General features: G+C 39.3%; 2 non-coding genes and 1 pseudogene across 2 annotated transcripts; 1 reads left to right on the forward strand and 2 right to left on the reverse strand.

Moving 5' to 3' along the window:
- Nucleotides 1-11,179: 11,179 nt before the first annotated feature.
- Nucleotides 11,180-17,387, reverse strand: LOC148547655 (uncharacterized; annotated as a pseudogene).
- Nucleotides 17,388-23,024: 5,637 nt separating this feature from the next.
- LOC148547656 (small nucleolar RNA R71) lies at nucleotides 23,025-23,128 on the forward strand. Its single transcript, XR_015898412.1, has one exon. It is a non-coding gene; the product is annotated as a small nucleolar RNA R71 (small nucleolar RNA).
- Nucleotides 23,129-64,714: 41,586 nt separating this feature from the next.
- TRNAD-GUC (transfer RNA aspartic acid (anticodon GUC)) lies at nucleotides 64,715-64,786 on the reverse strand. Its single transcript has one exon. It is a non-coding gene; the product is annotated as a tRNA-Asp (tRNA).
- Between the last annotated feature and the right edge of the window lie 7,303 nt (nucleotides 64,787-72,089).

Raw genomic sequence — 72,089 nt, forward strand, 5'->3', positions numbered from 1 at the left:
CAAGACATAAATCAAAGCATTTCTCAACAGCAAAAGTTAAGTATAAATACAACCTATTGGTTTGCAGTTCTTTTGTTCTTCCTTCTGTTGTGTCCCTTTTGAGTCATGATGCATAGTGTCTTCAAATGGTGGTTCGTTCCCTGCACAATTCTCAAAAGTTGCTTGCTTCTCAAGCCCTTAGGTTACTGATTAGTATGCATGAATTGAGTGTGGCTTTTTGGATTCAATTTGGTGTGGGAACACCAAACTTAATTCCTTGCCACTGTCTTTAATGCAACAGGTTGTACATTTATAACTTCTTTTGGCCTTGCTAAAGGTTATGGAACCAAACTAAGAAGCAATTAACTGGTTAAATAATTTGTCTGATTGCTTGGAGCTATCATTATGCAAGAGGTGAGAGCATGCTTTTAAATGAGATTTTGGTGGAACACCAAACTTAGAATCCTTCATTCTCCCTTAAACTATTTTGGTGTGCAACACCAAACTTAGCTCCTTGCAATACATACTTAATTATTCAACATTTTTATTGAAAAAGCTATGAAAAGAAAATTACCTCAGGTTGGGTTGCCTCCCAACAAGCGCTCTTTTAATGTCACTAGCTTGACATCTTGTTCTTTTGATCATGGAGGTTGAAAATCATAGTGCCTCAACTTTTCTCCTCTTACTGTGAACTTTCTTCCGGTCTCCTCTTTGATGATCTCTAGGTGTTCAAGTGAAAGGATCCGGTTCACAGTATAGCATTCAGATGATTGTGGGGACACCTTCACTGGTTGGGTGTTTAACACTACTTTATCCCCTGGTGAAAAGCCTTCAGTGGGGATTTTCTTGTTTTTCCACCCTTTTGGCCTCTTCTTCTTTTCTTCTTTCTTATGAGATGATTTATGCCTTGGTGGTTCTTTATCTGGAATGTTGAGGTTCTCATCTGGGGGTTTTGGATCTAGTTCCTCCTTGATTTCTTTGGTCTGTTGCACCATCTCTACTTCTTTCAAGCATGGATGTAGAAGTCTTGGAGTTAACTCATTAAATGCCTCCTTCAAGCTTTGATCCTTGGCCTTATCCCTCATACAATATTCTTCTTGAGTGGGCTCATGCAGGATTTTAAAAACATGGAATGCTAGGTGCTCATCATGCACTCTTAACAACAATTCTCCTTTTTCAACATCTATCAATGCTCTGCCCGTAGCAAGAAAAGGCCTCCCCAGGATGATGGGAGTGTTAGGGTCTTCATCCATATCCAGGATGACAAAATCAGCTGGGAGAAAGAATTTTTCCACTTTTACCAACACATTCTCCACAACTCCCAGTGCTTGCTTAATGGATTTGTCAGCCATTTGGAGAACTATTCGTGTGGACTTCAGCTCAGAAATTTGAAGTTTCCTCATTAGAGACAAAGGCATCAAGTTTATACCTGCACCGAGGTCACAAAATGACTTCTCAATTGTTATGTTTCCTATGGTGCAAGGTATGTAGAAACTCCCAGGATCATCTTTCTTCTCTGGCAACTCTCTTTGGAGGATAGCACTACATTCCTTTGTCATCTCAACAATCTGTCCTTCCTTCAGGGATCTTTTCTTTGTGAGTACTTCTTTCATAAATTTGGCATATAATGGCATCTGTTCAAGTGCTTCTAAGAAAGGAATATTGATGCTGAGAGTCTTGAATATATCCAGGAATTTTGAGTATTGCTTATCCTCGTTTTCTTTTTTGAACCTCTGAGGGTACGGAAGTTTGGGGACATCTGGCTTCACCCTTTCCTTCTTCTCTTGTAGCTGTGTTTCAAGGATGTCCACATCTTTCTTTGAGCTTTTTGCATTCTTGGTCTTTCTCTCCTCTTCACTTCTCTCTTCTGTCTCTTCTTGTGGAATTTTTCTGTTGTGTTCTTCTTGATTGATGGCTTCCTTCTCCCTAGTCTTTTCACTTCCCACTATGATTGCTTTGCACTCCTCCCACTTTGTAGCTTTTCCTTTGTCCTTTGGATTAGAGATTGTATCACTTGGGAGAAAATTGGTTGGCCGTTCAGCTTGTTTGGCCAATTATCCCACATGTCGTTCAAGGCTCTTCATGGTAGCTTCATTTCTCTCTTGCATTTTGACCAAGCTTTGAGTGGACTGAGCAATTGCTTGTATGGCTGCCTCAAGACTTGAAATTCTACTTTCATGATGGTCTATTGGTGGTATGATGGGGGTGGAATGTGGTTGCTGGAAATTATTTGTAGGGGTAGTGTGGTAGTTTTGGGGGTTAGATGTTGGTGCGGAAATGCTATTTTGATGAGTTTGTGGATTGTGGTGAGGTGGTTGATATGTATTTTGTGGTTTCTTGTATTGATTATTATTAGCGTTTTGCTGGTCGTGGTTTGAGTAAGTTGTGTTTCTTGAGTTGTTTTGGTTTGAGTTTTTCTGCCACGGTTGCTGGCTGTGGGTGTGGTTATCTCCCCATCTGAGATTTGGATGGTTCTTCCAGGATGGATTGTAGGTGTCACCATAAGCCTCATTTTGGCCTGAGCCTTGGTTGTGCACATATTGAGGTTGTTCCTGCTGCTGATTTTTTTGGTTTTCTTCATTTTGTCCCCATGTGGTTGATGGTTGGCTTGTATTCACTGCTGCAACTTGCAAGCTGTCAATCTTTTTAGCCATCTGCTCAAATTGTTCTTGAATCTGCTGCTGCATTATCTTGTTTTGAGCTAGGATGGTGTCCACCCCTTCCATTTCTAACGCTCCTTTCCTTAGTGATGGTTGGCGTTGTCTCTGATGGCCAAAAAAATATTGGTTGTTAGCCACCATGTCAATGAGGTTCTGAGCTTCTTCAGCTGTCTTCATGAGTTGCATTGAGCCTCCTGCTGAATAGTCAAGTGCCTCTTGAGCTTTCATTGTCAGTCCTTCATAGAAATTTTGGAGTTTATCCCATTCATTAAACATCTCTGGTGGACACTTCCTGAGTAAAGCTTTGTATCTCTCCCATGCTTCATACAATGACTCTCCATCTATCTGAGTAAATGTTTGAACCTCTGTTTTGAGCCTGAGGATCCTTTGAGGAGGATAAAACTTTGCTAAGAACTTGCTCACTAGATCCTCCCAATTGTTGATGCTTTCTCTTGGAAATGACTCCAACCATTGAGTAGCTTTGTCCCTCAGGAAAAATGGAAACAACAACAATTTGTAACTGTCAGGATGTACACCATTGGTCTTCACTGTATTACATATCCTCAGGAAGGTGGATAGGTGCTGGTTTGGATCTTCCAAGGGGCCTCCTCCATAAGAACAGTTGTTCTGCACCAAGGTGATGAGTTGGGGCTTCAACTCAAAGTTATTTGCATCGACATTTGGGGTAAGGATGCTACTCCCACAATGCCTTGGATTAGCAAATGTATATGAAGCCAAGACTCTCCTCTGGGGTTGACCATTGTTGTTGGCCATTCTCACTGGTGGATTTGTTGGATTTGTTGAGTGTTCCTCCAATTCATGATATTCTTCATCTGATTCTTCCTCTCCAGCAACATTTTTTTCTCTTGTTTCTCTTTTTAGCCTTCGGAGGATTCTTTCGTCAGTTTCATGAAAGGTAGGGATCTCTCTTCTTGTATCTGACATACAAGCAAAACACAAGAATCACACAATACCAGAAAAGCAATAACACTTCAATCCATGGCTGAAGTGAAATATTAGTTAGCTTAGGCAAAAATTCAAATAGTTAGCGTGTTAGTCAAAAGTTAAAGAAACAGAAAAGAAAAAGTGCTTGATCTAGATCTCCACTTCACTTAATCATTGTCAATCTAATCAATCCCCGGCAACGGCGCCAAAAACTTGATGTGCGGAAAACGATCCGACACAAAACTCACCGGCAAGTGCACCGGGTCGCATCAAGTAATAATAACTCACGTGAGTGAGGTCGATCCCACAGGGATTGAAGGATTGAGCAATTTTAGTTTAGTGATTGATTTAGTCAAGCGAATCAAGTGTTGGTTGAGTGATTTGTTATTAACAGAAATTAAATTGCATGAAAAGTAAAGGGAGAGGAGTAGATTGCAGAAAATTAAAGGGAACGAAAAATAAATGTGCTGAATCTTAAAGAACAAGGAATTAAATTGGCAGAAACTTAGAACGCAAGAAATGTAAATTGCAGAATCTTAAAGTGCAAGGAATGTAAATGGCTTGAATTATAAAGGGGAGTGGGAATTGGATTTGCAGAAATTAAACAGGGAAATATAAAATTTGCAACAAGCATAGGAATAGAAGAACACTTGGATTGAATCAGATCTAGAGATAGAATTGTAAATGAGCAAAACAGGGAATGGGAAATGGGAAATTTGAACCTCAGGACCCAAGAGACTAGAAAACCAAGTCTAGATCTCAATGCCTTCCTAGATCCAACAAGAACAATTGCAAAGGAAATTGTAAATTGCAAAGAAAGTAGATGAAAAGCAATGAACCGAAACTGAAATTTAATTAAGCAGAAAATTAAACAAGATCCCAAGGTGAGATTGAAATAGAATTTCTTTAATTCTCCACCCAAAATCCAAGACAAGAAAAGTAAAGAGTGCTGGGCAAGAACAAGGAAGAAGAGAGATCAATTCTCCTCCCAAATTCTCTTGAATTAAACAACAATGCTAAGAAAAATAAAGTGAATTCTGAGCAAAACTGAAAAGAAAGCTATTCTGAAAAACGAAAAAGGGAAGCTCCCCAAAAACTTCAAATCCTAAGCTATTTATACAATTTTTTCAAATGGTCATTAAGCCTTGAATTGGGCCTTTAGCCTTGATGGAATTGGGTTGCTAGTAGCCTCTGTTGATTGCTCTTGGTGTTGGGAGGAAATCCATCAGTGAACCAAGCCATGAACCATTCACGTTTGAGCCAACATTTGAGGCAAACGTTGACTCAAACGTTACTTGAGTGAGGCATTATGCAGCTAGGCCATGTGCTGTCTTCCACGTTTGGCTCAACGTTTGAGGTCAAACGTGAGCTCAAACGTGGACCTCCCTTCTTGTATGCTTCTTGGGGGCTACTTTGTCCTCTTGTCGCGTTGCCAATTTTGTGCCCAATAGAGACTATTATATATGGTTGGAAAGCTCTGAATGTCAGCTTTCTAACCCACTTGGAATCACCTCAATTGGACATCTACAACTCAAGTTATTCTTGTTTGAAGTATGCCCCTTCATGCTGTTTGGTGCCAACGTTTGACCTCACGTTTGAGTCAAACGTTGGCTCAAACGTTGCTGTGCCCAGGAACTCCAACTTTCTTCTTTTTGGAGCCAACGTTTGACCTCACGTTTGAGGCAAACGTTGGCTCAAACGTTGCTGCCTCCAGGGATGCCATTTCTCTTCTCTTTGGCGCCAACGTTTGATCTCACGTTTGAGGCAAACGTTGGCGCAAACGTTGCCTTCCCAGGAGCTTCAATTCTCTTCTCTTTTGGTGCCAACGTTTGACCTCACGTTTGAGGCAAACGTTGGCGCAAATGTTGCCTTCCAGGAGCTTCCATCTTCAGCCAACGTTTGACCTCAACGTTTGAGGCAAACGTTGGCGCAAACGTTGGCTTTTCCCCAGGGTGTTCTTCAACTGCTACTCACGTTTGAGTTGACGTTTGAGGTAAACGTTAGCTCAAACGTGAATTCCATTTTCTCAAACCCCTTCTTGCAACCTTCTTCCATAATGTTGGCACACCTTTTGTTTCCTTTCTTCACCTACAAGTAATCAAAACAACTAATCAAAGTATCACAAAATTCACAAGGTTTATAAATTAATTAATTATCAACTAAAGTTAGCTTGAACCTCATGATTTTGTATCAATTAAAAGGTGGTTGATTGATTTAAGGAAACCATGCAATTCCAATTTAAATGGCTAATTTATAATGCAAGAAAGTGCATAAAACTAAATGAAAACAAAAGAAAAAGGCTAGTGAAACTAGGCTAAGATGACTTGTCATCATTATTCATGTTAATTGCATGGTTTTACTTTCCCTTCCTTATTATGTGATGTAGGTGAAAAACATATTTTCTATGCTTTAAAATTAATTATTTTAATTACCTTTATTTCCATTCGATGCCGTGATTAGTGTGTTGAGTAGTTTCAGATCTTCTAAGGCAGGAATGACTTAAAGGATGGAAAAAGGAAACATACAAAAATGGAAGGAAAGCACAAAACGGAGTTTTTGAAGAAACTGGCATCCACGCGATCGTATGGGCGACGCAGACGCATGCCAAGCGCGAATCAATAGCGACGCGTTCACAAGACTGACGCGACCGCGTGACAAGGAAAGCTCTGAATGATGCGACCGCGTGACCCACGCGGACGCGTGACAGAGGCCACGCACCAGAAATTGCAGAAAACGCTTCCAGCGATTTTTGAAGCCCTTTTTGGCCCAATCCAAGTCCAGAAGGCATAGACCAGAGGTTATAAAGTGTGGGAATGCATCCATTCAGGGAGAGCTCACCAATTTAGTTACCATGTTTTAGATCTAGTTTTGAGAGAGGTTCTCTCCTCTCTCTCTTAGGATTTAGGACTTCTCTTAGTTTTAGGAGTAACTCTCAATCCCAGGTTCTTTATTTTTATTTATTTTTCCAATTTAGTTTATGAACTCTTCATGTTAGATTATAATTTCCCTTGTTAATGCTATTTGAGGTATTTCAATTTATGATTGCTTTCTTTAATTTATGTTATTGTTGCTTTACATCTGAAGGCACTTTTATTCCAGCAAATTTACTTTTTCCTCTTTTGGTCTTGGTTAAGAAAGCAGTAACTCAGGAGTTATCTTATCTCAACATAATTGATAACTGTTATCTTTGCTAATTGAACTGAGCTTCAATAATCCCAACCTTTTCTTAGGAAATAAATAGGATTCGAAGATCAAACTAATTAGTCCCTTGACTTTCTTTTACTTTAGTAAAGGTTGACTAAGTGGAATTAAGATTCAATTTTCATTGTTATTGATAAGAATAACTAAGTCTGGACTTCCGATTTCTCATACCTTGCCAAAAGTTTGCTTTACAGCTATTTATTTATTTTAATTGCCATTTAATTTACTCGCCATTAAGTTACTTGTTCCTCATTCTTGAAACCCCAATTTACAATCTCCATAACCAATAATAAGAACATACTTCCCTGCAATTCCTTGAGAAGACGACCCGAGGTTTAAATACTCGGTTATCAATTTTAAGGGGTTTGTTACTTGTGACAACCAAAACGTTTGTACGAAGGGATTTCTGTCAGTTTAGAGACTATATCTACAACACGACTGTTTTTATAAAATTCTTTACTGGCAGAAATCCTAACGTCAAGAATGCAATGCATGAATTTTTGAAAAATGCAAGAAAGAGATAAACATGCAATTGACACCAAACTTATGACTTGACACTAGACTCAAACAAGAAACACAATATTTTTGGTTTTTATAATTTTATTAATTTTTTTGGTATTTTTTGAAAATTAATTTGAAAAAGAAAAATAAGGATTTCAAAATTTTTAATAAGAATTCCAGGAATCTTGCAATGTTAGTCTAAAGCTCCAGTCCAGGAATCTGACATGGCTTACTAGCCAGTCAAGCTTTCAGTGAAAGCTCCGGTCCAAAACACACTTGACATGGCCAATGGCCAGCCAAGCTTTAGCAGATACAAATCAGTTATATAACAGCTGATACTTCATCCAACTTCATTCTATGCTGATAAGTGGAAGCCCCAGTCCAAATGAATTAGACATGGCTTTACAGCCAGCCAGGCTTCAACATGCTTCATGAAACTCTATAATTCATTCTTAAAAATTCTGAAGAAAAATATATTTTTGAAAATATTTATTTTTATATATATATTCCTTTTTTTTTTGAAAATTTTTTTCGAAAATAAAAGCTAAAAAAAATAAAAACTTAAAAATAGAAAATAAAATTACCTAATCTGAGCAACAAGATGAACCGTCAGTTGTCCAAACTCGAACAATCCCCGGCAACGACGCCAAAAACTTGGTGCACGAAATTGTGATCATCAACAATGGCGCCAAAGGCTTGGTACTCTCAAACGTGAATCACACTTTGTCACAACTTCGCACAACTAACCAGCAAGTGCACTGAGTCGTCCAAGTAATAAACCTTACATGAGTAAGGGTCGATCCCACGGAGATTGTCAGCTTGAAGCAAGCTATGGTCACCTTGGAAATCTCAGTCAGGCAGATTCAAATGGTTTTAAAGATTTGATAATTAAAAGATAAAGAAAACGTAAAATAAAGATAGAGATACTTATATAATTCATTGGTGAGAGTTTCAGATAAGCGTATAGAGATACTTTCGTTCCTCCTGAACCTCTGCTTTCCTGCTGCTTTCATCCAATCCTTCATACTCCTTTCCATGGCAAGCTGTATGTAGGGCATCACCGTTGTCAATGGCTACATCCCATCCTCTCTGTGAAAATGGTCCAATGCGCTGTCACTGCATGGCTAATCATCTGTCGGTTCTCGATCATACTGGAATAGGATTTACTATCCTTTTACGTCTGTCACTACGCCTATCACTTGCGAGTTTGAAGCTCGTCACAGCCATCCCTTCCCAGATCCTACTTGGAATACCACAGACAAGGTTTAGACTTTCCGGATCTCGGGAATGGCCATCCATGGGTTCTAACTTATACCACGAAGACTCTAATATCTCGGACTCGGTCCCCTGTATTAGATATCTAAGAGATACTCATTCTATCTCGTCTTAATGTAGAACGAAAGTGGTTGTCAGGCACGCATTCATAGGTGAGAATGGTGATGAGTGTCACATAATCATCACATTCATCATGTTCTTGGGTGCGAATGAATATCTTAGAATAGGAATAAGCTTGAATTGAATAGAAAAACAATAGTACTTTGCATTAATTCATGAGGAACAGCAGAGCTCCACATCTTAATCTATGGTGTGTAGAAACTCTACCGTTGAAAATACATAAGTGATAATGGTCCAGGCATGGCCGAGAGGCCAGCCTCCAAAACGTGATCAAAGGATCAAAAGATAATCCAAAAGATGTAAATACAATAGTAAAAATTCCTATTTATACTAAACTAGTTACTAGGGTTTACAGAATTAAGTAAATGATGCAGAAATCCACTTCCGGAGCCCACTTGGTGTGTGCTCTGGCTGAGCATTGAAGCTTTCACGTGGAGAGGTCTTTCTTGGAGTTGAACGCCAGTTTATAACCTGTTTCTGGCGTTTAACTCCACTTTGCAACATGTTTCTAGCATTTGACTCTAGAATAAGGCGGGAAGCTGGCGTTGAACGCCAGTTTGCGTCATCTAAACTCGGGCAAAGTATGGACTATTTTATATTTCTGGAAAGCCCTGGATGCGAAATGGATTAGATTGAACAGAGAGTGGTGCGGGAGCTGGGCAAGGAACGTGCCTTAGGCACAATCCCGCCCACGCGCAAGCGTATCGTACGCGCGCCGCCGTTCCCACTTTTGGCGACCCACGCGTCTGCGCCCTTGGCGTGTCCGCGTGGTTGGGAAAATCGGCTTAAAATGTCGTCTTACACGAGAGTTATGCTGGACTGGGGCTGGCACTGTGCTCAACGCACAAATTCACTGACGCGTATGCGCCCATGACGCGTGCGCGTCCTTTTCCACATATGGCCACCTATGCTTCCGCGCACTGTGCGCCTCCGCGCCCTTTGTTTTCTCTCAATGTACGCGTACGCGTACCGTACGCGTGCGCGTCACTTGCGCAACACCACCAGATCCCTGCGCCGCCACGTTTCTTATCTTTTCTTTTCCAATCTTAATTTCTTTCTTCTTTCTTCTTTCTTTCTCTTCTTTCTTCTTTATTCTCCATTCTTTTTCTCCTTCTTCTTTCTTTACTCTTTTCTTCTTCTTCCCCCTTCCTTCATATTTTCTTCACCTCACATTCTCCATTACCTCTCTTTGTCACCTTCTTCTCAAGGTTCTTTCTTTCTATTTTCTTTCTTCTCTTCTTATTATTTATTTATTTTTGCATTATTTTACTTGGTGTTAGAAATCTAATTGGGTGATTGTTTTCTTCCATAATTGCTTGTGGATTATTAAGGAGTTGTTTGACAATTATCACTAATTATTTTTGGGATGCTTGCATGTTCCAATTTAATACTTTCAATAACATATTTACCATGCATACTAAGTGTTTGTGAAAAAGCCCGTATGGCATTGTGCATCTTTAATTATTCTATCCTTCTACTCTAATGTCTGTTTTTCACAAAACCCTTTCAACATTTTATTAATTGAATATAATTGTCAATACAAACGTTATTGTTGGTTTGTTACGAGTGATAATACATTTTAGCTATTGATGCTTGATCTATGCTACTCATGCATTTGCCGGCATGCTAATAAACATCTTGCATCTACTTGCCATAATATGCACTTGCTATATTTCCGTTGATGAACTGATCACATGTAGACGCGACCATGTGTTAACGACATCCTTCTTTACCTTAGCATTGATTATCACTTGTATTGTCCTCTTCCTTGATGAAACCCTTGGCTTTACATGTTACTTTCTTTTCTCCCTTTTCAGGATGGCCACTAGGAAAGATAAAGACAAAGCCTCTAACCAGCCACCAGCGAGGAGAGGGACGAAAAGAGCACTAGCTGTAGAACCATCCTCAACAGCAGTCAAACTAACAACAAAGCGGGTCAAGAGGATCATCAAGGTCAAGGAAACTGAGAAAGCCTTTCCAGCAAGGGAAACTGCGCGGTTCACTAACCGCTACTATGAGCAGATGTTTCCCATCCTGGCTGAGTGAAACTACAACAATGAGCACCTACTCATCCTTCCGACCCACATTGTTGATTTTATAGAGCCTCGGATTGAGCGCAGACGATGGGGATTCTTACGGAGGCAGCCACGGCAGGTCAATCTCTCATGGGTAGTTGAATTCTACTCCAACTTTCACATGCCATCCCTGCAGTCTATCTATGTCCGTGAGAAGCAAGTCCCTATATCCGAAGGGGCTATTAAGCGAGCCTTAAATCTTCCCCCTGCTCCAGAAGGATTGGACGCATACCAAGAAGCCTCTGTCATGCGCCAGACATACCAATTTGACTGGGACGCCGTCCTTAGCATTTTAGCACAACCTGGCAGCAGATGGATCTATGGATACCATCGATCCCAACCTAAGAGAATATTGGTTTCAGTACTTACCTTAGAGGCTCGAGTGTGGGCCCAGATTATGTCCCACTACGTCTTTTCGAGCACTCACGAGTCCTCCTTCATTGCAGATATAGTTGTTCTCCTCTGATGTATCCTTACAGACCAGCCTCTCAATCTACCAAGCCACCTTTGGCATGCCATGGGACACGTACAGATTGCGGGCAACCTACCCTTTCCCGCCTTGGTTTCAGATCTAGTCTCGGCAGCTGGAGTCTCCTACAGAGCTGGGGACACCAAGACCATACTTCCGCGGGACGATCAGTATGTCCCCAACGGGAAGTACATCAGACCCTAAGCAGCCACTACCAGCCGGATTGCAGACCCGGCCGAAAATATTCCTTCTCTTTCCACATCACAAGCACCTTCAACAAATCAACTGCTCCTTTAGATACTTCAGAGGTTGGACCAGCTTGACCGACACGCAAAGCGAAGGGAGTACCGTAACAAGCATCGATTTACATACCTCAAGGAGCTGATTGTTGGCAACCACCCGCTTGAAGAAGATCCAGACACTCCGGACTCCACTTCATCTACCAGCACTGGGAGCCATGACAATCCCGACTGTGAAGATGTTGTTACTAGCCCCCCTTTGTTCCTGACTGATGGCACCGAGGACGGTGCCAAGCTTTAAGTGTGGGAAGGTCGGTCAGTACCTGACTTCCGGAAGTAACTGCTTTTTCTTAACACCAATAGGTTATTTTTCTTTAGTTAAATAGAATAGATTGCATGATAATAATTGCTTGCATGTATGTGTGCTTGGTTAAAGTAATAAGTTTCTTTTCAAGACCCTATTTTTGGAAAATTTCACTAATTTAAATTGAAAATTTGTGTTGAACTTGTTTGAGGATTGTAAATTGGAACATGAATTATAGCTAAGAACACATAACCTGTGAGATTTTGAGCTTAATTACATGGTTACATTATTTAACCATAATATTTTATTTTTGTGTGTTTTCTTCTCTATGATTGTAATCTATATTTTGTTCTACTCTATATGTCCAATGTTTAGTGTATTAATATGTATACATATGATTGAGGCCATCATTTGTTATTAGCTCACTTATCCCAAATAGCCTACCCTTTTAATCACCTTTGTTAGCCACCTTGAGCCTCTTTATCCCCATTTATTCTATATTTTACCACATCACTAGCCTTAAGCAGAAAAACAAATTAATTACCCCAATTGAATCTTTGGTTAGCTTAAGATAGAGATTGTGTGTACACTAAGTGTGGGGAAACTGTGGGAACATGGGTTAATAAGGAATGTGTTGTTTCTACTTTGATAAAATATTAGGAATTTGGGTACCTACTCATGTGAGACCAGAAAAATTAAAAATCCATTTGCATTGATATGTTATGTTTGCTTATAAAAAAAACCCCCAAAAATATTCAAATAAATAAATGAATAAATAAACAAGGGGACAAAATTACTCCAATATTAAGTTTAATAAAAGATCAATGCATATGTGATACAAATTAAAAGAAAAGTTGATGCATGAGTATGAGATGAAAAAGTGGGAATTTTGGGTAGCTAGGCATAATCTTAGAATTATATAGAGTGCGTGTGTGTGTAGGTGAGAGCTTAGGTTAGTCAAGGATTCAATTTATAGCTCACTCAGCCATACATATATCCTCACATTTGCCTTAGCCCCATTACAACCTTGAAAAGACCTCATGATGTTTGCATTGGTACATTAAATACTTGTTGATTGGTTAGGTGAAGAACAAAGTTTAGAAAGCATGACTAGAGAAGACTAGAGTGAATTATCCCATACACTTGAGTGATTAGAGTGCATATATACCATCAGTAAGGGTTCAATGCTTAATTCTATGTTCCCTGCTTTCATGAGCTATCTTTTTACAAGTTTACTTGTTTTTTACTGTATGAATTGAATTAGTTGAATTTGATTTATGTTTGTCTTGGAGAACTTGTTTACTTTTAACCAAGTATATAGAAACATTTTATTATATAGTTGCATTCATACACATAGGTTGCATTGCATTGCATGAGTCTTACTTTCCCCTATTCATTCATTTTGTCTCCTTGAGCTTAGCATGAGGAAATGCTAATGTTTAAGTATGGGGAGTTTGATAAACCACTATTTTATGGTTTATCTTGTGCTAATTTGAGTGGTTTTTATCAACTCTCTACTCACTTATTCATATAATTTGCATGGTTTTACAATTCCTTCCAAATTTTATTCCAAGGTTGAAAACTTGCTTCCTAGACATCTAAACTGTATATTTTTAATTCCCCTTTATACCATTCGATGTCGTGATCTATGCGTTGAGTGTTTTCAGGCTTTATAGGGCAGGAATGGCTTAGAGGATGGAGGGGAAGCTTGCAAAAATGGAAGGAACACAAGAAAATCTGAGGAGCTGACCAGCGAGGAATGACGCGTACGCGTACCTGACGCGTACGTGCGAAAAGCGAGTTCACACAGCGACGCGCACGCGCACTTGACACGCACGTGCACATTGGCAAAAAGTCCATCGGCGCGCACGCACACCTGGCGCATACGCGTGACATGCGTGATCTGCAGAAATCACAGAAAATGCTGGGGGCGATTTTGGGCCGAGTTTGGACCCAGTTTTCAGCCCAGAAACACAGACTAGAGCCAGGGAACAACAGAGACTCAACACACATTCTCATTACGCATAATTTTAGTTTAGTTTTTGAATTTAAGAGAGAATTCTACTCCTTCCTCTAGGGTTTTCTTTACATTCATAGTTTTAGAGTTTATTGCTTTTGCTTTGGATATTGAGAAGAGTCATTACCTTCGTGCAGTCATCATTATTCTAATTTGCTTTCTTTTTCCCTTACTCTTCCATATCCTTAATCCTTGTTCAAAGTTACAATTGGATTGTTTTTAGAATTTATTAATGCAAAGTACTATTTTTATTTTTAATTAGTTTTCAATTATTGTTTATCATGTCTTTCTTTTATTCCCTTTTTAATTCTGTGAAAGTTATATTCATGTTAATGGAGTAGTTCTCTAACTTGATTGGGAGTTGATTAAGAGGAGAACCTTGAGTTGGAATACTCGAGTGTAATCTTAATTGGAAGTTGTTGGCTGACCCTCTAATCTCTAACTCTAATCCTTCCTTAGGAAAGGACTAGGACCTGAGGATATAGTTGGTTAGTTAGTTACTTGACTTTCCCTTATTCAGTAAGGGATGACCAAGTAGAACAATAACCTTTTATTATTATACTTGGGAAAATCCAACAAGGATATAACTTCCAATTAATCTTCTCCCGGTCAAGGCTTTTATTTGAATTATAAAAATTCTCTCGTTAATTTTCGTTGCTTAAATTTACAATTTTTTATTTTTCTGTTTCTCAAACTCAAAACTTCTTGGAAAACCTCTAACCAATAACCTGCACTCTTTTGTCAACTCGTTGGGAGATGACCTGGGATTTCTACTCCCAGTATTTTTATTCTGAATTTGTGACAACCCTTCTAAATTGATAAGCGGATTTTAGTCGGTTGAGAACTGTACTTGCAACGTATTTCTTACAATAATTTCTTAATCGGCCAATTTCCGTCACATCAGCCACCACGTTCTGGTGTTGCATCAACACGCAGCCCAAACCCTTCAAAGAAGCATCACAATATAGTTCAAATGGTTCATGCGATTCCGGTAAGATTAGAACAGGTGCTAAAGTTAACCTCTGCTTCAAGGTCTGAAAACTCTCTTCGCACTCTGACGTCCATACGAATGGCACTTCTTTCCTTGTCAATTTTGTCATCGGTAATGCAATCCGGGAAAATCCTTCGATAAAGCTCCTATAATATCCGACTAAACCCAAGAAGCTTCTGACTTCCGTCACAGTCGTCGGTCTTTCCCATTCCATCACCGCTTCTACCTTATAAGGATCTATAGCTATTCCTCCTTTACTCACCACGTGGCCTAAGAACTTTACTTCCTCCTTCCAAAACTCGCACTTTGACAACTTAGCATACAATTTCTGCTCCTTCAAGATTTGCAACACAATCCTCAAGTGTTGCTCATGCTCCTTTGCCGTCTTAGAGTAAACCAAGATGTCATCTATGAAAACCACCACGAATTTGTCCAAAAAGGGACGAAACACTCTGTTCATGTAATCCATGAAAATAGCAGGTGCATTCATTAACCCGAAGGACATTACCGCAAACTCGTAGTGTCCACAGCGTGTTCTAAACGCAGTCTTAGGGATATCTTCTTCCTTCACCCTTATCTGATGGTAACCGGATCTCAAATCAATCTTGAAAAACACTCCAGCTCCTTGCAATTGATCCATAAAGTAATCTATCCTTGGCAGCGGGTACTTGTTCTTCACTGTCACTTTATTTAACTATCGATAATCCACACACAAATGCATTCCTCCATCTTTCTTCTTCACCAATAAAACTGGCGCTCCCCATGGTGATACACTCGGTCGAATGAACCTTTTATTCAGAAGCTCTTCCAACTGAGTCTTTAACTCTGCCAGCTCTATCGGAGCCATTCTATACGACACAATCGATATTGGTCCTACTCCCGGCACCAATTCAATCGCAAACTCAATTTCCCTTTGAGGTGGAAACTCGGAGATATCTTCCGGGAACACTTCTGGAAAATTTCTAACCACCGGAATTTGATCTAAGTTTTGGGCATCGCCCAACTTATTATCAGCCAACAGAATATAACCCTGACACTCCTCTCCACTACAATACACCATTACAGAGTTCAGGTAATATCCCGTAGCTACCACTGCCCCATTCTCTCCTTCTGGTATAAACCGAATTGTCAGTTGAAAGCAATCCAAAAAAACCCGGTTCTTCGACAACCAATCAAACCCCGAAATCATCTCTAGCCCCACCATTGGTAAATAGATCAAATCATGCACAAAATCTCTACCCTCAAGCTTGAAACCTACTTGTCTACAACCTGACCTAGTCATAACTGTTTGATGCGGAGTATGCACATGCAGATCAAAAGGTAACTCTGACACTTTCAAGCCTAAATTCTCAACTTTAACAAGCGAAATAAACGAATGCGAAGCTCTAGTATCATATAATGCAAATAAGGATTTATTACCAATTAGACATATACCTCTCATCAAAGGATCCGTCTTGGAAGCATCCTTGGTATTCATAGCAAAGACTCGACCTTGATGCTGACTCTGGCCCGCATTCTGATTCCTCCCAGTAGGGCAATCCCTCGCAATGTGGCCAGGCAACCCACACTTGAAGCAACCACCTAAACCAATCTTGCATGAGTCATAAGCGTGAAAATGTCCACAACGATTACAAGCTAAATCCGAAGAACTCTTACTCTGATTTCCTCTTCCATTAGCATACTGAAACTAATTCTGATTGTTCTTTCTGAAGCCTCATTGGCCTTGAGGGACATATCCTCCTCTCTTGAAGCTTTGTCCTCTCGGATGAAAATACTTGCCACTCCAACGACTAGAGCTCCCTCCATGAGTGTCCTTGGATGCCACTACGGTCTTGGCATACTCTTCCACTACTCTAGCCTTGTTCACCAAGTTAGAAAAAGTACGAATCTCCAATGGAGCCACAGCAGGCATGATGTTGTCCTTCAACCCCCTCTGATACTTGATGCACTTCCAGCTCTCGTAAGTCTCTGGGGCACCTTGACACACCCTAGAAAACCTACAGAGCTCCTCAAACTTGTTGGTGTAGTCCGCCACAGATAGGGAACCTTGCTTTAGCTGCATTAGTTCCATTTCCTTTGCTTCCCTTGCAGACTCAGGGAAGTATTTCTTATAGAAAGCCGTTTGGAACACCTCTCATGGAATGTCGGCGTTCTGAAGCTGTAGCAAACGACACTCAGCTTGCCACCAGGGCTGGGCCTCTTCCGCTAGCTGATAAGCGGCAAATTCCACATACTGATTGAGGGGAACATGCTGCGCCTATAAAGCACGCTCCATAGCCTGGAACCAATGGTCCGCTTCAGTAGGATTTGTGGATCCTCGGAAAGTGGGTGGATAAACCTTGAGGAACGTCGCCAAGGTCATCGGAACTCCTCCCGTGTTATCGCTGTTTCCCTCAGCATTATCATTGGCATTCCCTTCGCCATTCCCATTGCCATTTCCGTTCCCGGCTGGTTGGCCCAATCTCTGCACAGCTTGCAGAGTCGCAGCAACATTAGCTTCCATGGTATTAGCGAGATTCGCCATTGCCGCCATGAATTCGGCATGATTGTCTGCTGGTTGCTCATTCCTACTTTCTCGCGTACGTGTTCGACCTCGCCTGCGAGTAGCCATGTAGGGTTCCTGTCTACACCAAACAATCGATATCAAGGTGATCAGTCTCAATATCAAAAGCCTAGTGCTTCAATTATCCCAAACAGGCACTCACAAGCAAGTATGCTATGCAATATCAAACAGATAACCTAATAGCATCAAAGAAAAGACACACAGAGTTTGCAATGAAACACAATCGGTCCATCCCTCAGGCTCACAAGGACGAACCGCTCTGATACCACTAAATGTAACACCCTAATTAGCCTAAGCTTTACCTCGCGTCGTAAAGCAAAGGTTAATCAGAGATTACGACAGTTCTAAGTTCATACATAATATATTTATGGAAAGAATAGTATAATCTAGAAGCCTGATGAAAGATATAACTCAAAACAGGATTTTAAAAGCGCAAAACGTACTAACGAAGCTATTAGCTTAAGGCACAAGAAACAGATAAGATCTAACAAAAGATAAGTATATATTATTATAGGAAACTAGTCACGACTCGCGGAGTTTAAGCCGGCTAGCCACATACAGGTATACAAAACCATACAGTGATAACAGCTCATACAAGTTTTGTTCTCTCATATACATGCCTCTAGGCAAAACAAAATACAAAAGGAGAGATGTATAAACAAAATAAACCAAAAAGACTCCAAAAGAATCCAAGATCCTCCGCTTCTGTCACCATCCAAAGCAACTCACCGAGGTGGGTTGTGACCTGCATCTGAAAAACACAACAAAAATATGGTATGAGAACCGAAGGTTCTCAGTATGGTAACAGTGCCCAGTGATGTAGGATATAAGACCCCGGGATGCCAAAGGCAATCCTAAGCTCCATATCCATCACAAGATTTCAAACCTAAGCATTCTAAAACAGATAAGCATAATATACCAACATTGTCTTAAATAAACCAGGTAATCTATCTTAGGGGATTTCTACTCTAACTAAACACCGCTGTCCCACAGCCTTCACCAACCGATCCTCCATGCGATCCCATCGCCACCGCCTTCCGAACCTCCTCAATCCCAGTAGAAAACACAGGTAATACACAATGCAAGTAGAGCACAAGTAGAAACATATAAAGCAAATAATTCAGATAGCAAGTAAGCATGTTATTAAATTAGGCAAGCCATTACAAGTAAACAAAGCATACAAACAGATAGAATATGCATATGATGCATGCCTGCCCTACTGGCTGTGATATCACATTGTCGATTCAACTGCCAACCCGACACATCTCCATGGAGACGTCGCCCTTCGGATTTCTCATATGGGAACCCCCAAGATATAGTGCTCGGATCACTGTCCAGGTACCGGCGCCTGCACGGCCTATAGTTCCGAAGGGATGCGAGCGGGATACTCTTGCTTCAGACATCACATCTCAACGTAAGCGGGATTAACCACCGTCTCTGCCGGGCACATAGCATCTCATAATATCATATAAAAACATTATTTCAGTGGTTTTCAAAAGCATTTTCAGTATACAGAGATCCGTCACTTCAATCCGAGTACCCGAATCATCTCAACCACTGTCCCTTTATAACTCAGTTTCCAAATACCAAAAGTTCATCATTCCTCGTCTCATATACCAATCATCCTTCACCTAACATCAAACCATTCTCAGCACGCCAGAAACCTAGGCCTCCATTTTCTAATTTATCTTAAAATCATGTACTAGAACCCTTAAGTTATACCCCATGTTCTAATACACAAAACTAGACCCAAAAGTATTAAAATGGTGTTAAAGAAACTTACAACCGTGTTGGGAAGCTAAAATAGTTGAAAAATAAGTAAAATTTGAGAAACAGGACGTGTGTAACCGCACAGGGGTCTGTGCGTGCGCACGCCCAGTAAATTTTTAAAAGTGTGCGTACGCACAGAGGTGTGCGTACGCACAGGTGTCAAAACTTAAAAGGTCTGTTCACTCGCACAACCTGTGCCAGCGCCCCCAACAGACTGGCCTCCCCAACTTGTGCGCCCGCACAAGTTGAAATTTTTCCTTTAGATATGTGCGCGCACAAGCTGTGCTAGCGCGGCCAACAGAACGCATTTCCCTGCCTGTGCGTGTGCACAGGTGTGTGCATCCGCACAGATCAAAGTTTTCCCAGGGTGTGTGTCCACACAAGGGTGTGCGCCCGCACGTATCAGAAATCATGAAATTCTGCAACTTTGCAGAATTTAAGATTTTTAACACCAAATTTGAATGATCATAACTTCCTCTACAAAATTTTAATTTTCACAAACTTTATACCAATTTAAAGGGTTTTCAAAGATCTTTACTTCGAAACAAATTTCAATTAGTTTCGAAAATTGAGGGAAAAGTTATGATCGAATAAAGTTCACCAAAAACCCAATTTTACCAAACTTCACAATTTCCACTATTTCTTACCATACCCATTCCAAACTTCATAAAGTTCTTGAGGTATAATCTCATGAACCTCTACTTCCTCTCCAATCATGATACTATGGATCATGATGGTCCGGTCTACAGTAACTTCAGACCGGTTGCTAGTGAGAATGATTGAGCTCCTTCCACACATATGTCCATGAGGACTTGGTCCAACCTTTGATCAAAGTTGACCCTTCTAGTATAGGGGCGTTCGTTTTCTTCCATCATTGGCAAGTTGAACGCCAGCCTTACATTTTTCGGACTGAAATCTAAGTATTTTCCCTAGACCATGGTAAGCCAATGCTTTGGATTCGGGTTCACACTTTGATCATTGTTCCTAGTGATCCATGCGTTTGCATAGAACTCTTGAACCATTAGGATCCCGACTTGTTGAATGGGGTTGGTGAGGACTTCCCAACCTCTTCTTTGGATCTCAAGTCGGATCTCCGGATACTCATTCTTCTTGAGCTTGAAAGGAACCTTGGGGATCACTTTCTTCTTGGCCACAACTTCATAGAAGTGGTCTTGATGGACTTTTGAGATGAATCTCTCCATCTCCCATGACTCAGAGGTGGAAGTAATTGACTTTCCTTTCCTCTTTCTTTAGGATTCTCTGGCCTTAGGTGCCATTGATGGTTATGGAAAAAACAAAAAGCAATGCTTTTTACCACACCAAACTTATAATGTTGCTTGTCCTCGAGCAACAGAAGAAAGAATAGAAGAAGAAGAAGAAGAAGAATGGAAGAGAGGGAGAGGGTGGTGTATTCGGCCAAGGGGAAGAAGAAAGGGTGTGTTGTGTGAAAATGAAGAAGGAATGAAGTGTTTATATAGGAGTGGGGAGGGGTTTAGGGTTCGGTCATTTAGGGTGGTTTTGGGTGCGAGAGAGATTTTGAATTTGAAGGTATGTGGGGTTTATGGGAAAGTGTGGTGGAGGTGATTGGTGAAGGGGTAATGGGGAAGAGAGATTGAGGTGATTGGTGAAGGGTATAGTGTTATTCGAATGTGTGAAGAAGAAAGAAGTGGGGTAGGTTGGGATCCTGTGGGGTCCACAGATCCAGAGGTGATCCTGTGGGGTCCACAGTTCTTGAGGTGTTAAGGATTTCACATCCCTGCACCTTTTAGGCGTGTAAAACGCCCTATGCATGCAATCCTGGCGTTTAACGCCACTTCCATGCTTAGTTCTGGCGTTAAACGCCCAAATGTAGCTTGCTTCTGGCGTTAAACGCCAGCTCTATGCTTGTTTCTGGCGTTTAACGCCAGCTTTCCTCAGAGTGCAATCCTGGCATTTAAACGCCAGACTACTGCTTGTTTCTGGCGTTTAACGCCAGTATAATGCTCTGTTCTGGCGTTAAACGCCCAGAATGGTGCCAGACTGGGCGTTTAACGCCCATTCTGCTACCCTTACTGGCGTTTAAACGCCAGTAAGTTCTTCCTCCAGGGTGTGCAGTTTTTCATTCTGTTTTTCATTTTATTTTTGATTTTTCAGTAGTTTTTGTGACTCCACATGATCATCAACCTAATAAAACATGAAATAAACATGAAGATAAAAATAATATAGATATAATTAAATACGTTGGGTTGCCTCCCAACAAGCGCTTCTTTAATGTCAATAGCTTGACAATGAGCTCTCATGGAGCCTCACAAATGTTCAGAGCATTGTTGAGACCTCCCAACACCAAACTTAGAGTTTGACTTTGGGGGCTTTGGTTGACTCTGCAGTGAGAGAAGCTTTTCATGCTTCCTCTCCATGGTTACAGAAGGAGAGCCTTGAGTCTTGAACACAAGGTAGTCCTCTTTCAGTTGAAGGACCACCTCTCCTCTGTCCACATCAATCATAGCTTTTGCTGTGGCTAGGAAGGGTCTTCCAAGGATGATGGATTCATCCTCATCCTTCCCCGTGTCTAGGATTATGAAATCAGCAGGGATGTAAAGGCCTTCAACCTTTACTAACACGTCCTCTACTTGTCCATAAGCCTCTTTTCTTGAGTTGTCTGCCATCTCTAATGAGAGTCTGGCAGCTTGCACCTCAAAGATCCTAAGTTTCTCCATTACAGAGAGTGGCATTAAGTTTATTCCTGACCCCAGGTCACACAGAGCCTTCTCAAAGGTCATGGTGCCTATGTCACAGGGTATTAAGAATTTGCCAGGATCTTGCCTCTTTTAAGGTAATTTCTGCCTATCCAATGCATTCAGTTTATTGGTGAGCAAGGGAGGTTCATCTTCCCAAGTCTCATTACCAAAAAATTTGGCATTCAGCTTCATGATTGCACCAAGGTACTTGGCAACTTGCTCTTTAGTAACATCTTCATTCTCTTCAGAAGAAGAATACTCATCAGAGCTCATGAAGGGCAGAAGGAGGTTCATTAGAATCTCTATGGTCTCTAGATGAGCCTAAGATTCCTTTGGTTCCTCTAAGGGAAACTCCTTATTGTTCCCTGAACGTCCCAGGAGGTCTTCCTCACTAGGATTCACGTCCTCCTCCTCTTTTGTGGGTTCGGCCATGTTGGTTATATCAATGGCCTTGCACTCTCTCTTTGGATTCTCTTCTGTATTGCTTGGGGGAGTACTAGGAGGAGTTTCAGTGGCCCTTTTACTCAGCTGGCCTACTTGTGCCTCCAAATTTCTAATGGAGGACCTTGTTTCATTCATGAAACTTAAAGTAGCCTTAGATAGATCAGAGACTATGTTTGCTAAGCTAGATGGATTCTGCTCAGAATTCTCTGTCTGTTGCTGAGTGGATGATGGAAAAGGCTTGCTATTGCTAAACCTGTTTCTTCCACCATTATTAAAGCCTTGTTGAGGCTTTTGTTGATCCTTCCATGAGAAATTTGGATGATTTCTCTATGAGGGGTTATAGGTGTTTCCATAAGGTTCACCCATGTAATTCACCTCTGCTATTGCAGGGTTCTTAGGATCATAAGCTTCTTCTTTAGAAGATGCCTCTTGAGTGCTGTTGGATGCAGCTTGCATTCCATTCAGACTCTAAGAAATCATATTGACTTGCTGAGTCAATATTTTGTTCTGAGCTAATATGGCATTCAGAGCATCAATTTCAAGAACTCCCTTCCTCTGAGGTGTCCCATTACTTACAGGATTCCTCTCAGAAGTGTACATAAACTGGTTGTTAGCAACCATGTCAATGAGTTCCTAAGCTTCTGCAGGCATTTTCTTTAGGTGAATGGATCCACCTGCAGAATGGTCCAGTGACATCTTTGATAACTCAGACAGACCATCATAGAATATATCCAGGATGGTCCATTCTGAAAGCATGTCAGAATGACACTTTTTGGTCAGTTGCTTATATCTCTCCCAAGCTTCATAGAGGGATTCACCTTCTTTCTGTCTGAAGGTTTGAACATCCACTCTAAGTTTGCTAAGCTTTTGAGGAGGAAAGAACTTGGCTAAGAAAACCGTGACCAGCTTATCCCAAGAGTTCAGGCTATCTTTAGGTTGAGAGTCCAACCATATTCTAGCTCTGTCTCTTACAGCAAACGGGAAAAGCATGAGCCTGTAGACCTCGGGATCAACCCCATTGGTCTTAACAGTATCACAGATCTGCAAGAATTCAGTTAAGAACTGAAAAGGATCTTTAGATGGAAGTCCATAAAACTTGCAGTTTTGTTGCATCAGAGAAACTAGTTGAGGTTTAAGCTCAAAATTGTTTGCTCCAATGACAGGTATTGAGATGCTTCTTCCATGTAAATTGGAATTTGGTGCAGTAAAGTCACCAAGCATCTTCCTTGCATTGTTATTATTTTCAGCCATGTCTCCTTCTTTTTCGAAAATTTCTGTCAGATTTTCTCCAGAGAGTTGAGCTTTAGCTTCTCTTAGCTTCCTCTTCAAAGTCCTTTCAGGTTCAGAATCGGCTTCAACAAGAATGTTCTTATCCTAGTTCCTGCTCATATGAAAAAGAAGAGAACACAAAAGAAAATACGGAATCCTTTATGTCACAGTATAGAGATTCCTTATGCAAGTATAAGAAGAGAAGAATATAAGAAGGAGAAGAGGAAGAGAAAAATTCAAAAATTTAATAAAATAAAATTTAAAATTTAAAGTTAAAATTCGAAAATTACAATTGAAATCAAATTAAATTAAAATTAAAATAATTAGCTAATTAAAAAGGAAATTTGAAAAAGAGGGAAGGGATTTACGAAAATTAGAGAGAGAGAGAGTTAGTTAGGTAGTTTTGAAAAAGACAAGAATCAAACAAAAAGTAAAGTGGTTAATTGAAAAAGATTTGAAAATCAAATTTGAAAAGATAAGAAGTTAGAAGAGATTTTGAAATTAAATTTTGAAAAAGATGTGATTGAAACTTATTTTGAAAAAGAATTTTAAAAGATTTGATTTTAAAAATTAAAGTTGATTGCTTGACTAACAAGAAACAAAAAGATTTGATTTTAAAATTTAAAGATTGAACCTTTCTTACTAAGCAAGTAACAAACTTACTATTTTTGAATCAATCACATTAATTGTTAGCATTGAATTCGAAAATATGAAATAAAAAAAGAAAAAGATTTTGAAAATTAATTTGAAATTTTCGAGAATATGAAAGAAAAAATGAGAAAGAGTTGATTTTTGAAAAAGATTTGAAAAAGATAAGGTTTTTAAATTGAAAATTTGATTTGACTCATAAGAAACAATTAAATTTAAAATTTTTTTAAAAAGTCAATCCAAATTTTCGAAATTTATGAGTGAAAAAGGGAAATATATTTTTTTGATTTTTGGATTTTTAATGATGAGAGAGAAAAATATCAAAAAGACTCAATGCATGAAAATTTCGGATCAAAACAATTGATGCATGCAAGAACACTATGAATGTCAAGAGGAACACCAAAAACACTTTGAATGTCAAGATGAACACCAAGAACTTATTTTTGAAAATTTTTTTAAGAAAAGACACACATGCAAGACACCAAACTTAGAAATTTTCAATGCTTAGACAATATGAATGCAAAAATGCATATGAAAAACAACAAAAGACACAAAACAGTAAAATATGAAGATCAAACAAGAAGACTGGCCAAGAACAACTTGAAGATCATGAAGAACATATGATGAATTTTCGAAAATTCTTGAGAAAAACAAAAATATGCAAGACACCAAACTTAAAAATTGACTCTAGACTCAAACAAGAAACATCAAAATATTTTTGGTTTTATGAATTTGTAAATTTTTTTTGGATTTTTCGAAAATTAATTTTGGAAAAATGAAAAAGAAGAATTTTTTTTTTTGTATTTTTTGACAGTAAGAAATAAAAAGCTTAAAAATAAAATAAAATTACCTAATCTGAGCAACAAGATGAACCGTCAGTTGTCCAAACTCGAACAATCCCCGGCAACGGCACAAAAACTTGGTGCGCAGAAATTGTGATCATCAACAATGGCGCCAATAGACTTGGTGCTCTCAAACGTGAATCACACTTTGTCACAACTTCGCACAACTAACCAGCAAGTGCACTGGATCGTCCAAGTAATAAACCTTACGTGAGTAAGGGTCGATCCCACAGAGATTGTCGGCTTGAAGCAAGCTATGGTCATCTTGCAAATCTCAGTCAGACGGATTTAAATGATCATAGTGAATTGATAATTAAAACATAATTAAAATATAAACTAAGATAGAGATACTTATGTAATTCATTGGTGAGGGTTTCAGATAAGCATGTAGAGATGCTTTCGTTCCTCCTGAGCCTTTGCTTTCCTGCTGTCTTCATCCAATCATTCATACTCCTTTCTATGGCAAGCTGTATGTTAGGCATCACCGTTGTCAATGGCTACATCCTGTCCTCTCAGTGAAAATGGTCCAATGCGCTGTCACTGCATGGCTAATCATCTGTCGGTTCTCGATCATACTGGAATAGGATTTATTATCCTTTTGCGTCTGTCACTACGCCCAGCACTCGCGAGTTTGAAGCTCGTCATAGCCATCCCTTCCCAGATCCTACTCGGAATACCACAGACAAGGTTTAGACTTTCCGAATCTCAAGAATGGCCGTCCATGGATTCTAACTTATACCACGAAGACTCTGATTAAGGAATCCTAGAGATACTCATTCAATCTAAGGTAGAACGAAAGTGGTTGTCAGGCACGCCTTCATAGGTTGGGAATGATGATGAGTGTCACGATCATCTCATTCATATTGAGGTGCAAATGAATATCTTAGAATCGGAATAAGCTTGAATTGAATAGAAAAACAATAGTACTTTGTATTAATTCATGAGGAACAGCAGAGCTCCACACCTTAATCTATGGTGTGTAGAAACTCTACCGTTGAAAATACATAAGAACAAGGTCTAGGCATGGCCGAGAGGCCAGCCTCCATAAAGGTCTAAGATAGCATAAGACTAATCAAAGATGTAAATATAATAGTAAAAAGCCCTATTTAAACTAAAACTAGTTACTAGGGTTACAGAAATAAGTAAATGATGCAGAAATCCACTTCCGGGGCCCACTTGGTGTGTGTTTGGGCTGAGTGACGTTGGGATTTTTGCCAGTAAAGAATTTTATAAAAACAGTCGCGTTGTAGATATAGTCTCTAAACCAACAGAAATCCCTTCGTACAAACGTTTTGGTTGTCACAAGTAACAAACCCCCTTAAAATTGATAACCGAGTATTTAAACCTCGGGTCGTCTTCTCAAGGAACTGCAGGAAAGTATGTTCTTATTATTTGTTATGGAGGTTGTAAATTGGGTTTCAAGAATGAGGAACAAGTAACTTAATGGCGAGTAAATTAAATGGCAATTAAAAATAAATAAATAACTGCAAAGAAAATTTTTGGTAAGGTATGAGAAATTGGAAGTCCAGACTTAGTTATTCTTATCAATAACAATGAAAGTTGAATCTTAATTCCACTTAGTCAACCTTTACTAAAGTAAAGGAAAGTCAAGGGACTAATTAGTTTGATCTTCGAATCCTATTTATTTCCTAAGAAAAGGTTGGGATTATTGAAGCTCAGTTCAATTAGCAAAGATAACAGTTATCAATTATGTTGAGATAAGATAACTCCTGAGTTACTGCTTTCTTAACCAAGACCAAAAGAGGAAAAAGTAAATTTGCTGGAATAAAAATGCCTTTAGATGTAAAGCAACAATAACATAAATTAAAGAAAGCAATCATGAATTGAAATACCTCAAATAACATTAATAAGGGAAATTATAATCTAACATGAAGAGTTCATAAACTGAATTGGAAGAATAAATAAAAATAAAGAACCTGGGATTGAGAGTTACTCCTAAAACTAAGAGAAATCCTAAATCCTAAAAGAGAGAGAGAGGAGAGAACCTCTCTCAAAACTAATCTAAATCATGGAAAGTAACTAAATTGGCGAGCTCCTTTATGAATGGATGCATTCCCCCACTTTATAGCCTCTAATCTGTGTGTTCTAGGCTGAAAACTGGGTCAAAAGCAGCCCAGAAATCGCCCCCTGCGATTTCTATTACGTCCAGGTCGCGGGCAAGTGACGCGGAGGCGTTGTCCATGCGGCCGCGCGGGTTGAGCTTCGCAGATGCGACGCGGACGCGTCATTCACGCGTTCGCATTGCCTAACTTCGAGGCAGCTATGGCAAATTATATATCAAATCGAAGCCCCGGACGTTAGCTTTCCAACGCAACTGGAACCGCGTCGTTTGGATCTCTGTAGCTAAAGTTATAGCCGTTTGAGTGCAAAGAGGTCAGGTTGGACAGCTTAGCAGTTTCTCCAACTTCTTGTATTCCTTCCACTTTTGCATGCTTCCTTTCCATCCTCTGAGCCATTCCTACCCTGTAATCTCTGAAAACACTTAACACACATATCAAGGCATCTAATGGTAATAAGAGAGGATTAATAATAAGCAAATATAAGATCAAAGAATAGGGCAGGGAGGAAAATGTAAAACATGCAAATAGTATGAATAAGTGGGTAAAGAGTTGATAAAAACCACTCAATTGAGTACAAGATATACCATAAAATAGTGGTTTATCACTGAGCATTGAAGCTTTAATGTGTAGAGGTCTTCCTTGGAGTTGAACGCCAGTTTGTAACCTGTTTCTGGCGTTTAACTCCACTTTACAACCTGTTTCTGGCGTTTGACTCCAGAATAGGGCAGGGAGCTGGCGTTGAACGCCAGTTTGCGTCATCTAAACTCGAACAAAGTATGGACTATTATAAATTTCTGGAAAGCCCTGGATGTCTACTTTCCAACGCAATTGAGAGCACGCCATTTGGAGTTCTGTAGCTCTAGAAAATCCACTTTGAGTGCAGGGAGGTCAGAATCCAACAGCATCTGCAGTCCTTCTTCAACCTCTGAATCTGATTTTTGCTCAAGTCCCTCAATTTCAGCCAGAAAATACCTAAAATCACAGAAAAACACACAAACTCATAGTAAAGTCCAGAAATGTGATTTTTAATTAAAAACTAATAAAAATATAATAAAAACTAACTAAAACATACTGAAAACATACTAAACACAATGCCAAAAAGCATATAAATTATCCACTCATCACACGTGCCCCAAGCTTTTCGGCCATTCCACGCGCACGCGTACATGGCGCGTATGCGTGGATACAAAAGTTCTACCTCCCAGCCAAAAACCCGAGAGTTGTGCCTGCATCACGCGAACACTATGCCTCTAGCACAAACCAATCCACGCGCACGCGTACATCACCCGTACGCGTTGACTCTCTCGGACATCACCCGCGCGTACGCGTGCATCACGCGTACGCGTCGATCCTAATGCACCTCACCACGTGCACGCGTGCACTACGCGTACGTGTGTATCGCCTTATACCATCCACCTTCTTTTCTTCTCTTCCTTGCATTTCTTTCCTTCTTCTTTCTTCTCTTCTATTCTTTCCCATCTTCAACCATCATCCAACACTACCAAACACCATCCATAACCATTTTTTTAGGTAGTTAATTAGTTGAATTTTTCTTTAATTTTCTACTTTTTATTATAAGTGTTGGATTGTTAATCTTGTTTACCATTAATTGTTGCTGAGTGCTAAAAAGGATGTTATCTTAACATCATTTCTGTTTATAGTCCTTGTTGGATCCTTTGTTGTGGTTACCATTTACTACTTGGTTTTAAAATCCTAATGCTTGATGTTTGTGAATACCAAGTACATGTTATATTGCCTTCAAGCACTCTAAATGTTTTTGAATTGCATGTTTTGGCCACTGATGAAAGAATTATTGTATCACTACAACAATCCCCTTTGGCAAGGGTACCGAATCATCGTCAAGTAATAACTCACAAGAGTGAGGTTGAATCCCACAGGGATTAACGGATTAGGCAATCAATAGTCAATTGATTAGCCTAGTTAGACAGTTCAGTTTGGAGTGATAAGCAGCAGAAAAGTAAATTGTAGGAAAATAAAGGAAAGCAAATAAGTGCAGGAAAGTAAAATTGACATGAATGTAACGTGCAGAAAGTAAAATGACAGAAAGTAAAAAAAGTACAATAAAATGAAAATTGGGATCAAGTGATATTGCAATTCTCCGAATAAAGTTCATCCTCATATCTTCCTCAATCAATGCATTCATTGATCTTCTTGGCAATCTTAAGTGGTTGGATCCCAATGTCTTGGCTCACCAATCTCTCTAAGCTTGAACAATTTTCCAATGTCTTGGTTTAATTGTTCATGGGAAGAGATGAAGCTTGGTCACTGATTATACCACACACATTCATAGATCAAAGTATTGGTAGGATTACATGTCACTATATCCATCCAACCCTCAACCTAATCCAATGTGAGAAAGTATTTCTAGCATGGTTTCCTCATTCCTTTGTCAAGGCTCCGAGGAAATCCAATTATGAACAATTTCTCCGTCGAGATAATTGTTCAATTGAATTAAGATCAAAAGCTTTCTAGTAAGACCAAGAGAAAATACAGAGGAAGCATGATGAAAATTATAATTGATCCATTAAATAGCAATAGAGCTCTCTAACCCAATAAAAAGAGTTAGTTTAGTTCATTGCTCTACTCAACAGAAAAGAAAGAAAATGCAGAAGAATAAAGAAGAAGCTTAAAACTGAAATTGAAATTGCAAAATTCATAAATGAAAATTACAAAACTACACTACTAGAAAGCAAAAAGAAAGGAAAAGAAAAAAAGTGATGAAAGGTGTGTGTCAGGGGATGTGAATGCATGATCCAGAATGCTTTCTCCAATCCAGCTTCTGCCTATATATAGTCTTACAAAAATGAAAGAGAAAATTACAATTGAATTGAAATTCCTAATCTAGATCCTTCTTGTGCCTTGGATGAGTGATAATTGATGGGCTCAGGTTGCTTGCATGGTCCAGGGGTGCATTGGGGCCTTTAGTGGTGTTTTAGCTTCAAAATTTTGCTCCCAGACCCTGTCATCAGCGTTTGCGTCAACGTTGGCATGCAAACGTCCGCGCCAACGTTTTTCAATCCATGCGTACAAGTCTCCCACGCGTACGCATGAATGCTGTATTTTGCCAATCGACGCGTACGCGTCACCCACACGTACGCGTCATATCAAACTTTTGTCAATCGATGTATACGCGTCACCCACGCATACGCGTCATATCAAATTTTAGCCCATCGACGCGTACGTGATGAGCGGATAATTTATACGCTTTTTGGCATTGTTTTTAGTAAGTTTTCAGTATGTTTTAGTTAGTTTTTATTATAATTTTATTAGTTTTTAATTAAAAATCACATTTCTAGACTTTACTATGAGTTTGTGTATTTTTCTGTGATTTCAGGTATTTTCTGGCTGAAATTGAGGGACCTGAGCAAAAATCAGATTCAGAGGCTGACAAAGGACTGTAGATGCTGTTGGATTTTGACCTCCCTGCACTCAAAGTGGATTTTCTGGAGCTACAGAACTCCCAATGGCGCGCTCTCAATTGCGTTAGAAAGTAGACATCCAGGGCTTTTCCGCAAAATATAATAGTCCATACTTTGCACGAAGATAGACGACGTAAACTGGCGTTCAACGCCAGTTCCATGTTGCAGTCTGGCGTTCAGCGCCAGAAACAGGTTACAAGTTGGAGTTCAACGCCAGAAACAGGTTACAACCTGGCGTTCAACTCCAGAAACAGCCCAGGCACGTGAGAAGCTTAAGTCTCAGCCCCAGCACACACCAAGTGGGCCCCAGAAGTGGATTTTTGCACTATCCATCTTAGTTTACTCATTTTCTGTAAACCTAGGTTACTAGTTTAGTATTTAAACAACTTTTAGAGACTTATTTTGTATCGCATGACATTTTAGATCTGAACTTTGTACTCTTTGACAGCATGAGTCTCTGAACTCCATTGTTGGGGGTGAGGAGCTCTGCTGTGTCTCGATGAATTAATGCAATTATTTCTATTTTCTATTCAAACACGCTTGTTTCTATCTAAGATGTTCATTTGCACTTTAATATGATGGATGTGATGATCCGTGACACTCATCACCATTCTCACCCTATGAACGCGTGCCTGACAACCACCTCCATTCTACCTTCGATTGAATGAGTATCTCTTGGATTCCTTAATCAGAGTCTTCGTGGTATAAGCTAGAATCCATTGGCAGCATTCTTGAGAATCCGGAAAGTTTATACCTTGTCTGTGGTATTCCGAGTAGGATTCAGAGATTGAATGACTGTGACGAGCTTCAAACTCGCGAGTGTTGGGCATAGTGACAGACGCAAAAGAATCAATGGATCCTATTCCAGCATGAGTGGGAACCGACAGATGATTAGTCGTGCAGTGACAGCGGACGTGGACCCTTTTCACTGAGAGGATGGATGGTAGCCATTGACAACGGTGATCTACCAACACACAGCTTGCCATGGGAGAAACCTTGCGTGCGTTAAGAAGAAGACAGGGAGAACGCAGAAATTCAGAGGATAAAGCACCTCCAAAACTCCAATATATTCTCCATTACTGCATAACAAGTATTGATTTCATGCTCTTTTATCATTCGCAATTCAAATTGATAATTATAATTGATATCTTGACTAAGAGTTACAAGATAATCATAGATTGCTTCAAGCCAACAATTTCCGTGGGATTCGACCCTTACTCACGTAAGGTATTACTTGGACGACCCAGTGCACTTGCTGGTCAGTTGTGCGAATTTGTAAGAAATAGTAATATTGACATTGACATATGCAAATTCGTGCACCAAGTTTTTGGCGCCGTTGCCGGGGATTGTTCGAGTTTGAACAACTGACGGTGAATCTTGTTGCTTAGATTAGGAAAATTGTCTTTTGGGTCAGAGTCTTTTATATTATTTTCAAAAATATTATTTTTCTTTATTAATTTTTAGTTTTTCTGTGAGTTTAGTGTCATGTTTTAAGTTTGGTGTCAATTGCATGCTTTTCTTTGTCTTTTAAATTTTCGAATTGGTGTTCATTGTTCTTTCTTAATCTTCAAGTTGTTCTTGTTTATTTTCCTTGTTTGATCTTTAGTTTTTCTTGTTTTGTGATTTTTCTTGTTTTTCTTGTGCATTTTCAAATTATTAGTATCCAAAATATAAAAATTTTTATACATCAAATACTTTTTAAAAAAAATAAAAACACTTTAAATTTATAACTCAATTGGCTAGAGCGTTGTGTTTATGTTCATGGTAATTGGCTATCTCTTTCTAAAATCTTTTCAAAAATAATCTTTCTTTGATTTAATCTTGTGTCAATTTTTAAGTTTGGTGTTCTCTTGTTAATTTTCCCTTTAGTTTTCAAAAATTTCATTGTGATTTTTTAAAAATTTTAAGTTTGGTGTTCTTTCTTCATGTTCTTGTGTTCTTTTGAGTCTTCAAAGTGTTCTTGAGTCTTCCTTGTGTTTTGATCTTAAAATTTTTTAGTTTGGTGTTCCTTGGTGTTTTCCCTTCAAAATTTTCGAAAACAAGGAGCATTAGATCTAAAAATTTTAAGTTGTGTGTCTTTTGTGTGTTTTTCTTTTTCATCATAAAATTCAAAAATAAAAAAAATATATCTTCTCTAACTATTTTTGAGAAAATATTTCGAAATTTTTCAAAAAAAAAAAATTCAGATTTTTATTTTAAAATTTCTATTTTATCTTATCTTAGTTTTAAAAATTTCAAAATTCAAATTTTTTCAAAAAAAATCATACCTTTTTCAAAATTTTATCTTATCTTATTTCAAATTTCAAATTTCAACTTCCAAAATTTTAAAATTCAAATCTCAAAATTTAAGATTCAAAATCTAATTTTCAAATTTAAAAATCAAATCTTTTCAAAATTTAAATCTTTTTCAAATCCTTATCTTATATTGTTGACTTTTTCGAAAATTCAAAAATTCAATTTTCAAATTTCAAAATTTAATTTTCAAATTTAAAATTTAAATTTCAAAACTTTTTAATTTAAATTCCTTATCTTCTCTTACCTAGCTTATCTTATCTTTTCTAATCTCAAATCTTAAAATCAAATCTTTTTCATATCTTTTCTTCTTTTTTTTATTTTATTTTATTTTCTTACAAATATCTTTAATTTTAAGACATATCTTTTTCAAAAAAATTCCTAACCAATTTCTCTCTCTTTATTTTTTTTTCGCAAATCCTCACCCACATCTTTTTCAAATCTTTTTAATTAATTAATTTAGTTTTCAATTTTCTTTTATTTCTTTTTCTTCTAATTTTTGAAATTTTAGTCAATTTTTCATTTATTTTATTTTATTTCGTTTTAATTTCGGTTTTCAAAAAAAATATATATTTTAATTGCAATCCGCATCATCTCCCTTTCTCCATCATGGATCTAAGTGGAAATGAACAGTCCAGAAGGACTCTGGGGTCATATGCTAACCCCACTACTGCTGCATATGGGAGTAGTATCTGTATACCCTCTATCAAGGCAGGCAGTTTTGAGCTAAATCCTCAACTCATTGTCATAGTGCAGCAAAACTGCCAGTATTCCGGTCTTCCACAGGAAGAACCTACTGAGTTTCTGGCACAATTCTTGCAAATTGCTGACACAGTACGTGACAAAGAGGTAGATCAGGATGTATACAGGCTGTTACTGTTTCCGTTTGCTGTAAAAGTTCAAGCTAAAAGGTGGTTAAATAACCAACCCACAGCAAGCATAAGAACATGGAAACAGTTAGCAGATAAATTCCTGAATCAATATTTCCTTCCAAAAAGGATGACACAGCTAAGGCTGGACATCCAAGGCTTTAAACAAGAGGATGATGAATCCCTTTATAATGCCTGGGAGAGATACAAAAGGATGCTAAGGAAATGCCCCTCTGAAATGTTTTCAGAGTGGGTGCAATTAGACATCTTCTACTATGGGCTTACAGAGAGAGCTCAGGTATCTCTAGACCACTCAGCTGGTGGATCTATACACATGAGGAAAACTATTGAAGAGGCTCAAGAGCTTATTGATATAGTTGCTAGAAATCAGCATCTGTACATAAGTAGTGGGTCCTCCAGAAAAGAAGAAGCCAAAGCAGTATCTACTGAGCTTGGTCCTCCAGAACAGGTTGCTGAACTCAGTCAACAATTGTGTTTTCTAACAAAACAGCTAGCAGAATTCAAGGAGATGCTACAGGACACTAAAAATGCTAATAAAAATATGGAAGCACAGTTGAATCAGACAAAACAGTAGTTATCAAAGCAGATAACAGACGAGTGCCAGGCAGTTCAATTAAGAAGTGGGAAGACATTAAATACCTCACTTCAGAGTAGCAGAAAGTCAAGAAAAGAATAACTAACAGAGGATGAGAAAAATACCATCCAAAATTTTTCTGAGGACAGTAAGAGCCCAGAGAGGAATAATTCTGGCGTTCAAACGCCAGAAAAGGATGCACAGTTGGCGTTAAACGCCCAACCCATGCACAGCTCTGGCGTTCAAACGCCAAAAACAGGCAAGGTGTTGGCATCAAACGCCCAATAGAAGCTCAGTTCTGGCATCCAAACGCCAGGAACAAGCAAGGAACTGGCGTCCAACGCCAATCTAGCTTCCAACTCTGGCATTCAATTGCCAGTGAGGGATCAGACACACACAAGTGCTGATAACAACCCCTCTAAAAAGGCTTCTCCAACCACTTATGTAGGAAATAAACCTGCAGGAACTAAGGTTGAAGAATACAAAGCCAAAATACCTTATCCTCAAAAACTCCGCCAAGAGGAGCAGGATAAGCAATTTGCTCGCTTTGCAGACTATCTCAGGACTCTTGAAATAAAGATTCCGTTTGCAGAGGCACTTGAGCAAACACCCTCTTATGCCAAGTTCATGAAAGAGATCTTGAGTCATAAGAAGGATTGGAGAGAAACTGAAAAAGTTCTCCTCACTGAAGAATGTAGTGCAGTCATTCTGAAAAGCTTCCCAGAAAAGCTTAAGGATCCCAGGAGCTTTCTGATACCATGTATATTAGAGGGTAATTACACCAAGACAGCTTTATGTGATCTTGGGGCAAGCATCAACCTAATAACTGCATCCACTATCAGAAAGCTTGGTTTAACTGAAGAAGTTAAACCAAGCCGGATATGTCTCCAACTTGCTGATGGCTCCATTAAATACCCATCAGGCGTGATTGAAGACATGATTGTCAGGGTTAGGCCATTCGCCTTCCCCACTAACTTTGTAGTGCTGAAAATGGAGGAGCACAAGAGTGCTATTCTCATTTTAGGAAGACCTTTCCTAGCAACTGGACGAACTCTCATTGATGTCCAAAAGGGGGAAGTAACCCTGAGAGTCAATGAGGATGAGTTTAAGTTGAATGCTGTCAAGGCTATGCAGCATCCAGACACACCAAAAGACTGCATGAAAGTTGATCTTATTGACTCTCTGGTGGAGGAGATCAACATGGCTGAGAGTCTCGAATCAGAGCTGGAAGACCTCTTTAAAGATGTTCAGCCTGATCTGGAGGATTCAGAGGAATTGAAAGAGCCTCTGAAACTTCCTCAGGAAGAGGAAAAACCTCCTAAACCCGAGCTCAAACCATTACCACCATCCCTGAAATATGCATTTCTGGGAGAAGGTGACACTTTTCCAGTGATCATAAGCTCTGATTTAAATCCACAGGAAGAGGAAGCACTAATTCAGGTGCTAAGGACACACAAGACAGCTCTTGGATGGTCCATAGGTGACCTTAAGGGCATAAGCCCAGCTAGATGCATGCACAAGATCCTATTGGAGGATGATGCTAAGCCAGTGGTTCAACCACAGAGGTGGCTAAATCCAGCCATAAAGGAAGTGGTGCAGAAAGAGGTCACCAAATTATTGGAGGCTGGGATTATTTATCCTATTTCTGATAGCCCCTGGGTGAGCCCTGTCCAAGTTGTCCCCAAAAAGGGAGGCATGACAGTGGTTCATAATGAAAAAAATGAACTGGTTCCTACAAGAATAGTTACAGGGTGGCGCATGTGTATTGACTACAGAAGGCTCAATACAGCCACCAGAAAGGATCATTTTCCTTTACCATTCATAGACCAGATGCTAGAAAGACTAGCAGGTCATGATTATTACTGCTTTTTGGATGGCTATTCAGGCTACAACCAAATTGCAGTAGATCCCCAGGATCAAGAGAAAATAGCATTCACATGTCCATCTAGAGTGTTTGCTTACAGAAGGATGCCATTTGTGCTGTGTAATGCGCCTGCAACCTTTCAGAGATGCATGCTCTCTATTTTCTCTGATATGGTAGAAAAATTTCTGGAAGTCTTCATGGATGACTTCTCAGTATATGGAGACTCATTCAGCTCCTGTCTTGATCACCTGACACTGGTTCTGAAAAGATGCCAAGAGACCAACCTGGTTTTAAACTGGGAAAAATGTCACTTTATGGTGACTGAAGGAATTGTCCTTGGGCATAAAATTTCGAACAAGGGAATAGAGGTGGATCAAGCTAAGGTAGAGGTGATTGAAAAATTACCACCACCTGCCAATGTTAAGGCAATTAGAAGCTTTCTGGGACATGCAGGATTCTATAGGAGGTTTATAAAGGATTTTTCAAAAATCGCAAAACCTCTGAGCAATCTGCTAGCTTCTGACATGCCATTTGTGTTTGACACAGAGTGTCTGCATGCGTTTGAAACTCTGAAAGCTAAGCTGGTCACAGCACCAGTTATTTCTACACCAGACTAGACATTACCATTTGAGCTAATGTGTGATGCCAGTGACCATGCCATTGGTGCAGTACTAGGACAGAGGCATAACAAGCTTCTGCACGTCATTTATTATGCTAGCCACGTTTTAAATGATGCCCAGAAAAATTACACAACCACAGAAAAAGATTTGCTTGCAGTGGTTTATGCCATTGACAAGTTTAGATCATACTTAGTAGGATCAAAAGTGATTGTGTATACCGACCAAGCTACTCTTAAATATCTACTCACAAAGCAGGATTCAAAACCCAGGCTCATAAGATGGGTGTTGCTTCTGCAAGAGTTTGATATAGAAATAAGAGACAGAAAAGGGACAAAGAACCAAGTGGCTGATCATCTGTCCCGGATAGAGCTAGTAGAAGGGACGTCCTTCCCCTCTATTGAGATCTCTGAAACCTTTCCAGATAAGCAACTATTTGCCATCCAGGAAACACCATGGTTTGCAGACATTGCAAACTATAAAGCTGCAAGATTCATACCTAAGGAGTACAGCAAGCAACAAAAGAAAAAATTAATTACTGATGCAAAGTACTACCTGTGGGATGAACCATATCTCTTTAAGATATGTGCAGACGGAATAATCCGTAGGTGTGTGCCTAGAGATGAAGCACAGAAGATCTTATGGCATTGCCATGGGTCACAATATGGAGGCCATTTCGGAGGTGAGCGAACAGCCACCAAGGTCCTCCAATGTGGCTTCTACTGGCCTACACTCTATAGAGATTCCCAAGAGTTTGTACGTAACTGTGACAGTTGCCAGAGAGCTGGTAATCTGCCTCACAGTTACGCCATGCCTCAGCAAGGAATCTTAGAGATTGAGTTGTTTGACGTATGGGGTATTGACTTCATGGGGCCTTTCCCACCATCATACTCAAACACTTATATTCTGGTGGCAGTTGACTATGTATCCAAATGGGTAGAGGCCATTGCCACACCCACTAATGATACTAAGACAGTGCTGAAGTTCCTCCAGAAACATATCTTCAGCAGGTTTGGTGTCCCTAGAGCACTAATTAGTGATGGGAGCACCCACTTCTGCAACAAATAGCTTTACTCTGCTATGGTCCGAGATGGGATTAGTCACAAGGTGGTAACTCCGTATCATTCACAGACAAATGGGCAAGCTGAAGTCTCTAATAGAGAAATAAAAAGAATCCTGGAACGGACTGCAAGTACCCGTAGAAAGGATTGGGCAAGAAGCTTGGATAATGCTCTGTGGGCTTACATAACAGCATTCAAGACTCCTATAGGGACCTCTCCATACCAGCTTGTGTATGGTAAGACCTATCATCTGCCCGTGGAACTGGAGCATAAGGCCTACTGGGCAACCAAATTCCTAAACTTTGATGCCAAATTAGCTGGAGAAAAAAGATTGCTCCAGCTGAATGAGCTAGAGGAATTCAGACTCACTGCTTTCGAAAATGCTAAGCTTTACAAGGAGAAAGCAAAAAGGTGGCATGACAGAAAGTTGTCACCTAGAGTCTTTGAGCCAGGACAGAAGGTTCTGCTATTTAACTCTAGGCTCAGATTATTCCCCGGAAAACTGAAATCCCGGTAGAGGGGACTATATGTGATTACAAGCGTGTCACCATATGGCTATGTGGAGATTCAAGACATTGATTCTAATAAGAAGTTCATTGTTAATGGACAGAGAATCAAGCATTATCTTGAAGGCAATGTTGAGCAAGAGTGCTCAAGGCTGAGGCTAGATTAAAAGCTCAGCAAGGTCCAGCTAAAGACAATAAAGAAACGCTTATTGGGAGGCAACCCAATGTTATTTAACTATATCTCTTTATTTTCTATTGCTATTTTATGTTTTCCTTAGGTTGATGATCATGTGAAGTCACAAAAACAACTGAAAAATCAAAAACAGAATGAAAAATAGCATTAAAAATAGCACACCCTGGAGGAAGAGCATTCTGGCGTTTAAATGCCAGAAACAAGCATCTGTCTGGCGTTTAATGCCAGAAACAAGCACCAAGCTGGCGTTTAACGCCAGCATCAATCTGGCATTAAATGCCAGAAACAGGCTACATTTGGGTGTTTAACGCCAAAAACAGGCAGCAGTTTGGCGTTAAACGCCAGTATTGCATACAGAGGGTGTTTTGTACGCCTAATTGGAGCAGGGATGCTAAATCCTTGACCCCACTGGATCTGTGGACCCCACAGGATCCCCACTTACCTCACCATTCAAATTCAAACCATTTCCCTCCCAAACCCACCCATTCACACACCTCCATCTCCTCCATCTTCTCCACTTCTTTCTTCTTTTGCTCGAGGACGAGCAAACCTTTTAAGTTTGGTGTGGTAAAAACATTGCTTTTATTTTTCCATAATTCAGTGGTAGAGCAATTGACTGCAGATCAAAGAGCTATGAGGAAAGAGCAACAAAGGCAAGGAAGAGACATAGAGGAGCTCAAGAGCACCATTGGTTCTTCAAGAAAAGGAAGACGCCACCCTCACTAAGGTGGACCCGTTCCTTAATCTCCTTGTTCTTATTTTCCTATTTTTCGTTTACTATAATTTATGTTTTATTTATGTTTGTGTCTTTACTACATGATCATTAGTATTTAAGTGTCTATGCCTTAAAGTTATGAATGTCCTATGAATCCATCACCTCTCTTAAAGGAAAAATGTTTTAAATACAAAAGAACAAGAAGTACATGGTTTCGAATTCATCCTTGAAACTAGTTTAATTATTTTGATGTGGTGACAATACTTTTTGTTTTCTGAATGAATGCTTGAACAGTGCATACGTCTTTTGAATTTGTTGTTTATGAATGTTAAATATGTTGGCTCTTGAAAGAATGATGAAAAGGAGACATGTTATTTGATGATCTGAAAAATCATAAAAATGATTCTTGAAGCAAGAAAAAGCAGTGAATACAAAATCTTGCAGAAAAAAAATGCGAAAAAAAAGAGAAAAATGGCAAAAAAAAGAGAGAAAGAAAAAGAAAAAGCAAGCAGAAAAAGCCAATAGCCCTTAAAACAAAAAGGAAAGGGTAATAAAAAGGATCCAAGGCTTTGAGCATCAGTGGATAGGAGGGCCTACAGGAATAAAATCCTGGCCTAAGCGGCTAAACCAAGCTGTCCCTAACCATGTGCTTATGACGTGAAGGTGTCAAGTGAAAACTTGAGACTGAGTGGTTAAATTCGAGGTCCAAAGCAAAAAGAAGAGTGTGCTTAAGAACCCTGGACACCTCTAATTGGGGACTCTAGCAAAGCTGAGTCACAATCTGAAAAGGTTCACCCAGTTATGTGTCTGTGGCATTTATGTATCCGGTGCTAATACTGGAAAACAAAGTGCTTAGGGCCACGGCCAAGACTCATAAAGTAGCTGTGTTCAAGAATCAACATACTGAACTAGGAAAATCAATAACACTATCTGAACTCTGAATTCCTATAGATGCCAATCATTCTGAACTTCAATAGATAAAGTGAGATGCCAAAACTATTCAAGAGGCAAAAAGCTACTAGTCCCGCTCATCTGATTGGAGCTAAGTTTCATTGATAGTTTGGAATTTATAGTATATTCTCTTCTTTTTATTCTATTTGATTTTCAGTTGCTTGGGGACAAGCAACAATTTAAGTTTGGTGTTGTGATGAGCGAATAATTTATACGCTTTTTGGCATTGTTTTTAGTATGTTTTCAGTATGTTTTAGTTAGTTTTTATTATAATTTTATTAGTTTTTAATTAAAAATCACATTTCTAGACTTTACTATGAGTTTGTGTGTTTTTCTATGATTTCAGGTATTTTCTAGCTGAAATTGAGGGACCTGAGCAAAAATCAGATTCAGAGGCTGACAAAGGACTGCAGATGCTGTTGGATTCTGACCTCCATGCACTCAAAGTGGATTTTCTGGAGCTACAGAACTCCAAATGGCGCGCTCTCACTTGCGTTGGAAAGTAGACATCCAGGGATTTCGAGCAATATATAAGAGTCCATACTTTGCGGGAAGATAGACGACGTAAACTGGCGTTCAACGCCATTTCCATGTTGCAGTCTGGCATTCAGCGCCAGAAACAGGTTACAAGTTAGAGTTCAACGCCAGAAACAGGTTACAACCTGGCGTTCAACTCCAGAAACAGCCCAGGCACGTGAGAAGCTTAAGTCTCAGCCCCAGCACACACCAAGTGGGCCCCAGAAGTGGATTTTTGCACTATCCATCTTAGTTTACTCATTTTCTGTAAACCTAGGTTACTAGTTTAGTATTTAAACAACTTTTAGAGACTTATTTTGTATCGCATGACATTTTAGATCTGAACTTTGTACTCTTTGACGGCATGAGTCTCTGAACTTCGTTGTTGGGGGTGAGGAGCTCTGCTGTGTCTCGATGAATTAATGCAATTATTTCTGTTTTCTATTCAAACACGCTTGTTTCTATCTAAGATGTTCATTCACACTTTAATATGATGGATGTGATGATCTGTGACACTCATCACCATTCTCACCCTATGAACGCGTGCCTGACAACCACCTCCATTCTACCTTCGATTGAATGAGTATCTCTTAGATTCCTTAATCAGAGTCTTCGTGGTATAAGCTAGAATCCATTGGCAGCATTCTTGAGAATCCAGAAAGTCTAAACCTTGTATGTGGTATTCCGAGTAGGATTCAGGGATTGAATGACTATGACGAGCTTCAAACTCGCGAGTGTTGGGCGTAGTGACAGACGCAAAAGGATCAATGGATCCTATTCCAGCATGAGTGGGAACCGATAGATGATTAACCGTGTAGTGACAGCGCACGTGGACCCTTTTCACTGAGAGGACGGATGGTAGCCATTGACAACGGTGATCCACCAATACACAGCTTGCCATGGGAGAAACCTTGCGTGCGTGAAGAAGAAGACAGGGAGAACGCAGAGATTCAGAGGATAAAGCACCTCCAAAACTCCAACATATTCTCCATTACTGCATAACAAGTATTGATTTCATGCTCTTTTATCATTCGCAATTCAAATTGATAATTATAATTGATATCCTAACTAAGAGTTACAAGATAACCATAGATTGCTTCAAGCCAACAATCTCCGTGGGATTCGACCCTTACTCACGTAAGGTATTACTTGGACGACCCAGTGCACTTGCTGGTCAGTTGTGCGAATTTGTAAGAAATAGTAATATTGACATTGACATATACAAATTCGTGCACCAGTACGCGTCACCCATGCATACGCGTCATATCAAATTTTTTCACCACTCACGCGTACGCGTGGGTTTCGCGTACGCGTGGTTTGCCACTTCTTCATCAAGCACGCGTACGCGTGAGGGACGCATACGCGTGGCTGCAATTTTTTTCAGGCTCCTTTGTCGCGCACATTGGGGTTAACGTTGGATCTCCAACGTTCTTTCCAACGTTGCTTCTTCAATTTTTCCTTACAGTAATGGTTCATTGCCAACGTTTGTTCAAGCTTTGTCATCAACGTTGGCTCTCCAACTCTACTTTTCTCTACTTCTCTGCTTCTATTTAGCCTATCATCAAACAAACAAGTGTATCAAAGTAACATACTGGATAATCTTTACTCTAGTATGATCTATTTCATCATATTTACCCTGTATTTTAACAAAAATTCATTTGTGCTTGAGATTTTCTTAATGCAGATATTATTCATGCTTTTGCTCCTTTATCAATGAAATTTGTATGAAAACTAAACCAAAATCTAGTGAAAAAGCATAGAAAAACAGGTAATGATGCCCTGGCATCAAAACACCAAACTTAAATCTTGCTTGTCCCAAGCAAGGAGAGAATCATGCGATAAGGTTTGACAAACCAAGGTGAGAGAGTAGCAGTGTAATGTTCATGGTTGGCTAGCTTTACGTGCATGCAACAATTACAGAAGAAATTTAAATGATGGATGATTCTATCTAGCTCATTTTATGAAATCCTTTCTTTTAAGTTTCTTCTTTGAACAAGCTTTTCATTCTGTTTATGGCTTATTTCTTTCGGGTGCTTTGCACCATGAGTTACAAGCAAAGCTATGACTCTAAATGCTTTGTTTTCAAGTATTACCACTTGATACATAAGCACCACAAGCATTTAATTAGAGGACTCTTTTAGCTTATTTTGTTTCTTATCTTCTTGAATCATTGATGCTCAGAGCCTTGAGCTTTGAGGTAGTGTCTTTACACTTGAGCCTAACATTGACTCTAAGTGTTTTGTTTTCAAGCTTTTTGCTTGATACATAAACACCACAAGTACTTAACAATTGAATTGTCATTGGTACTCAGAGCCTTCAGCTTTCTCATTGTTTCCCTTTTTCTTTCTTGCCTTAATTGCAGTTGTTTGTTCAAGGTTTTCATGATTTCAAAAATTTCATAAAATGTACTAGATGAAAACTTCAAGTTAAATAAATTCAACTACAATTGAGCAACAAAATAATCATGCTAGCTTCCCAATACTTATAGGCTCATGCTACTTCTTCTTTAATGCCCTTGTTTGTTTATGATCATGAAACTAAATTGCTTTGGACTCACAAAATTCAAGATGGCAATCATAATGTCACAGCAACAATTTACAGTTCATACATTAAACTATGCTTATTCACAAGGAGCAATTACACATACATACAAAGAAAATGGAAGACAATCATGCAATAGAAAATACTGGAAATAAATAAGAGGAAAAAGAGCTTTACCACCTTGTAGTTCGTCTTCATTGTTGTTGTCCTTCACCTCCTATTCTTCCCCTTCCCACACCAATTTAAGATGATTGCTTATCCTCCAGCAACAATTAAAACAGTGGTGATGAGGTTCATGATGGGTCATGAATGTCTTAAACACTGAAATGTGAGTAATGTATGTAGTTAAGCAAGCATAAATTAAAGATAACACTACAGGCCTAAGAAGCAAAGGCATTATGATTAAACAAACAAGTGGTGTTACTGGATACATTGCATAAAAAATTAAGTGGCACACCAAACTTAGTGTGACATTTTCTCTTAGAATTGATGAAAGTATCCGAAAAGATTGGAAAACGGGTTGTTGCAGGGCAACACCAAACATAGAATGTCACCATATATGCCAATTTTATTTGAAAGACAGCTAAAAGAAGCTGTTCTATGTGTTAATAACACAATCACCAAGAGCTAGAAGTGTCACCAACAGGGGTTTCTTGGTGAGGTATTAACACAAACAGTCAAAGAGCATAAAAAATAAAAGACGAAAGCAAGTAAATGAACAGAAAGAAAGTGTCTAATCTAGGTAACCAACCAACCGGTAGTTTGTTAATCACGATTAGTCCCCGGCCATGGTGCCATAAACTTGATGAAAGAATTATTGTATCATTACAACAATCCCCTTCGGCAAGTGTACCGAATCATCGTCAAGTAATAACTCACAAGAGTGAGGTCGAATCCCACAGGGATTAATGGATTAAGTAATCAATAGTCAATTGATAAGCCTAGTTAAACGGTTCAGTTTGGAGTGATAAGCAACAGAAAAGTAAATTGCAGGAAAATAAAGGAAAGCAAATAAGTGCAGGAAAGTAAAATTGACATGAATGTAAAGTGCAGAAAGTAAAATGACAGAAAGTAAAAGAAGTACAATAAAATGCACATTGGGATCAAGTGATATTGCAATTCTCCGAATCAAGTTCATCCTCATCTCTTCCTCAATCAATGCATTCATTGATCTTCTTGGCAATCTTAAGTGATTGGATCCTAATGTCTTGGCTCACCAATCTCTCTAAGCTTGAACAATTTTCCAATGTCTTGGTTTAATTGTTCATGGGAAGAGATGAAGCTTGGTCACTGATTATACCACACACATTCATAGATCAAAGTATTGGTAGGATTACATGTCACTATATCCATCCAACCCCCAACCTAATCTAATGTGAGAAAGCATTTCTAGCATGATTTCCTCATTCCTTTGTCAAGGCTCCGAGGAAATCCAATTATGAACAATTTCTCCGTCGAGATAATTGTTCAATTGAATTAAGATCGAAAGCTTTCTAGTAAGACCAAGAGAAAAGACAGAGGAAGCATGATGAAAATTACAATTGATCCATTAAATAACAACAGAGCTCTCTAACCCAATGAAAAGAGTTAATTTAGTTCATTGCTCTACTCAACAGAAAAGAAAGAAAATGCAGAAGAATAAAGAAGAAGCTTAAAACTGAAATTGAAATTGCAAAATTCATAAATGAAAATTACAAAACTACACTACTAGAAAGCAGAAAGAAAGGAAAAGAAAAAAAAAGAGTGATAAAAGGTGTTTGTCAGGGGATGTGAATGCATGATACTGGACTCCCCTCCAATCCAGAATGCTTTCTCCAATCCAGCTATTGCCTATATATAGGATTGCAAAAATTAAAGAGAAAATTACAATTGAATTGAAATTTCTAATCTAGATCCTTCTTGCACCTTGGATGAGTGATAATTGATGGGCTCAGGTTGCTTGCATGGTCCACGGGTGCATTGGGGCCTTTCGTGGTGTTTCAGCTTTAAAATTCTGCTCCCAGACCCTATCATCAGTGTTTGCGTCAATGTTGGCATGCAAACGTCCATGCCAACATTTTTCAATCCATGCGTACGCGTTTTCCATGAGTACACGTGAATGTTGTATTTTGCCAATCGACGTGTACGCATCACCCACGCGTATGCGTCATATCAAACTTTTGCCAATCGATGCGTACGCGTCACCCACGCGTACGCGTCATATCAAAATTTTGCCCATCGATGTGTACACGTCACCCACACGTACGTGTCATATCAATTTTTCCCAAGGATGACATCGTGGACGTTGGACCCTGCGTTTGCTCCCCAACGTTACCTCCAACGTTGGCCTTTTCACGCGTGCGCGTATATGACGCACACGCGTAGCTTGTCATTTTTTCACCACTCACGCATATGCGTGGTTTTCCACTTCTTCATCAAGCACGCATACGTGTGAGGGATGCGTACGCGTGGCTGCAATTTTTTTCAGGCTCCTTTGTCGCGCACGTTGGGGTTAACGTTGGATCTCCAACGTTCCTTCCAACGTTTGTTCAAGCTTTATCATCAACGTTGGCTCTCCAACTCTGCTTTTCTCTACTTCTCTGCTTCTATTTATCCTATCATCAAACAAACAAGTGTATCAAAGTAACATACAAGATAATCTTTACTCTACTAAGTGTGCTAATAATGCTCAAAATTATAACTTCACTTAGTGTGATCTATTTCATCATATTTACCTTGTATTTTAACAAAAATTCATTTGTGCTTGAGATTTTCTTAATGCAGAGATTATTCATGCTTTTGCTACTTTATCAATGAAATTTGTATGAAAACTAAACCAAAATCTAGTGAAAAAGAATAGAAAAACAGGTAATGATGCCCTGGCATCAGCCACCATGTGATTTGAATCCTATTCTTTGATTAGGCAATTAATTGATGGATGTTGTGCATTTATCTTAATGCATTGTGCTTCTTGATCATATGCATCCGTATGTTATTTTTTTTGGCTTGAATGCTTTCATGCTTCTTTATTGCTTGTTTGGTTGTCTTAACCTACGAGTTTAAAGTACTTCAAGCACACTAGGATGAGTGAAGTGCGTGCCTCTACCAATGTGATGAACGTTGACTTTTGTGTGGTTTAGAATTTCTCAAATGAAACCTCATTGCAAGTATAGTTTCTAAACCAACAATAGTCCCTTCATACAAAAATTTGTTTGTCACTAGTACAAACCCCTAAATTTATAAACTGAAGTATTTAACCTCGGGTCGTTCTCCCTAGGAATTACAATGAAGTGTCTTGTTATTGGTTATGAGATATTTTGGGGGTTTTGGGATAAGAGACATGAAATGTAAATGGCAATAAAAATAAACTAACAACTAAAAAGGTCTTGGCAAGGATCAACCCCACTAAATCATCCCCTAACTAATAGTAAAGGAAAGTCAAGTGAGCTATGTCAATCCAAGTCCATAAGTCCTAGTTCTACACCAAATCAATTAGTGAGATCTAGAGTTAATGGCTCCCAACCATCAATTACTTGGACATTAGTAACTCAAGAGTTCCTAAGTTACCTTCCCAAGCCAAAAGCATAAAATTCTACTCTAAAATCCAACTAAGCATTTTATCAAACACTTGGAAGGCATAAAAGGAAAACATAGTAAATTGCAAGGAATGTAAATCTACACTACTCAATTGCAAGGAATTAAAAAACAACAAAATCAAATCAACAATAAAGGAACATGAATCATAAATGGCATTGATTGAAAATAGAAGAACAAAAATGCATCAACATAAAAGTAGAGAATTACATGAATTGAATGCAAAACTAGAAAGAGGAAGAGTAGAAGAAGGAGAATTGCAAAAGGAAAAGTAAATCAAAGCATGAATTAATCCTAGATCTAAGATGGAAATATCCTAAGAACCCTAATTCTAGAGAGAAGAGGGAGCTTCTCTCTCTAGAAACTAACCTACATGATGCTAAGTTACAAACAATTGCTCCCCCCTTTGCCCAAGCTTGAATTCTGCATGAAATAGCATTAGAAATGAGTTGGGTTGGGCCCAAAATGCTTCAAAAATTGCTGAGAGCGATTTCACTTTAGTGGGCCACGAGCAGCATCGGCGCGCGTGCACCATGTGCGCGTGTGCGTCGATTGGCAATTTCTCCATCCGCGCGGAAGCGGCATGTACGCATGCGCGTCCATGGGCGAGATTTCTTTTGCGCGTGCGCGCCTTGTGCACGTGCGTGTCCTTTGATGCACTCCCAATCTTCGTTTCTTCATGCATTCTCCCCTTTGTATGCTTTTCTACTCACTTCTCCCATCCAATACTTGCCTTATAACTTGAAATTACTAAACACACACATCAAGGCATCGAATGGAATTAAAGTGAATCAAAATTACCAATTTAGAGCCTAAAAAGCATGTTTTTACACTTAAGCGAAAATCAAGGGAGAATCATAAAACCATGCTATTTCATTGAATAAATGTGAGAAAATGTGATAAAATCCCCCAAATTAAGCACAAGATAAACCACAAAATCGGGGTTTATCACAATGCACTATGAAGAAGAGCCACTCTATGATGCATATCAATCAAATGGCTATGGTGAACCACCTTGTGACTATCAAGAACCGCCACCATATGCCCATGAGCCATATCCTCAACATAACCCTCAACTATACTCACAAGCCCCTTTTTACCAACCACCTTCATATGACCCTAATCCATATCTACCATACCAACCACCTTTTGAGCCATATGAGCCACCTATTGAACCACCACAATATCAATACTCCCAAGAACCACCTCAATACACACAATATCCACACCCTCACCAACAAGAACCACTTTCCTATCATGAACCCTTTCTCCAAAATAATGAACCCTTCTATCCACCCCAATCTCTAATGGATGAAACCCTTGGTGTTCTTCTTCAAGGGCAAGATGAGATGAAGAGGGATGTGCAACAATTTGTGGCCACCTTGACCGAGGTAGTTGGTGCACGAATTGTGAATCACACTTTTCACAACGCGTACCACTAACCAGCAAGTGCACTGGGTCGTCCAAGTAATACCTCACGTGAGTAAGGGTCGAATCCCACGGAGATTGTTGGTTTGAAGCAATCTATGGTTATCTTGTAAATCTTAGTCAGGAAGTCAATTATGTTTATCAGTTGAATTGCGAATAAACAATAGAGCATGGATTAAAGGTTACTTGTTGTGCAGTAATGGAGAATATGTTGGAGTTTTGGAGATGCTTTGTCTTCTGAATCTCTGCTTTCCTCTGTCTTCTGATTCACGCACGCACGTCTTCTTATGGCAAGCTGTGTGTTGGTGGATCACCGTTGTCAATGGCTACCTTCCATTCTTCCAGTGAAAACTACGCTCACGCGCTCTGTCACAGCACGGCTAATCACCGGTTGGTTCTCGATCCGGTTGGAATAGGATTTACTATCCTTTTGCGTCTGTCACTAACGCCCAGCCTTCAGGAGTTTGAAGCTCGTCACAGTCATTCAATCCTTGAATCCTACTCGGAATACCACAGACAAGGTTTAGACTTTCCGGATTCTCATGAATGCCGCCATCAGTTCTAGCTTATACCACGGAGATTCTGATTAAGGAATCTAAGAGATACTCATTCAATCGGATATAGAACGGAGGTGGTTGTCAGGCACACGTTCGTGGGTTGAGGACGGTGATGAATGTCACAGATCATCACCTTCATCACAGTTAAGCGCGAATGAACATCTTAGATAGGAACAAGCGTGTTTGAATGGAAAACAGAAATACTTGCATTAATTCATCGAGACACAGCAGAGCTCCTCACCCCCAACAATGGGGTTTAGAGACTCATGCCGTCAGAGAATACAAAGTCTAGATCTGAAATGTCATGAGATACAAAATAAGTCTCTAAAAGTTGTTTAAATACTAAACTAGTAGCCTAGGTTTACAATAAATGAGTAAACTATGATGGATGATGCAGAGGCCCACTTCTAGGGCCCACTTGGTGTGTGCTAGGGCTGAGAATTAAGTAATCCACGTGAAGAGGCCGTTTGTGGAGTTGAACGCCAGTTTTTATGCCAGTTTGGGCGTTCAACTCCAGCTTTTGATCCTTTTCTGGCGCTGGACACCAGAGTTGGGCAGAAGACTGGCGTTGAACGCCAGTTTACGTCGTCTATTCTTGTGCAAAGTATGGACTATTATATATTGCTGGAAAGCCCTGGATGTCTACTTTCCAACGCAATTGAAAGCACGCCATTTCGAGTTCTGTAGCTCCAGAAAAGCCACTTTGAGTGCAGGGAGGTCAGAATCCAACAGCATCAGCAGTCCTTTTTTCAGCCTGAATCAGATTTTTGCTCAGCTCCTTCAATTTCAGCCAGAAAAATACCTGAAATTACAGAAAAACACAAAACTCATAGTAAAGTCCAGAAATATGAATTTTTCCTAAAAACTAATAAAAATAGACTAAAAACTAACTAAAACATACTCAAAACTATATGAAATTATCCCCAAAAAGCGTATAAAATATCCGCTCATCACAACACCAAACTTAAACTGTTGCTTGTCCTCAAGCAACTAGACAAATAAAATAGAAGACTAATAGGTTGAGAAGCAATAATATCTCAGAGTTTTTTTTTGCATGAAGCTCAGATTCTAATTAGATGAGCGGGACTAGTAGCTTTTTGCTTCTGAACAGTTTTGGCATCTCACTTTATCCATTGAAGCTCAGAGTGATTGGCATCTATAGGAACTCAGAATTCAGATAGTGCTATTAATTCTCCTAGTTCAGTATGTTGATTCTTGAACACAGCTACTTTATGAGTCTTGGCCGTGGCCCTAAGCACTTTGTTTTCCAGTATTACTACCGGATACATAAATGCCACAGACACATAACTGGGTGAACCTTTTCAGATTGTGACTCAGCTTTGCTAAAGTCCCCAATTAGAGGTGTCCAGAGTTCTTAAGCACACTCTTCTTTTTGCTTTGGACCTTGACTTTAACCGCTCAGTCTCAAGTTTTCACTTGACACCTGCACGCCACAAGCACATGGTTAGGGACAGCTTGGTTTAGCCGCTTAGACCAGGATTTTAGTCCTTTAGGCCCTCCTATCCACTGATGCTCAAAGCCTTGGGATCCTTTTTATTTGCCCTTGCCTTTTGGTTTTAAGAGCTTTTGGCTTTTTCTGCTTGCTTCTTTTTTTTTTTTTCTGCAAGCTTTGTTCTTTGCTGCTTTTTCTTGCTTCAAGAATCATTTTTATGATTTTTCAGATTATCAATAACATGTCTCATGTTCATCATTCTTTCAAGAGCCAACATATTTAACAGTCTTAAACAACAAATTCAAAAGACATATGCACTGTTCAAGCATTCATTCAGAAGACCGAAAGCGTTGCCACCACATGTTACTAATTAGAATTTTTCTTATTAAAAACTCGAAATTTTATTGCCTCTTATTCAAAAGATCTACTATTTTATTCATGTTTGCTGATGATGAGAAAAATAGACTATAACTTAATTGGGGATAAAATCAAACTAGACACTAATTACTACTAATGATCATGTAATGAAGACACAAACATAGATAAGCACTTAACATAGAGAAAACGAAAAACAGAGAAAGTAAGAACAAGGAACGAGTCCACCTTAGTGATGATGGCATTTCCTTCTTGAGGCACCGATGATGTTCTTGAGCTCTTTTATGTCTCTTCCTTGCCTTTGTGGCTTGATTCCTAGTGATTTTTTTGGTATTTCTATCCTCAGTTGCTTCCAATAATTATGTGGAGGGAAGTGCATCCCCTGAGGTATCTCTTGATTTGCAGCCACATGTTCTACCACTGAGCTATAGATCCTTCACATAATTGTTTTACCACACCAAACTTAGAATGTTGCTCGCCCTCGAGCAAAAGAAGAGGGAATAGATGAAAAAGAAGATGTGGAAAGAAAAAAACTAGGATTATGAGGAGGGAAGGTGGGGATCCTGTGGGGTCCACAGATCTTGAAATGATCCTGTGAGGTCCACAGATCTTGAGGTGTCAAGGCATTTACATCCCTGCACCAATTTGGGCATGCAAAATGCCCTTGCACACAACTCTGGGCGTTCAGCGCCAGGTTGGTGCCCATTTTGGGCGTTCAACGCCCATTTACTAGCCATTTCTGGCGTTGAACGCCAGAACCATGCTTGTTCTGGGCGTTCAGCGCCAGGATGTTGCCCATTTTGGGCGTTCAGCGCCAGAACCATGCTCTGTTCTGGCGTTGAACGCCAGACAGGTGCTTCCTCCAGGGTGTGATTTTTCTTCTGCTGTTTTTGATTCCGTTTTCAATTTTTACTATTTGTTTTGTGACTCCACATGATCATGAACCTAATAAAACATGAAAAACCATGAAAGTAAATAAAAATTGGGTTGCCTCCCAACAAGCGCTTCTTTAATGTCCTTAGCTGGACCTTGCTGAGCTTTTAATCTAGCTTCAGCCTTGAGCATTCTTGCTCAATGTTGCCTTCTAGATAATGCTTGATTCTCTGTCCATTGACAATGAACTTCTTATCAGAATCAATATCTTGAAGCTCCACATAACCATATGGTGATACACTTGTAATCACGTATGGTCCCCTCCACCGGGATTTCAGTTTCCCGGGGAATAGCCTGAGTCTAGAGTTAAACAACAGAACCTTCTGTCCTGGTTCAAAGATTCTAGATGACAGCTTTCTGTCATGCCATTTTTTTTATTTTTTTTATAAAGCTTGGCATTTTCGAAAGCTGTGAATCTGAATTCCTCTAGCTCATTTAGCTGGAGCAATCGTTTTTCTCCTGCTAATTTGGCATCAAAGTTTAGGAATCTGGTTGCCCAGTAGGCCTTATGTTCCAGTTCCACGGGCAAGTGGCATGCCTTACCATACACGAGTTGGTATGGAGAGGTCCCTATAGGGGTCTTGAATGCTGTTCTGTAAGCCCACAGAGCATCATCCAAGCTCCTTGCCCAATCCTTTCTACGGGTATTTACTGTCCATTCCAGGATTCTCTTTAATTCTCTGTTAGAGACTTCAGCTTGCCCATTGGTTTGTGGATGATATGGAGTGGCCACTTTGTGGCGAATTCCATACCGAACCATGGCAGAGTAAAGCTGTTTATTGCAGAAGTGAGTGCCCCCATCACTGATTAACACTCTAGGGACACCAAACCTGCTAAAGATATGTTTCTGGAGGAACTTCAGCACTGTTTTAGTATCATTGGTGGGTGTGGCAATAGCCTCAACCCATTTTGATACATAGTCAACTGCCACCAGAATATAAGTGTTTGAATATGATGGTGGAAAAGGTCCCATGAAGTCAATTCCCCATACGTTAAACAACTCAATTTCCAAGATTCCTTGTTGAGGCATGGCGTAACCATGAGGCAGATTACCATCTCTTTGGCAACTGTCACAATTACGTACAAACTCTCGGGAATCTTTATAGAGTGTGGGCCAATAGAAGCCACATTGGAGGACCTTGGTGGCTGTTCGCTCACCTCCGAAATGGCCTCCATATTGAGATCCGTGGCAATGCCACAGGATCCTCTGTGCTTCTTCTCTAGGCACACACCTACGGATAATTCCGTCTGCACATCTCTTAAAGAGATAAGGTTCATCCCACAAGTAGTACTTTGCATCAGTAATTAACTTCTTCTTTTGTATCCTGTTGTACTCCTTGGGTATGAACCTTGCAGCTTTATAGTTTGCAATATCGGCAAACCATGGTGCTTCCTGAATGGCGAATAAATGCTCATCAGGAAACGTCTCAGAGATCTCAAGAGAAGGGAGGGACGTCCCTTCCACTGGCTCTATCCGGGACAGATGATCAGCCACTTGGTTCTCTGTCCCTTTTCTATCTCTTATTTCTATATCAAACTCTTGCAGAAGCAATACCCATCTGATGAGCCTGGGTTTTGAATCCTGCTTTGTGAGTAGATACTTAAGAGTAGCATGGTCAGTGTACACAATCACCTTTGATCCTACTAAGTAGGATCTGAACTTGTCAATGGCGTAAACCACTGCAAGTAATTCCTTTTCTGTGGTTGTGTAATTTTTCTGGGCATCATTTAAAACGCGACTAGCATAATAAATGACATGCAGAAGCTTGTCATGCCTCTGTCCTAATACTGCACCAATGGCATGATCACTGGCATCACACATTAGCTCGAATGGTAATGTCCAGTCTGGTGCAGAAATAACTGGTGCTGTGACCAGCTTAGCTTTCAGTGTTTCAAACGCCTGCAGGCATGCTGTGTCAAACACAAATGGCGTGTCAGCAGCTAGCAGATTACTTAGAGGTTTTGCGATTTTTGAAAAATCCTTTATAAACCTCCTATAGAATCCTGCATGTCCTAGAAAGCTTCTGATTGCCTTAACATTGGCAGGTGGTGGTAATTTTTCAATTACCTCTATTTTTGCTTGATCCACCTCTATTCCCTTGTTTGAGATTTTATGCCCAAGAACAATTCCTTCAGTCACCATGAAGTGACACTTTTCCCAGTTCAAAACTAGGTTGGTCTCTTGGCATCTTTTCAGAACAAGTTTCAAGTGATCAAGACAGGAGTTGAATGAGTCTCCATATACTGAGAAGTCATCCATGAAGACTTCCAGAAATTTTTCCACCATGTCAGAGAAAATAGAGAGCATGCATCTCTGGAAGGTTGCAGGCGCATTACATAGCCCAAAGGGCATCCTTCTATAAGCAAACACTCCAGATGGACATGTGAATGCTGTTTTCTCTTGATCCTGGGGATCCACTGCAATCTGGTTATAGCCTGAATAGTCATCCAAAAAGCAGTAATAATCATGACCTGCTAGTCTCTCTAGCATCTGGTCTATGAATGGTAAAGGAAAATGATCCTTTCTGGTGGCTGTATTGAGCCTTCTGTAGTCAATACACATGCGCCACCCTGTAACTGTTCTTGTAGGAACCAGTTCATTTTTTTCATTATGAATCACTGTCATGCCTCCCTTTTTTGGGACGACTTGAACGGGGCTCACCCAGGGGCTATCAGAAATGGGATAAATAATCCCAGCCTCTAGTAATTTGGTGACCTCTTTCTGCACCACTTCCTTCATGGCTGGATTTAGCCGCCTCTGTGGTTGAACCACTGGTTTGGCATTATCCTCCAATAGGATTTTGTGCATGCATCTAGCTGGGCTTATGCCCTTAAGGTCACCTATGGACCACCCAAGAGCTGTCTTGTGTGTCCTTAGCACTTGAATAAGTGCTTCCTCTTCCTGTGAATTTAAAGCAGAGCTTATGATCACTGGAAAAGTATCACCTTCTCCTAGAAATGCATATTTCAAGGATGGTGGTAATGGCTTGAGCTCGGGTTTAGGAGGTTTTTCCTCTTTCAGAAGAAATTTCAGAGGCTCTTTCATGTCCTCTGAATCCTCCAAATCAGGCTGAACATCTTTAAAGATGTCTTCCAACTCTGATTCGAGACTCTCAGCCATGTTGATCTCTTCTACCAAAGAGTCAATAAGATCAACTTTCATGCAGTCTGTTGATGTGTCTGGATGCTGCATGGCTTTGACAGCATTCAACTTAAACTCATCATCATTGACTCTCAGGGTTATTTCCCCCTGTTGGACGTCAATGAGGGATCGTCCAGTTGCTAGGAAGGGTCTTCCTAGAATGAGAGTAGCACTCTTGTGCTCCTCCATTTCCATCACAACAAAGTCAGTGGGAAAGGCGAATGGCCCAACTCTGACAATCATGTCTTCAATCACGCCTAATGGGTATTTAGTGGAACCATCAGCAAGTTGGAGACATATCCGGGTTGGTTTAACTTCTTCAGTTAAGCCAAGCTTCCTGATAGTGGATGCAGGTATCAGGTTGATGCTTGTCCCAAGATCGCATAAAGCTGTCTTGGTGCAATCACCTTCTAATATGCATGGTATCAGAAAACTCCCAGGGTCTTTAAGCTTTTCAGGAAAGCTTTTCAGAATGACTGCACTGCATTCTTCAGTGAGGAGAACTCTTTCTGTTTCTCTCCACTCCTTTTTATGACTCAAGATCTCTTTCATGAACTTGGCATAAGAAGGTATTTGCTCAAGTGCCTCTGCAAATGGAATCTTTATTTCAAGAGTCCTTAGATAATCTGTAAAGCGAGCAAATTGCTTATCCTACTCCTCTTTCCGGAGTTTTTGAGGATAAGGTATCTTGGCTTTATATTCCTCAACCTTAGTGGTTAAAGAAGCCTTTTTAGAGGGGTTGTTATCAGCACTTGTGTGTGTCTGATCCCTCACTGGCAATTGAGTGCCAAGGTCAGAAGCTGGAGTGACGTTAGACGCCAGCTCACTGTCTGTTCCTGGCGCCTGAACGCCAGAAATGTGCCCATTTTGGGCGTTCAACGCTGGATTCTTGCCCATTTCTGGCATTGAACGCCAATCCTGCCTTGTTTCTGGCGCTGAACGCCAGTTTTGGGCATGGTCTGGGCGTTCAGCGCCAGCCTTTCACCCATTTTCTGGCGTTTTAGTGCCAGAATTATTTTTCCCTGGGCTCTTACTGTCCTCAGGTGAATCTTTGGTGGGTCGCTCATTTCTTGAATTTTTGATGCCTTGAGGTGGGGTATTTAATGTTTTCCCACTTCTTAATTGAACTGCTTGGCATTCTTCTGCTATTTGCCTTGATAGCTGCTGCTTTGTCTGCTTAAACTGTTCGTCCATATGTATATTAGCTATCCTTGTCTCCTGTAGCCTGTCTTTGAATTCAGCTAGCTGCTTTGTTAGAAAATCCAATTGCTGATTGAATTCAGCGGCTTGTTTTACAGTACTGAATTCAGCAGTTACTGTTTTAACCTCTTCATTCATGGAAGGGTTGCTGCTTAGATACAGATGCTGATTCCTGGCAACTGTATCAATGAGCTCTTGAGCCTCTTCAATTGTCTTTCTCATATGGATAGATCCACCAGCTGAGTAATCTAGAGACATCTGAGCTCCTTCTGCAAGCCCATAGTAGAAGATGTCTAACTGAACCCACTCTGAAAACATTTCAGAGGGGCATTTTCGTAGCATCTCTCTGTATCTCTCCCAGGCATCATAAAGAGATTCATTATCCCCTTGTTTGGATGTCCAGCCTTAGCTGTGTCATCCTTTTTGGGGGAAAATACTGATTCAGGAATTTTTCTGTCAGCTGTTTCCATGTTCTTATGCTGGCCTTAGGTTGGTTATTTAACCACCTCTTAGCTTGATCTTTTACAGCAAATGGAAACAATAATAGTCTGTAGACATCCTGATCTATTTCCTTATCATGTACTGTGTCAGCAATTTGTAAAAATTGTGCCAGAAATTCTGTAGGTTCTTCCTGTGGAAGACCGGAATACTGACAACTTTGCTGCACCATGATAATGAGCTGAGGATTCAACTCAAAGCTACTAACTCCAATGGAGGGTATGCAGATGCTACTCCCATATGAAGTAGTAGAGGGGTTAGAATATGACCCCAAAGTCCTCCTGGACTGTCCATCTCCACTTATGTCCATGATGGATATATGGATATAACTTGGACTGATTTACCTTTTTATTTATTTTATTTTATAAGAAGTAAATACTTAAATAAAATAAAATAACTAAAAAGATTTTGAATTTTGAAATTAATTTTTTTTTTTCGAAAATAAAATAAATTAAAATAAAATAAATAAAAATAGGTGAAGATTTTCGAAAAAATGAGGAGAGAGAAAGTGGTTAGGAAGTTTTGAAAAAGATATGATTTGGAAAAGATTTTAAATTTAAAAAAAAATCTGAAAATTATTTTTTTTTTAAATAATTTTCGAAAATTTGTTTTAAAATTAGAGAGAAAAGATATTTTTTAATTTAGTGAGGAGAGAGAAAAACAATAAAATAGCACAAGATTTAAAATTTTTAGATCTAGTGCTCCTTGTTTTCGAAATATTTGGAGAGAAAACACCAAGGAACACCAAACTTAAAAATTTTAAGATCAAGACACAAGGAAAACTCAAAAACACCTTGAAGACTCACAAGAACACAAGAACATGAAGAAGGAACACCAAACTTAAAATTTTTAGAAAACCAAACCAAAATTTTCGAAAATCAAAGGAAATCAACAGGAAAACACCAAACTTAAAGTTTGGCACAGGATTTAATAGAAAAATTATTTTTGAAAAAGGTTTAAAAAAATATGATAGCCAGTTACCATGAACATAAACACCACGTTCTAACTAACTGAGTTATAAATTTAGAGTGTTTTAACAAGGGATAAATAATGAAAGACTCTAAACAAAAAAGAAAGATTTTTTCTAATCTAAGCAACAAAATAATCCGTCAGTTGTTCAAACACGAACAATCCCCGGCAACGGCGCCAAAAGCTTGGTGCACGAATTGTGAATCACACTTTTCACAACGCGTACCACTAACCAGCAAGTGCACTGGGTCGTCCAAGTAATACCTCACGTGAGTAAGGGTCGAATCCCACGGAGATTGTTGGTTTGAAGCAATCTATGGTTATCTTGTAAATCTTAGTCAGGAAGTCAATTATGTTTATCAGTTGAATTGTGAATAAACAATAGAGCATGGATTAAAGGTTACTTGTTGTGCAGTAATGGAGAATATGTTGGAGTTTTGGAGATGCTTTGTCTTCTGAATCTCTGCTTTCCTCTGTCTTCTGATTCACGCACGCACGTCCTCCTATGGCAAGCTGTGTGTTGGTGGATCACCGTTGTCAATGGCTACCTTCCATCCTTCCAGTGAAAACTATGCTCACGCGCTCTGTCACAGCACGGCTAATCACCGGTTGGTTCTCGATCCGGTTGGAATAGGATTTACTATCCTTTTGCGTCTGTCACTAACGCCCAGCCTTCAGGAGTTTGAAGCTCGTCACAGTCATTCAATCCTTGAATCCTACTCGGAATACCACAGACAAGGTTTAGACTTTCCGGATTCTCATGAATGCCGCCATCAGTTCTAGCTTATACCACGGAGATTCTGATTAAGGAATCTAAGAGATACTCATTCAATCGGATATAGAACGGAGGTGGTTGTCAGGCACACGTTCGTGGGTTGAGGACGGTGATGAATGTCACAGATCATCACCTTCATCACAGTTAAGCGCGAATGAACATCTTAGATAGGAACAAGCGTGTTTGAATGGAAAACAGAAATACTTGCATTAATTCATCGAGACACAGCAGAGCTCCTCACCCCCAACAATGGGGTTTAGAGACTCATGCCGTCAGAGAATACAAAGTCTAGTCCTGAAATGTCATGAGATACAAAATAAGTCTCTAAAAGTTGTTTAAATACTAAACTAGTAGCCTAGGTTTACAATAAATGAGTAAACTATGATGGATGATGCAGAGGCCCACTTCTAGGGCCCACTTGGTGTGTGCTAGGGCTGAGAATTAAGTAATCTACGTGCAGAGGCCATTTGTGGAGTTGAACGCCAGTTTTTATGCCAGTTTGGGCGTTCAACTCCAGCTTTTGATCCTTTTCTGGCGCTGGACGCCAGAGTTGGGCAGAGGACTGGCGTTGAACGCCAGTTTACGTCGTCTATTCTTGTGCAAAGTATGGACTATTATATATTTCTGGAAAGCCCTGGATGTCTACTTTCCAACGCAATTAGAAGCACGCCATTTCGAGTTCTGTAGCTCCAGAAAATCCACTTTGAGTGAAGGGAGGTCAGAATCCAACAGCATCAGCAGTCCTTTTTTCAGCCTGAATCCAGAAAAATACCTGAAATTACAGAAAAACACACAACTCATAGTAAAGTCCAGAAATATGAATTTTTCCTAAAAACTAATAAAAATAGACTAAAAACTAACTAAAACATACTCAAAACTATATGAAATTATCCCCAAAAAGCGTATAAAATATCCGCTCATCAGTAGTGAGCCAATTAGCCTCCCAATGCTTGAATGTTCAAAGCACTCCCATGGCCACATGTGAAGAATCCAAGGAAGAACATAGCATGAAGGAGAGATTGGAAACTCCGATAGAAAAGGAGGAATGCTATGTTGTGTTAGAACAATTGGAGAAGCCTATGATTATAGAAGAAAAGGAAGAAGTGGTTGTAGACTTAGGAGATGCGGAACCTCCATGGGAAGGTAAAACCATAGAACATACCTCCAAGAATATTGAATTAGATGTTGAGGAGGAGAGTGCACAACCTCTAAAACAATTTTTGAATGGAGACTTGGAAGGAATGAAGCAAGAATTGAGTTCCCTTGGAGATGAAGATCATGCATCCAATCTTCTTGGTGGTGAATTCTTTGAACTTGAAGAACCTTCTCCCAATGAGGTAGAAAGCAATGTGGAGGTAGATTTCTCTCATCCTCCCATTTATGATTTGAGTGATGGAGAAGAGTTGGATGAAATTGATGAACAAAGGATTGAAATTGAAGAAGTTTGTGAAGAGGTAGAGGTAATTAAGAAAGAAAACAAGGGAGTAGAGCTTACAAAGATATTGGAGATACCTCTCCCTAAGCCATCACCATCCATTCTTTCGTTTAAGTCGGTAAATCTCTCATCTCTAAGCTTTATGATTCCCCTTGAATATGGTTTGCTTGAGACGGATGGTCAACTTAGACATCTTTTTGGCTTTAAGAGTAAAAAGGAGATGGTTAGTGGTTGGCATTGTAAATCTAGGTTCATGGTGGTTGCATGCTCAAAGCTTAATAGCAAGGGTTGTTGTAGAACTAGATTGAATGGGTCTAGGAGGAGAGTTTGGTATGACATTGAGAATTCTTCTTGCTTGCCACCCGGATGGAACAATGATAATCAACTTGAAGACAAGTGTGAAAACAAAGTGTGGGATCCCGGATTACAAGAAGAGGATCGACATTGGGAGCCCCAACCTTGTGAAGAACTCCATCAAGACTTGGTGCAACTAATGCAAAATCTTGGGATGCAATGGAGAACCAAGTATTGGTGGGAGTTCCAAGAAGAGTTTAAGCACAAGCCACCTTGAGAGGAGCTCCCCATAAGTCCAACTTAAGGAGAATAAACAAAAGTGCTAAGTGGGAGACACCCCACCATGGTAAAATCTTTTCATTTTTCTCTTTTTTGAATATTAGTAAAAATTAGTTTAATTTCATATTTTTATTGGTTTGTTGAGTTTAGTTGGTAGTTTAGTATGTGAATAAGGTTTTATGGTGTTTTTGGTAGCTATTTGGAGGTTTGGAATGCTTGGTTTGGTGCAAGAACTTGGAAAATTTTGAAAAACAAAGCACCAACCCACGCGTCCGTGTACAGCACGTATACGCGTGCCCCAAGCTTTTCGGCCATTCCACGCGCACGTGTATATGACGCGTACGTGTGGATACAGAAGTTCCACCTCCCAGCCAAAAACCCGAGAGTTGTGGCTGCATCGCGCGAACACTATGCCTCTAGCACAAACCAATCCACGCGCACGTGTACATCATGTGCGTACGCGTCGACTCTCTCGGACACCACCCGTGCGTACGCATGCATCACGTGTACGCGTCGATCCCATTGCACCTCACCACGCGCACACGTGCACTACGCATACATGTGTATCGCCTTATACCATCCACCTTCTTTTCTTCTCTTCCTTCCATTTCTTTCCTTCTTCTTTCTTCTCTTCTATTCTTTCCCATCTTCAACCATCATCCAACACTACCAAATACCATCCATAACCATTTCTTTTAGGTAGTTAATTAGTTAGTTGAATTTTTCTTTAATTTTCTACTTTTCATTATAAGTGTTAGATTGTTAATCTTGTTTACCATTAATTGTTGCTGAGTGCTAAAGAGGATGTTATCTTAACATCATTTATGTTTATAGTCCTTGTTGGATCCTTTGTTGAGGTTACCATTTACTACTTGGTTTTAAAATCCTAATGCTTGATGTTTGTATACCAAGTACATGTTATATTGCCTTCAAGCACTCTAAATGTTTTTGAATTGCATGTTTTGGCCACCATGTGATTTGAACCCTTTTCTTTGATTAGGCAATTAATTGATGGATGTTGTGCATTTATCTTAATGCATTGTGCTTCTTGATCATATGCATCCGTATGTTATTTTTTTTGGCTTGAATGCTTTCATGCTTCTTTATTGCTTGTTTGGTTGTCTTAACCTAAAAGTTTAAAGTACTTCAAGCACACTAGGATGAGTGAAGTGCGTGCCTCTTTTCCATATTTGTGACATAACTTTTAATATCAATATGTGTGTTCTAAAACCGCATGCAACTTAGAACTCACACACTCTTCTTCAATGTCACAACTGATTCACTCACGTCATTCTAGTGATTATTACCTCATTCCAACAATGTAGGCTTCCTTGCTTTTGTATCTTCTCATCTTACAGTGTTATTTTATATTTTTCATGAATAATGCACCATAAGCAAAAAGGGAAGCGGGAAAAAGAACACGCAGCAACCGGTTGACCTACCAGCTGAAGGTAGCAACTAGGAAAGTCGTCGTACCCCCTTGCTCAACTTAGCATGTACCGAGGATGGTGCAAACTTTTGAGTGTGGGGAGGTCGTCCGACCAATCGGTGTTCTTGGGTGACAAGTTTCTAATCCCAACACTTTTGCATTTCATTTTCATTTTAGGCCTTTTAGGACTCTTTGTTACATTTTTTCCTATTTTGCATGTATATATGTAATAAGCTTCGTTAAAATAATGATATTTTCCAAAGGAGTTACTCTATAGGGCATTAACATCCCAATTGATTTGAGTGAAAACTTTTCATAGAACTTGCTTGAATTATATATATTGTGGATCATGTTTTTGAGCTAAGAACACACAACCTTGTGAGACTTGAGCCTAATTGTGTGGTTACATCTTATAACCACTTATTTTCCTTCTTGTGTGCATTATTCTCTTTCTATGATTATAATCTTTGATTTGTTTGATTCTCTATTTCCATTATTTTGTGTATACATGCACTTATATGATTGAGATCATCGTTTCATAAGCTCACTTGCCCATATGGCCTTACATTTTATCTTCCATTGTTAGCCAACTTTGAGCCTACACTTAACCCACTTGTTCTTAATTTTAGCACAACACAAGCCTTAAAGCGAAAAATAATAAATGTCCTTAATTTGGATCTTTGATTAGCTTAGGCTAGTGTGTGTGAGTATCATTCAAGTGTGGGGAAACTTGGGACATTGGTTGGGATAAAAGGGTATTTTTGTTTTGTATTTCTATGTTGGAAATTTGGGTACATACTCGTGTATTAATTAAATGTAAAACCATATGCATTGATATCCTTGTATATAGTTTGAAAAGAAAAAAAAGAGAAAAAAAAAAGAAAGAAGAAGAATTAAATATGGAAAAGGAAAAAAATAGAAAAAAGAAAGAAAAAGAAAAGCAATAAAAAGGGGACAAAATGCCCCAAAGTAAAGTTCAATAAGAATCAATGCATATGTGTTGTAAAGTGAAAAGAAAATGCATGAGTATGTGAAAAAATAAAGAATGGGTAGTTAGGTTAGTATTCAATTGTATATGTTGTCATAGGTTAGGTGGGAAGCTTAAGTCAATCAAATATTCAAATTCTAGTCCACTTGACCATATACAATCCTACCTTGACCCTAGCCCCATTACAACCTATGAGAAAGACCTCATGATAATTGTATGCATGCATGAAATAATTGTTGATTGTGAGATGAAAAATAAATCTTGGAAAGCATGATTAGGGGGGAATTGAGTGAATTAACCCCAAAAACTGAGCAACTTGAGTGCAAACACTTCCGGTGAGGGTTCGATTGCTCAATTACATGTCTCCAGCTATAACCATCACCTTTCATGCAAGTTTGTAAAAATATTTAATAACTCAATTCAATTGTGGATTTGATTGCTATTGCTTGAACCCTTATGCTTATATATGTTCTCTTGGGAATTGATTTGTTTTGACCAAGTACTTGTATTCATTTAGATAGTCGCATATAGATAGGTTGCACTTAGGTAGTTTATTGCATTGAATAAATGTTGATACCCTTTGTTTCCTTCTTGATTTAGCATGAGGATATGCTATGGTTTAAGTGTGGGGAGGTTGATAAACCCCATTTTTAGGGTTTATCTTGTAGTAATTTTAAGGGATTTTATCACCTTTTTTCCACATTTATCCAAGGAAATAGCATGGTTTCATGATTGTCTCCTAAATTGTGCTTAAGTGTGAAAACATGCTTTTTAAGTCTTAATTAGCTATATTTAATTCACCTTTGATTCCACTAGATGCCTTGATATGTTGTTAGTGAAATTCAGATTGGAAAAGCTAGGAATGGATCAAAGGGATGGAGAGGAAAAGCATGCAAGAGGAGAACTCATAAAGAAACAAGGATTTGGGATGCATTCATCGATGCGCACGCACAGCAGACGTGCAGGCGTGGATAGCAAATTGTCAAGCGACGCGTACGCGTACATGGCGCGTACGCGTCGATGCTCGCACGTGACTCACTTAAAGGCAAAATGCTGGGGGCGAATTCTGGGCTTCCCAGGCCCAAATCCAACTCATCTCTGAAGCTATTTTAGACAGAATTCAAGGGGGAGTTAACACATTAGAAGCTTGAATCACATTAGTTTAGTTTAGATCTAGTTTTAGTTAGAGTTAGTTTCTAGAGAGAGAAGCACTCTCTTCTCTCTAGAATTAGGTTAGAGGTAGATTAGGAATTCTTAGATCTAGGTTAATTTCATACTTTGATTTACTTTTCCTTTATCAATTCTTGTTCTTCTACATCTTCTCTCTCTAGTTTAGCATTTAATTCTTGTAATTCTCTACTTTTATGTTGATGCACTCTTGTTTCTTCTATTTCCTTTCAATGCAATTTGAGCTAATTCATGTTAATTGTGCTTTCTTTGGTTTTCTATTGTTGATTTCTTGCTTTTGTAGTTGTAGTTCCTTTTAATTCTTGCAATTTATGTTGTTTACTTTTATTACTTTCTATGTGTTTGTTGAAATGCCACTTTTAGCTTTGAGTTAGATTTTGTTCCTCTTGGCTTTGGTTGAGTAATTAGTGACACTTTAGTTATCAAACTCTTTTGTTGATTGATAATTAGAAATTGCTAATTGACTTGAATGCCACTAAAGCTAGTCTTTCCTTAGGAGTTGGCTAGGACTTGTGGACTCAAGTTAATTCATCCATTTGACTTTCCTCTATGGTTAGAGGTTAACTAAGTGAGAGCAATGAACAATTCTCATCACAATTGATAAGGATAACTAGGATGGGATTTCTAGTTCTCATACCTTGCCAAGAGCTTTCTAGTTGTTAGTTTATTTCTTTTGCCATTTACATTTCTTGTCTATTATCTCAAAAACCCCAAAACACACTTCATAGCCAATAACAAGAACACTTTATTGTAATTCCTAGGGAGAACAACTCGAGGTTTGAATACTTCGATTATTTTTATTTGGGGTTTGTTAATTGTGACAACCAAATTTTTGTATGAAAGGATTATTGTTGGTTTAGAAACTATACTTGCAACGAGGTTTCATTTGTGAAATTCTATACCATCAATGTTCCTCTCATCAAAATGGCGCCGTTGCCGGGGATCGAACCCGGGTCACCCGCGTGACAGGCGGGAATACTTACCACTATACTACAACGGCGCCATTTTGATGAACGGAAAATTGATGGTATAGAATTTCACAATTGAAGTCTCGTTGCAAGTATAGTTTCTAAACCAACAATAATCCTTTCATACAAAAATTTGGTTGTCACTAAAACAAACCCCTATAAAGATAACCGAAGTATTCAAACCTCAGGTCGTTCTCCCTAGGAATTACAATAAAGTGTTCTTGTTATTGGCTATGAAGTATGTTTGGGGTTTTTGATTTAAGAAACAAGGAATGTAAATTGCGAAAGAAATAAACTAACAACTAAGAAAACTCTTGGCAAGGTATGAGAACTAAAAATCCCATCCTAGTTATCCTTATCAATTGTGATGAGAATTGTTCATTGCTTCCACTTAGTTAACCTCTAACCATGGAGGAAAGTCAAGTGGATGAATCAACTTGAGTCCACAAGTCCTAGCCAACTCCTAAGGAAAGACTAGCTTTAGTGGCATTCAAGTCAATTAGCAATATCTAATTATCAATCAACAAAAGAGTTTGATAACTCAAGTGTCACTAATTACTCAATTAAAGCCAAGAGGAACAAAATCTAACTCAAAGCTAAAAGAGGCATTTCAACAAACACATAAAAGGTAATAAAAGTAAACAACATAAATTGCAAGAATTAAAAGGAACTACAACTACAAAAGCAAGAAATCAACAATAGAAAACAAAAGAAAGCACAATTAACATGAATTACCTCAAATTGCATTGAAAGGAAATAGAAGAAACAAGAGTGCATCAACATAAAAGTAGAGAATGACAAGAATTAAATGCTAAACTAGAGAGAGAAGATGTAGAAGAACAAGAATTGATAAAGGAAAAGTAAATCAAAGTATGAAATTAACTTAGATCTAAGAATTCCTAATCTACCTCTAACCTAATTCTAGAGAGAAGAGAGAGCTTCTCTCTCTAGAAACTAACTCTAACTAAAACTAGATCTAAACTAAACTAATGTGATTCAAGCTTCTAATGTGTTGACTCCCCCTTGAATTTTGCCTTAAATAGCTTCAGAGATGAGTTGGATTTGGGCCTGGGAAGCCCAGAATTCGCCCCCAGCGTTTTGCCTTTAAGTGAGTCACGTGCGAGCATCAACGCGTACGCGCCATGTACGCGTACGCGTCACCATGCGACTCCACAATTCACGTCTGCACGTCTGCTGCGCGTGCGCGTCGATGAATGCGTCCCAAATCCTTGTTTCTTTATGAGTTTTCCTCTTGCATGCTTTTCTTCTCCATCCCTTTGATCCATTCCTAGCCTTTCCAATCTGAATTCACTAACAACATATCAAGGAATCTAGTGAAATCAAAGGTGAATTAAATATAGCTAATTAAGGCTTAAAAGTCATGTTTTCACACTTAAGCACAATTTAGGAGACAATCATGAAACCATGCCATTTCCTTGGATAAATGTGGGAAAAAGGTGATAAAATCCCTTAAAATCACTACAAGATAAACCCTAAAAATAGGGTTTATCACTAAACCCCTCTTAAAGACGAAGCCAAGTGTTCATATTGATGAACACGAGAGGAGCAAGCCGGCAAGTAACCCCACACGGTTCCCTAACCGCTTCTGTGAGCTCCTATTCCCTGCCATGGTTGAGAGGAACTATCACTCCGAGCACCTACTCGCCCTACCAGACCACATGGCTCTTCATGTGATACCCCGCATCGAGCGGCGAGGATGGGGATTTCTCATGCGACGACCACAAGAGGCCAACCTCACTTGGGTGGTAGTGTTTTACACCAATTACCACTCACCCTCTCTTCAGTCCGTCTATGTGCGCCGAAAGCAAGTCCAGGTTTCGAAGGAGGCTATTCAGTGAGTGCTTAATGTTTTACCAGTACCAGAGGAAATAGATGGTTACCAAGAGGTCCTACAGCAGTGGGATGAGTCTGGGTTTGATTGGAACTCGATTCTTCACGTCATCGCCGAACCAGAGACATTTTGGACCCAAGGGAGACTGTGGATGCGACCTAAGTGCATTAACGCACGCTACCTTACTATGGAGGCTAGGGCATGGGCCTAGATCTTATCTCACTACGTGCTTCCTAGCACCCATAAGTCGTCCATCACGGCGGACCTCGCACTCCTTGTTTGGTGCATACTCACGGAGAGGCCAGTCAATATCCCTCCCCTCATTCAACAAGCGATGGGTTGAGTCTATGCCAAGGGTAATCTACCATTTTCTGCGTTGGTTTCCGATCTAGCTACTACGGCTGGTGTCCCTTACGAGGCTAAGGACATGAAAGCTACAATTCCGGCAAAGGGTCATATCGTCCCGAGCGGGAAGTATCTTCAGCCTCCCATGGACACCCTGAGCCTTGACATAGCCCCTCCTTCCACCATTCCCATCACTTCATCCGCACCACCAAGGTCAACCCATCAATTGCTTGTAGGCCTCCATAAGAAGATGGATTGATATGAACGGCAAAACTAACGCCGATATGCTTATGTGAAGAAGCTTTTGAGTTTCGTGACCCCATCTATGGAGGAGCCGGAGATCTCCACATCCACCTCAAACTTAAGTGAAGATAGCATTCACGAGGAGGATAGTGGAAGTTCCAAATCCGATCACCCCTTGTCCCTTGCTCGTAGCACGGAGGACCGTGCTAATTCTTAAGTGTGGGGAGGTCGTTCGACCGATCTCCATAGGTAAAAATCTTTTTTCTTTCAACATCCATGGACTTTAATTTTCTTTTGCTAGTTAGGATATATTGCATGTTTAGTTAGTTTTTGCTTTTGAGCATCTTTTGCATGATAGATTGTTCCTTGTAGGACTACTTGGTTAAGATAATAACTTCTTTTTCCAAGAAAATGTGTTTTTAGGGCATCCTACCAATTTGAAAATTTTTTTGATGTTAAGCTTGCTTGAAGAATGTATTTTAGAACATGGCTTTTGAGCTAAGAACACAAGCATACGAGTCTTGAGCCTAATTGTGTGGTTACATCTTATAACCACTTATTTCCATTCTTGTGTTCATTGTTCTCTTTCTATGAGTATGATCTTTGATTTGTTTAATTCTTTATGTCCACTATTCCATGTATGAATGCATATATATGATTGAGGCCATCATTTCACTTAACTCACTTACCCAAAAAGTCGACCTTTCATCAACCATTGTTAGCCAACTTTGAGCTATTGTAATCCCCCTTTGTTCTCAATATTAGCACATTACAAGCCGTAAAGCGAAAAACAATAAATATCCTTAATTTGGATCTTTTATTGGCTTAGGATAGTGAGTGTGTGCATCACTCAAGTGTGGAAAAACTTGGGGCATTGGTTGGGAAAGGGTGTGTGTTGTATTTTTGTTGAAAACATTGAGAATTAGGTACATACTCATGTGTTAAAAAAAATGTAAAACCATATGCATTGATGCTTTTGTATATGCTATATTACAAAAAAAAATGATGAGAGAAATAAAAAGAAAGAATATATATATATATATATATATATATATAAATGTGGAAAAAGAAAGAAAGAAAAAAAAGAAAGAAAGAAAAAGAAAAGCAATAAAAAGGAGACAAAATGCCCCAAGGTAAAGTCCAATGATCAATGCATGTGTTGTGGTGAAAAGAAAGAATGCATGAGTATGTGAAAGAGTGAAGAAAGTGTAGTTAGGCTTGTCTTAGATTGTTATAGGTTATTGTATAGGTTAGATGGGAAGCTTATGTTGATCAAAGATTCAAATCTTGAGCCCATTTATCCATATATATAACCTTACCTTGACCCTAGCCCCATTACAACCTAAGAGAAGACCTCATGATATGTGTATGCATGCATTGAATAAGTGTTGATTGTTAGATGAAAAACAAATCTTAGAAGCATGATTAGAGGAGGATTGAGTGAATCAACTCTAAACACTTGAGCGACTAGAGTGCAAACACTTCTGGTGAGGGTTTAATGCTCAATTCCTTGTTCCCGTCTTTCACAAGCTTTCTTCATGCAAGTATATACACTCCACTTTGATGCTTGAATTGGTAGGATTGTGAATTGTTTGTCATTCTAGCCCTATATGCTCTTATATATATATTATTGGAAGTTGATTCATTCTTGACCAAGTAGGTAGATACATTTGCATTAGTTGCATGCATTTAGGTGAATTGCATATCTATAAACTCCTTCTCTTATGTTCTTTGGTCTTTCAATCTTTAGCATGAGGACATGCTTGGTTTAAGTGTGGGGAGTTTTAATGCACCACTATTTTGTGGTACATTTTGTGCATAATTAAGATGATTTTATCAGCATTCTATCACACTTATCCATATAAAATGCATGGTTTTGTGTTTCCTTCCCAATCTCACTTGATGGTTGAAAACATGCTTTTTAGGCCCTAAATAAGCTATACTTTTATCTCCCTTTATTATCATTCGATGCCGTGATCTGTTTGTTAACTGATTTTAGGGCTTATAGGGGCAAGAATGGTCTAGAAGATGGAAAGGAAGCATGCATAAGTGGAAGGAGCATAAAAATGGAACTTTGGAGTAGTAGCACTGACGCGCACGCGCAGCCGACGCACACGCGTGGGAGCTGGATCTTGGACCGACGCGCACGGGCAGCCGACGCGCACGCGTGGATGGCCAGAACTCTCAACGACGCGTATGCACGCTTGACGCGTACGCGTGGATTGAAAAAAAACCCAACGACGCGCAGGCGTGACCCACGCGTACGCGTGACGCGCGCACGTGACTTCTTTAATGAAAACGTGCCTGGCAATTTCAGAGAGGCTCTTGGCCCAATTCTGAGTGGAATTCTGGCGGGAAAGGATTAAAAGAACCAAGGATTGAAGGAGTTAACATCTTTTAGACACTTTTGGTTAGTTACTTTTGGAAGTTACATTTTTAGAGAGAGAAACTCCAACTTCTCTCTAGGTTTTTGACTTTCTCAATTCCAATTGCACTTGGATACTTTGGTGAGATCTGAATTTGATTCAATTTCACATTGTTCTAGTTGTAGATCTTTCTCTTCTACTCTCAATTTAGTGTTCTTGTTGATCTAGCATTGCAAATCTTGGATCTAGAACTTGTTACTTTGATTTCTATTAATGCATTGAGGAATTTCATGTTAATTGTTGTCAATTGTTGATTGTTGTTAATTGTTTGCAATAAGTAGCTTTAATTCTATTCCTCTTCTCAATTTCATGATGTCTGATGACAAGTCATCCTAGCCCATTTTAGCTAATCTTTTTCTTTAGTTTTCATTAGAATTATGCACTTTCTTGAGCTACAAGCAAGCTAATTGAGTAGATTTTCATGTTTCCCTTGATTGAACCAACCATATGTGAATTCATGCCATTTCATGAGGTTTTGAGCTATATTTGTTGCATATTGTGGAAGATTGAATACCTCATGATTTTGAGCAAAGCTTTGATTAGTTTGGTTGATCAATGATAGGTGAAGAAGGCTTGGAGAAAGGTTGAAGCAAAGAGGAATGGCTAGGAGTGAAGAAAGGACAATGGAATAAGTGAAAATTGAACCGGGTTGCATGAAGTTAGCCCCAACGTTAGCCCCCTAACTTGGAGGCTAACGTTGGGCATGTAAATCACTCCCTGGAAGTGGCCAACGTTAGCTCCAACGTTAGCCCCCTAACTTGGAGGCTAACGTTGGAACTTGAGAGTTTCTCCCCTGGGCACCAACGTTTGCGCCAACGTTAGCCCCCTAACTTGGAGGCTAACGTTGGCACTTAAAATCACAAAGGAGGAAGGCCAACGTTTGCGCCAACGTTAGCCCCCTAACTTGGAGGCTAACGTTGGCACCACTAGCACCAAGCATTGCCAACGTTAGGGTCAAAGTTAGACCCCTAACGTTGGCACCAACGTCCAAACCAGGGAATTTAGCTTGCTGATATGAAAAGTTAGGGTCAAAGTTAGACCCCTAACTTTGACCCTAACGTTGAGACTAACTTTGGCTAACTTCAAAAACCGGTTCAATTGGTTCACTTCGGTTCTTCTTCAATCTTCAAGAGCAATCAACCAAGGCCTCTTTCAACCCAATTCCACCAAGAACAAAGGCCCAACTCAAGGCTTGAAGATCATTTTTGGAAAGTGTATAAATAGGATAGAATTCAAGTTATTAAAGAGAGCTTTTCTTGGAGAATTTTCATAAGAGAGCTTTCCTTTTAGAATTTTCATAATAGTTTTCAGAGAGCTTTTGAACTTGAATTTCGTTGTTTCTATTGCTTTCAATTTCAATTTACTTTTGTCTTGGATCTTGGATTGGAGAATTGAAGAAATTCTGTTTCAATCTCAATCTTGGATCTCTCTGCTTTATTTACTGAATTTCATTTCCGGTTTATTGTTCTTCATCTCTTTTCTTTGCAATTTACAATTTCCTTGCTATTGTTCTTGTTGGATCTAGGAAGGCATTGAGATCTAGACTTGGTTTTCTAGTCTCTGGGTCCTGAGATCTGAATTTCTCATTTCAATTCCCTGTTTATTGCTTTTTCTCTTCATTTACTTCACTGCTTCAAGATCCGGTTCAATCCCAATCCCCTTTTCCTCTTCTGTTTAATGCAATTCAACTTTTCTGTGTTTAAATTCTGCAAATCCACATCCCAATCCCCTTTACATTTCAAGCAATTTACATTTCTTGCACTTTAAGATTCCGCAATTTACATTTCTTGCACTTTAAGTTTCTGCTATTTAAATTCTTGTTCTTTAAGTTTCAGCAATTTACTTTCCCGCTCTCTTTGATTTCATGCAATTTACATTCTGCAAATCACAAATCACCCAACCAACACTTGATTCGCTTGACTAAATCAACCACTAAGCTAAAATTGCTCAATCCTTCAATCCCTGTGGGATCGACCTCACTCCCGTGAGTTTTTATTACTTGATACGACCCGGTACACTTGCCGGCTAGTTTTGGGTGTTTTGGGAGAGATTCGTTTCTCATCAAAATAACTCATCAATGTCTTCCATTATTGCTCACCAATTGTTTGATAAAATATCAACTATAGCTATGGAGTAGTTCTTCACTCTTAGCTTAGGGGTTGGATAATTGGAAACACTTGAATTATCAAGGTCTTTTGTTGATTGACAATTGGAAATTGCTAATTGATTTGAATGACATTAACTCTAGTCTCTCTTTAGGATTAAACTAGGACTTGTGGACTCACATTGATTGTCTTCACTTGACTTTTCTTCATCGTTAGAGGTTAACCAAGTGGAGCAATAACCAATTGATGTCACAATTGTTGGAGATAATAATGATAGAATTTCCAATTGTCAACCCTAGCCAAGGCTTTTATATTGATTGCTTGTCATTCACTTTTGCTTGATCTCAATTTCTTGTGTCCCTTA

This window comes from Arachis ipaensis, chromosome B8 (genome assembly GCF_059453495.1).
Source record: "Arachis ipaensis isolate K30076 ecotype BB chromosome B8, ASM5945349v1, whole genome shotgun sequence".
Classification (NCBI taxonomy): Eukaryota; Viridiplantae; Streptophyta; class Magnoliopsida; order Fabales; family Fabaceae; genus Arachis; species Arachis ipaensis.